The sequence below is a fragment of the Gopherus evgoodei genome, chromosome 10 (genome assembly GCF_007399415.2).
Source record: "Gopherus evgoodei ecotype Sinaloan lineage chromosome 10, rGopEvg1_v1.p, whole genome shotgun sequence".
In the NCBI taxonomy this organism is placed as follows: domain Eukaryota; kingdom Metazoa; phylum Chordata; order Testudines; family Testudinidae; genus Gopherus; species Gopherus evgoodei.
Genome location: NC_044331.1, coordinates 38,902,053 through 38,972,228, shown reverse-complemented (window position 1 = coordinate 38,972,228; position 70,176 = coordinate 38,902,053). Strand labels below are relative to the sequence as shown.

Here is a 70,176-nt window from a genome sequence, read left to right as displayed (position 1 = left end):
GTGGTGGTAATGCTTGACAGTCTTGCAGGGCATTAAGACCTCTGCTACAGTTAGTGAGTCACTCAGCCTTGCAAGTAGAGGCTAGCAGAGACAGTGCCACGCAAATAAGAAGTATATGGCTGTAGATAGCAAACAGACCACCAGAATTCCAATCTAGTTCCACTGGGGTGAAAGGAAACAGCAGCTCAATTGCATATCAAGGACTGTGAGACATGAACAGATATTTAGAGGATAGAAACAGCAGCCTAAGTAACTGAATTAGGAATAGGTTCCTGATGAATAGTTACTTCAGAAGGTGGGTTGAGGAGGCTGGAGAAGCTGGGAAACAAATTGTCCCCTTTCTTCTCTGTAGGTGATTCAGTCTCTGGGGGCCCTGTACAAAGTGAAGAATTTCTCCTTTGTCAGACTCAGGTATGGAAAACTCAAGAGGTGGTGGTTCCTTTCAGAGCTCTAGACCTTACTTGGAAGTGAAACATCCAGAAGCAGCCACTTGGCAGTGTGGGGGAACTCTGGCCAGTGCTGGGCAAAGGAGCCAAATAACTTTCACTAGACTGCTTTAGGGCACTGGTGGGAGGAGAGACCCTCTTCTGGGGTGACCCTAATAACCATTCAGCAGCTTCCAACTACCATTGACCACAGGACAGCAGGCCTGAGACTCCCTGAATTGTAGGGCATATAGAGAGCTTGCAATACATCTAGCTACCCACAAGATGTCACTAGTATTATCTCTCTACCAAATACTCCTTCCCTAAGGAGCTCAATGACTTGCTCCTGTTGCCACTGTTTGTAAGCTAAACACCTTGATGCAGGAGAGGGTGGAAGGAATGGAAGCAGCAAAGTGGAGGCAAGAATCCAACACTGCATATAATATCCTTGTTCCATACATAGAACACTGAACACTCAGGATAGCAGGAGTCATAGAATATCAGGGTTGGAAGGGACCTCAGGAGGACATCTAGTCCAACCCCCTGCTCAAAGCAGGACCAAACCCCTCAGACAGATTTTTGCCCCAGATCCCTAAATGGCCCCCTTGAGGATTGAACTGACAACTCTGGGTTTAGCAGGCCAATGCTCAAACCACTGAGCTATCCCTACCCAGATTGAGACAAACAGGTAGAAAGCCAAGGTCTCCATGATCTGATACTAACAGGACTCAGGAAAGTGCATCCTGCTCTGTTAATGAGAACTACCTCGTGTTACAATGCAACATTCTGTGATGAAAGACATCTCAAATGCCTGAAGCAGCATGTTGGGCATTGGACTCATTCTTGTTCTAGCACTGGCTTCAACCTAGTCAATAGTTTATTGCAATAGAGCCAGAAAAATCCCTCCTCCATTAATACAAAAGCCAATTAAAGGATGAGTAGGGGAATGTATTAATCATCCAGTCTTAGAAGCAACTTCTGTGAAATAGTCCCATGCAGGGCTCTATCTTTAAATCCTGCTCCTGCATTGTTTCAGGCAATATAATTAATCCCACTCCCCAGATTTCCTCCCCGCATGCTACTAAAGTCTGTTAATATACACATGGAATTCAGACAGTTCTCATCACTAAAAGAATAAAACACTTCTTGCTTAAACCATGTAAAATACTTAACTCAAAGAAAATAATTTAGCCATTTCCAAGAGAGACTAGTCTTGGTAAACTGACAAGATTTAGTGTTCCTGCAAATTACCACAGTCTGTATGTATGGGGTTTGTTTTAGTTTTCATTCACTGAATTTGGTGGAAAAAGCGCTTTTTTTTTTTTTTTTTTTTTTTTTAAGCTCCTGCTATTAGGGCAGCAGGTCCTGTGGGATCACAGACCTGCTGCATGGCTTTATTGAGACTTCATAGTCTTTGCAGGGATTGCTATCAGAAATTAGTGACTCTACTGGATGGCTGCAGTACTGTTCCAGTAACAACTGAAATGTGGCAGCAAGTGTGCTGTCAAGCTTCCAAACCCTTGCTGGCTCTTATCTTTATGCCCTGCTAAAACTCTTCTCCCTTAGGGATATGAAAGGTGACCTGGAAATCCATGGTGAGGCCTACATTGACACACACGCTCATGCTGATATCCGCCAGGTTCTGCAAGTACTGAAGGGTCTTGTTAACTACTCTGTAGACCTGACAACTCTCTCTGTGGATGGTCAGTACCCTTCCCTCCGGTGCTGTTTCACTTGGCTGGTAGAGGCCACTGAACATTTATCTAGCTCTGATCTCTTCTTCCAATTCCAGATTCAAGGCTCAGCTTGCAGGTTTTCCCCATTTCCTTCCTGATCATCAACAGGATAGTCGATGGGAAATTGCTGGATCACTCTTCTGTGGAACACCAGAACCTCACCAGGGATCTTGCTGATGTGGTAGGCATACCCAGTTTCCAGCCAGTGACCTTGGTGTAATCTGAAAGGTTTCTGGGGATGAAGACACAACCCTATAGAATCCCTCTTGAGATCTTTAGAGCAGAAAGGAGGAATCTAAAAAGCATTGCTTCAGGCTAATCATAAATATAGACCTTGGACTACTCCATCTGCTAGAGAAGGTGCACTCTTAACTTGGAATAAAATAGCGTTTTATCATAATGGGTGCTCCAAGCTTCTGGAGATGCTAGTAATCCCCCAAGGCTCTCTAGTGAAACTAGACTCTCTTGAGGAGGACAGTCTGTTCGTTCTTGTTGCTCACTTAAATGGTCACAAATCAAACAACTTTGTAAAATTCCGTCAAACAAAAGCTTCAGCTGGGGGGCTGTGGTAGGAAAGAAGTTGCAGGGTCAGCTACATGACTGTTAAGACTACACTACTGGAGCATAATATGCTCCAGACACTGAAGTCTGATGAGCTTCAAAGCTTCCTAATGTGGTGGTCTATATGTGAGGATTTAGAATTTCAGGCTCTACCTAGAATATTGACCTGGACTTAAGGCATCTGAGTTACTCCAGACATGTATGTCCTTGCTGGAGCTCCCACAACTCTAACTGGTAGGTGAAGCTAACTCTTAAGCCTGAGAAGTGTTCTGAATGGGGTTGAGCTGGAGACAAAATGTTCTGAGTATCTTGTTGGCAGAAGCTTCACAATGAGACAAAATACTTGTGGGAGGGGAACTAAATCAGTCTAACTCTTCCAGCTGATGCATGCCCTGAAGAAATACCAAGGCCTCCTGCAAGTGGTAATTCGAGACCTCCTGTGAGTAAATGCACTGCTTCTGTGTAGGCTGGAAGGCCTTTTGTCTGCCTCCTGCAAGACTGGTCCTCTGGTGCCCCAGAAGTCTGTCTTGTATCTGTATAAGATATAATCACTCCTTTAGGATTAGGACGATGCCAGCTGAAAGTGGCTGACCAAAGCATTTGTTTGTGGCACCTGTTTTGTCTCTGACCATTATTGAGACTCCCACCCTATAGTAGTTTGTGAATCCAAAAAGCATGCCTCCCTCTTCTACCTACTAAGTTCCCACCAACTTCAGTGAGCTCTGCCTCAAAGGTAACCTTCTCCATAAGAAGTAGTGGATCTTAATTCCCATGCTGCCTGGAGCCTGTGATGATTGGGTGTCTAAGACTGAATGATTCCAGAATGCAACCCTGGGTTAAAAGCCATGGATCTGGCTTTCAAGTCCAGACAGCCTGTGGGCCTCTGGGTGGCTGCTGCTGTGCCTCACTGGAATCTATTGCTGTCTCCACAGAAGTGGCTCCCTGATCTGTCATGGTGATGTGGTATTCCAGCAACCTGCCCCAGCAAGTGCAGATGTTCTGCAGACTCTTGTTCTTTCAGTTGGTCCACATGACATGTTGGCTGGGTCAGGTTTTCAGGTGGACCCATATTCTTTCACAGTGGCAGGTATGACTGCTTGGGGATCTAGCTGAAATACTATGTCTTCAGTGGGGTGTTGGTCAAGTTCTGAAGTCTTATCCAGCTGTTCTAACATAGCTGTAGAACAGGCCTCCAGTCAGAAACTCCTGGCTCCAAAGCACTAAACATGAGGAGCAGAACCACAACCACACTGCATTACCTGGGGGGAAGCAGCAATTAGATCTTCTCCTGCCACTCAAAACTAAGAGCTGGTCACACTCTGCTGCCAGTGGAGGCTTGAGCACCCTGCATAAGGTGGAACTCTAAATTGTTGGCTATGGCAGCTGACCAATGCTGCTTCAAACAGCCCACAGGGATTGGCTCCAAAGAACTATTGGTGTAATGTACCAGTTGAGACTCCTTTTCATGCAGAGGAAAGAATACTAGACTGAGTTCCTGGTGAAAGGCAGACACTGGGGAGGGTCTGTAGCTGAGACACCAGACTAGAAACTGCCCCTGGAAGGACTACATTCAAATAGCTCAGCTAAAAATAAGGCTGTGGTGATCACTAGATTGCAAGGTGGGGTGAAGAGGTGCTACAAAAAATCTCTCTAACGGGGAATTGCATAGTCACTATAGAACTCTCTCTCAACTCTAGATGATCAACTGGAACCTCCCTCTGTGTATCCAAGTTTCCCTGGATATGCTGTGGCAATTACTGTCATGTGTGGCCTTGTAGTAATTGCCATTCCCATTGTGGCTCTGCTGGTAAGGTGGCAGTAATACTTAGTAAGCATAACCTCTGCCAGAAGGCATGATAGATGAACTTTCTGTACAGTTTTTTGTACCCTGGGTGGGAGGGGTGAATGTTCCTGTAGCCAGGGATCTATCAACAGACATGGGGTATTACTTGGCATGCAAAGGGATGGAGATCCCACAAATTGGCTTAAACAGTGGTGAGCATTTCTAGAGAGATCATCTAACTGACCCATGACTAACTTGCTCTTGAGCAATGCAAGTGGAGACACTTGTGTAAAATATACATTTGGTCAACTTAACTTTATTCTCCTCCTGGATCCCTTTCAAATAGGGAATGAGGCCATCTTTGGCTGTAGAAGTTCACCTAGCAGTAAAGCAGAGTTAAAATGTACCACTGATTGCTCCATTTCTAGGTGGTAACTTTTTTACCTCTTGTACAAAAGTTATATATTCAGGCAGGCTTGTCCAGTAACCTGGTCCACTGAGCCATTATGTGGGCTAGCCTACACAAGGGTGATGTGGCCTAGAGCTCTCTATTCAGAGCAGCTGTCAGTCATTTTCCTAGTCACTGGTGATGCATCTCACTAGCCTGTTAGCACAGATCTCTTCTCACACTTGTGGTGTAATTTTTTTTCTGACTAGTACCTGAATTCTGGGCTATTTGGCTGGCATGACAAGGCTATAATTCAGGGTAGGAGAGACCATGAAGCAGGGACACAAACATTTGAACTGGATAACCAAGGATTCAGCTCTACCATTGAAGAGGCAAGTAACAATCCAGGGATTGGTGGGGGGGGGGGCATGTTTCTTTACTTAAATTCCCTGCCTAAGGTGAGCACAGACTAGTATTCTGGGGCCTGGTAGCAATAATAAAGTGGCCCAAACAAGGGAGGTAATAGGTCTAGGGATGCCAGTGTCACTACTTACTGGGCTTTCCAAAGTCCACTTGCTCTTCAGAGCTTTCCTACTATGTCCCAGAGTGCTGCTTTGCAGATCTGCTATTTAATACCTTCACTCTTAGAACTATTATCTGAATCTTCCTTTCCCCACTGAAAAGACTACTTCCAAATCCCCATGGCTTTACACCTTTCCATTATTAAGATATGTGGGGATCCTTCCTTCCAAGCTGTGATCCAGCATTAGAAGGAGAGATAGCAGCTTGCTAGCATTCTGTGCTAACTCATTCCACATAATGCAATGTTAGACTTCTCCATATATGCCTTTCTTTAGGATAATGGAGCTCTCCCTCATGAGGTAGACTTGTCCTCTGTAGCAAAAGGTCACTGAGTACAGGGTCCCAAAGATCAGAGGGGTAGCCTTGTTAGCCTAGATCTGTAAAAGCAGCAAAGTTCTGTGGCACCATCTAGACTAACAAATGTATTTGAGTATTTGCCCATGAAAGCTCATGCTCCAATACATTTGTTAGTCTATAACGTGCCACAGAACTTTGCCACTTTTACAGGGTCCCAAGGGAAAGTCTGGGGGGGGGGGGGGGGAGGAGAAGATGATATCTAGGGCATGGGCAGATCTCTAGGGGTATGACTGACTGTGTGTCTGTCTCTGTCTCTCTCTCTCTCTCTCTCTCCTTTTTGAACTGCAGGTTGATGGTGGACATTCCTACACACCTACAAAATACTCTGCCAGAGAGTGAAGATGCAACGTACAAGTTCTTCCTGGCTCATGGGCCTAAATTTTCCAACCTGCTGTAGAAACAGGAAAGTTCCAAGCACTAGCTCTGGTGGGGGGTGTCAGCATTCATGCTGCTTTCCAAATGTGAATGATTCTGAAATCCCTTTGGATGGTACAAACTTTGTCATTTCTGAGAATCCTTGTCTGCACCCTGAATAAACTCTCTCTACACTATAGAACTACCAAAGTAGCCACAACTGGGTTCATTTTTCCACATCTGTAGGGAGGTGGCAGCACCAGGTGCATCCTGGCTAACTTGTTGGTGGAAGAAGTGACACCACCTCCCTCTTTGAAGAAAATCAGTGCTGTAATAAGACAAAGGCCTGATCCCTCGGTGATGCTTAAATTGTGCATCGCTCGCTTGTTGAGGACTAGCTGCTCCTTCCAAGGGAACATGAGGAGGCAGACTCCTATCAACCTGAAATAACTCCAGATGAAGGACTTCTTGACCTAGCAAGAGTTCTGATTAGGTATTCAGTGTGACTAATGCCCCAGCTCTCCCTGACTTAAGCAGAAATCCCCCCTGTGAGATAGGGAAGTTTTTATTGTAAGCATGCATTTGACTTAATGTTTTAAGTTGTTTTAAACTGTCTCCTACTTGTATCTTGGCTTGCTACTGAGTGTAGCTACAGTGCCAAAACATCTTCTGATGGTTGCTGTGATTATGAGGCTTAAGATACTTGGATTCTGTAACTCTGAACCAAGGGCTGTTTTGTGACTGCTTAAACTAGTTGAGCTCTTCAAGCAGGGAGGACATCAGACCATCTCGCTCCCAGACTCTCTGTAGCAGTACTAAGACAGTCTCTAGGCAACTGCCTCTCAAACAGCTCCTTAAATGAGTTAAGCTAAGGTCTTCCAGCTCAGTTTCCTAGAAGCTTTGCTGTGGCACACAAACATCCCTCCTTTGTTCTTTCATTTCCTGTTTAGGCAAGCACTCTGGAAGCTGCTAGCCTACCCACGTGAGGACTCCTTCCTCCTCAGCTCCTTTCCAGGCTCTCCTTTTTAGCCAGAGGACATGCTTCCCATTAAGAGCTACCGATGACTTTTTTTTTTTTTTTTTTTTTTTCCCCTCAGTCTGAGCAAATACAGAAGTTCCAGCCCAGACTTGCTTTCACCTGCCAGGTGGACTCCTGCCCAAGTTAGCTTATTTGGTGGCAGCATCCCTGGGATGTGGAAATAGTGTCAGTTTGAGTCACTAAAGGCCATGTCTCCTTAGCTGACATGTCCTTGAATGATGGGCACTTCCAACTTTCTGAGAAATGTCCTCTGTCAAACTGGGGTCACAGAAACCAAGTAGCATGTTCTGAGGAAGCTGAGAATCTACCTCAGACAGGTGACCTAGATCAAGAGGGGTGATAGTCAGTACTTGGGATGCTTCCGCTCTTAAAGGAATCTCTTCTTGTGCCATTCAGAGAGACCACTTGATTACCTGGGTAATGGTGCATTAATTCTGCATCATGGACTGCTTGCATTTCAAACTCTCAGCAAACCTATGCTTCTGAGAAACTACTTGGTTAAACATAATAATGCAGAAGAATCTGCTTGCCTTAGAAACAGACTCCTATTGTAGTCCTCCCTCCCCAGGTTGGGGGGAGGGGAAGAGTAGCAAACAGTATGAGGCCAAATGTAGTAGGGTGACAGTCAACTCCTATTTTCAAAGTGTCTGCTGCTGACACAGCTTTCTCTACCACCAGCAGGATTTTTTTCCCCCCTCACAGCAAACTGGTTTAATTTGTGCCCCTTTTTTATATGCGTAACTTTGGATTTGTGGCAATCCTTTCAGAGAATGTGTACATTGTTTCTGAATAAATAGTCTAAGAATAAACTACTCTGCTGGCATGTGCTTATTCAGAGAGGTCTTAGAGTGGGTCAAGGGTAGCCTGAAGCTGACCCTGTAACAAAGTTCCAGATTCATGGTGGTTTCCTTAGTCCCTTACTTTGCACATGGGGGATTGATAAGGATTTTTGCTGGGTTTTGAAGGAATTACATTGGACTGCAATGGTTCCAACAGGGGGAGGAAACTCCTCTTCTTCCCCCCCACCCCCAGTCTGATCTGCTCCTGCAGCATAACAACCCTTTACCTTCTGCATGTCCTCTACATGCACCTTGACCTATTGTTTGTCTCCTCATTTGAAGATGGTGCAGCATGCTCCCTACTCTACATCTGGAGAGTTCCCCTTTGGGGTGGTTTGCTCCCCTGGGGGCTCTGACATGGAGCAGTCTATGCACTCAGACTGTAGGGTGAGGCTGTGACTATTCCCTGTGCTAAGGATGCAAGAGGTTGGAGTGCAGGAGAGGGAGAAGGTGCTTCCTTATGCCCACCACAAGCTTGTATTTCTGCACCTGGGTCAGTCTCAATCTCAGTCAAAAGAAATGGAGATGGGATGGTTTGGAGTGAAGAGATAGAATCATAGATTATTAGGGTTGGAAGGGACCTCAGGAGATCATCTAGTCCAACCCCCTGCTTAAAGCAGGATCAATCCCCAAGTGGCCCCCCTTAAGGATTGAACTCGCAACCCTGGGTTTAGCAGGCCAATGCTCAAACCACAGAGCTATCCCTTCCCCACCTTGACTAAGTTAGAGTTTTGGAAAACTAGGGCTAGTTCAGACCCACATAAGGCAGGTTTTCCAGACCTCAAATCTATCTTGTAGCTCTTTTCTGAACTCTTTCCACTTCAACTTTTTTGAAACAGACATCAAAAATGGAAGTTGTTTTGGGACCCATGGGATGTGTTAGCAGTTGGTCTAAAAAAATGACTTGTCAATGGAAGTCCAAGCTTTTTGTCACCTATTGGTGCAAGAGTAGTTCTGTCAATTCAGCAGGGCTGCAGTAGACTGACTTGCTTTTATTGTGTCTTGACTGACTCAATGCAATCCGACAGCCGCAATAACAAACGTGCTACAAACGTCTGTACTGTGGCCATAGTGCATGGCTGGGAAAATGGAGATACCCAGGATGGGCCTGTGCAGAGAAAGGATCAAGGAACTAATTATTTCCATGCCTGAGATAGGGCAGCTCCACAGCAGAGTAATGTCACCTGTAAACCATATGTGTCCAGCTCTGTTTGTAAAACAGTCTGAATGATACAGTAAGAATTAATTTAATATAAATATAGATTTAAAAAAATATATCCTGTTTATCATCACAATCATCTACGTTCTTTCTGCTTTATTTTGTATTTGTCTTCTGTGACACAAATATTCTGTTTTGGCATCAGACAGGAGGTATCTGCTATCTCAGATACAACTGCCATCAGTTCACTGACTCTTTAGCAAATCTTCAGAAAAGACAGGAGCATCCTCATGGCTCTGCCAAAATACCAAGCAAATGAATCAAGGTGCCAGCCACTCTTCAGCAGATGCAGCCAAAGAGCCCTTTCCTGACTCACTCCAGGCACCAACCACCTCTCAGAACACCTGTGCATAGCTCCAGATTGTACCCAGCAGACCACTGAACAGAGGAACCCAGGCCCACAGAGTATGTTGGTTAGTCAGCAGACAGGTCTTTATTTTTGACTTTATCCTTTGGCTCATCCAAATGCATCACCATAGCATTTGGCCAGGCAATACCCTTGAGCAGCACATTGGCATTTGTGTCCTTAAACAGCATTAACCTAGAAGCTCAATGAGCAGGGAAAGAGCAGTATGCTGGTGGGAAGGAAGAGGGGAAATCCCACTTTGTGGTGGGAGGCTTCGCTGTGTATTTTGTAGGGTGATTTCAGGGTAGATGCACCAGCAAGCCGCCTACAGAGATCTGGTTTCTTTGCCTAGATGTAACAGAGTGACACGTGCTATGGGGTTTGGGAAACTAATGTAGCCTCCTCACTTTATGTTCAGCTCTTCCTTCTCTTGGTCTGAAAAGGGAGCTCTCTTGCCTGATCAGAGCTGAGGACGACAGTTCCTCTCCCTCTCACGATCAGAAGCTGGAGTGTCTGGTCTCCCTAGTCTAGGAAGTTGGTCTCTTCAGGGGAGGATTTAGGAGGCAGCTAGTCCACCAGGGAAGAATGGCTAGGCTAGGTAGGTCAGGCCTGAAGCTGGGGATGCAGCTGGACTTTCTGCAGACAAGGATTGCCCCTCAGTTTCATTCTCCCAGAGAAGGAATTTGAACTCCTAGCTCAAGAAGCCACTAATTGCTGGCTGACCGCTGCCATGTGCTGTGCCTCATCATGACAATCATCATAGGAATTGCAACAATCAGCAGCATGCATATTACAGTGGTGGCTGTGGCATAACTGGGGAAACATCTCTCCTTTGGAGGACCAGTTGGTGAGATGGGAGCGTTTGCGTTAAAATAAGAAAACCGGATATAAATGCTGATAGGTGTAGTCCATCCCCCTGCTCCTTTGTTCCATGTAACCCATTAGAGCTTGGATTGAATCCAGCCAATATCAGGATGTCTAAACTCAAAGTATGCCAAATGACTTAGCTTCATGGACAATAAGGACACTTAGCTCTTACAGAGTGCTCTTCATCAGCAGATCTCAAAGTACTTTACTTTACTTTACAAAGGAGGTTGGTATCATGAACCTCATTTTACAGCTGTGCAAACCAATCATGGAGCAGTGATGTGACTTGCTTAAGGTCACCCAGCAGCCGAAGCAGGAATAGAACCCAGATCACAGAGTCCCAGTCAATGGGCTTTTTTCCCCTTTATGGTTTGCAGTTACCAGCAACGACATCTCGTGGATTTTATAATGCCCTGGATAACTGCAGGGCTTTCTGGAGCCTGATCTATACTACAGAACTGTACCACTACCAGGTTAATTGATACAGCTAAGCAGTGATTGAACCACTTCTCCTGAAACAGTTTAGTGTGTCAACAGTAGCCATCCCAGTTCAGTGCTGTGCCAGCGGGGCCAGAATGTGTGGGGGGGAAGGAGGGGCAGGGAACTACAGCCCTCTCACTTTGGCCTATCTACTTTTTGTCATGGTGGACCCTGCCCGTTCCCCTCCCCTTCTGCCTGAAACCCCTCCACCTGGCCTGGCCAGCAGCTGATGGAGCCTGGCTGGGGAACCCAGGCAGTTGTGGGAGCCATGCAGGCCCTCCACCTGCCCATGGCTTTTACCATGGCCGGGCTGCAGCTCCAAGGCCCCACACCCCTGGCCAGATCCAGGTCAGGGTAATACCTGGGACATGCAGGCAGGTGTGGGGAGCCTGGGTCCCTCCACCTGCCCTAGGCTGGGGTCCTGAGGGGTGGGAACACAGGCAAGGGGCTGCTTTCAGCATGGGGGGAGCCCCTCTCTGCCTTCCTGCTTGACTGGGGTGGGGTCTCTGGGGGAAGAGGACAGGTGGGGTCTTGAGGGGGGAAAAGGAGGGGTATGGTCTTAGGAGAAGAGGAGGGGTAGAGGCAGCTCCTTGGGGGGAAGGAGACCCTCCCCCCCACACTTTTGGAAAGGCTCAGCCACCCTTTACTGGAGGTATTTGTAGTTGATGATGATAATGAAACATTTCTAGGTGGTATAGTTGATACCATGTCACCTGTGGAAGGCACTGATGTCCCAGGCATACATGTTAGTTTATCTGCAAAAATAATTGGAAATAAACCCTAGTGATCATGTGAACATCTTTTTGTTGTTGTTGTTCTGATGTCTCTGGTCTTTTACTTCTGAAAAAAGTAATACCATTTTCCCACGGCATAGTCCATTCCTTATCTCAGAAAAAAATACAATGACCAAAGTTGTTGTCAGTGTTGCAGTAAGGTCTGGTGAGAAAAAAAGTGTCCTCATTTAAACATGTTTTGGCTGCATATCAACATAATTTCTGATAAGACTAAATAATGGTCTAGGTTTATTTGGTTCTCCCTCAGGGCAGGGACTGGACTTGATGTCTGCTCAAAGTCCTGTCCAGCCCTATGTTTCTGTGATAATGTGTTCCCCAGTACACTTAGCGATGTAGCTGGGATTTTCAAAAGGGAGTTAAACAATTTACAATAGACAATAGGAATTTCTATCAGATTTGGGCACCTAACTCCTTTAGACACCTCTGAAATTTCCAGCCTGTAAGTATCAAAAGTATTTTTTTAACTGCCTCCTTATACCCATAAATAACCATTCTGGTATCTTGTTTGTCTCCCAACAACACTCCAGGTGTGCACGTTTCATGTCTTTCTAGAAAGCTATAACGTACAATGATGAGATTACGAGAGGATGTTGGGTAAATCATTGTAATATGACACCAGGCAGACATTTCTGGTGTGACTGGAAGCCATCTAGATCAATAACTTTGTTGCTACATGCAGGTCTTGAATCCAGTGTGAAGTGGAATTCAAAAACGATATTTTATTTTGGGCTGTGCTGCTTGTTACTGTATTAATATGAACTGTTGTAAATGTTAATAACATTACTGTAGTTTGTTTCCTGACACAGACATGAATCTTAGGCTCATTGAAGTCAATGGCAACACTTCCACTGATTGTGGTGGGACAATAAGTTTTCCTCTCTCTCCCTTGGGGGAAATTAGTGTAATCTGTAATGTTGGGTTTTATGATGTGGACATCTGCCTCCTGGGAACTGGATTCAGACCATCAACTCAGAGACCAACCAGCATGCCATCTAACAGCCATCAGATGCTAATGACTTTCAGTCAATACTCGCATAGCTCAGGCACAAAAAAGCATTGTCTTGCTCATTCTCTGTACCACCTGAGCTCTCTAGTGATTGTTGCTTATAACCGTCAATGGGTATTTGTAAGTGATATCAGTTCTCGTTAAAGGGAGTTATATCTCTAGCCTAACTGGAAGTCTTAGCATCCCAAAGTGAAGAAAGCAGCTGTCAAACCATTACCTATTGTAGTGGGCAGAGGTGAATTTTCTTCAGAAGTTTCAATCCTTAGAAGACCTGTCAGACGGAGAACAGTTTAATAACAATTTCACATGGTCTAAACGGAATATTATCTGCTTATTGCTCCTTTTGTATCAATGAATACAAGATGTCTTAATTTACAGATTGGGGTACAGCTCCTCAGCTGGTGTAAACTGACCTACTTCTAAGCACACTGTCCATACGCGCCGACTCCGTGGGTGCTCTGGGGCTGGAGCACCCATGGAAAAAAATTGATGGGTGTTCAGCACCTACTGGCAGCCCCTCAACCCTGCTCCAGCTCACCTCCCCCTCCTCCGTGAGCATGCCACTGCATCCTGCTTCTCCTCCCTCCCTCCCAGCACTTGAGCTGGCAAACACCTGATTCGCCGTGCAAGGAGGAAGGGGGCAGGAGGGGGAATGTGATGCACTGGGGAAAGAGGTGGGGGTAGGGATTTGGGGAAGGGATCCAATACAGGCAGGGAGGGGGCGGAGTTAGGGTGGGGACTTTGGGGATGGGGTTGGGATGGGGCAGGGCCAGGGGCGGAGGAAAGGGTGGAATTGGGGTGGGGCCAGGAGTGGGGTCCTTGGGCACCCACTAGTGCTGGAGAAAGTTGGTGCCTATGACACGGGCTGGAGGGGAGCTGTTAATAAAGTATATATCCGGGTGCATCATTTCTGTCCTGTTTGGAAAGCCCCACAGAAGCTGAAAGCCAAGGCTTACCTGTTCTTGTCTCTTCTTGTGCTTATATTTGAATATGAATCCTATTGCTTTTGGAAAGCTGTCTTCCTCTTAAAACCAACTGCGGATGTTCCAGGTTATAGGGACTTAAATAGAAGGGGCAATGCAGGCAGGCAATGCAATGAATGTGCGATCGGCCAGATACCTGTGAGAGTAAATTTCCCAGCTCAGCCCTGCCCTACTCTGACAACTTCTGTGCCAGGGATTGTATCACCAGCACAAACAGTGTGCAGAGTGTGAGTATATGAGCAGATGCACCTGCAGCTATCCAGGCGGGGTCAGATTTAGCTTATTTCATAAATATATTAGTCTAACTATCGGAAAGGAAACAATGTCGTTGTTTACAGCACTTAACACGATGACGTCCTACTCCGTGGCTCCGGCTCTGAGGCACCACTGCAATACCAATAATAATTAATAGTAGCAAAGGATCTTAAAGAGGAAGCAACTTATATAAGGTGGAGATATCTTCTACTCCCAAAGGGATCAGCAGGGAACCTCAAGTGAGGTAGGATCCACCAAACACATTTTAAATATTCTGTGGATATCACCTGTCTTTGGGTTTATGGATTTTCCACAGAGTTTCAATTCACAGTGACTTATTGATAGCTTCCTATATTAATTTTGATGGTTATCTCAAGAACTTTGCCAGGGAAATGCTACAGTCCCATGGACACTGAACTGGGATTGAGGAGTCCCAGGGCTAACTTCTCAGCTGTGCCTAGTAGCCACTTGCAGCTTTCTGATCCTGGGGCCAGTTCTATACCAGCCCTGGCCATGGTGTATTTTAGAGTGGCCTCATGACTGCTGTAAAGTAAATAGCTATGCTGCAATTAAACACCCATGTCAGCTGACTCTGGCTCACGAGCCTTGGGCTACAGGGCTGTTTAACTGTGGTGTAGACATTCGGACCTGGGTTGGAATCCAGGCTCTGGGACCCTCCCCTCTGGCAGAGAGGCTTTCCTTCTAAAAACTGTCTCCAGGGAAAGGGAACAAGGGATGTTGGACAAATGAAAGCATCACGTAATCCTTTACATTTCAGCTGCTTTGACTATTTTCCCTTCTTTTCTGTATCTTTAATAAAAGGTTAAAAGGATTTTTAATGGTGTGTTTGCCATGGGATTAAGAGGTCTCTGGATACCAACCCCTAGACCTTGTTCAATGCTGTTTCAGATCGTACAGTGACTGGGTTGTGTTAACACCTTTGGCCCATGTATTCCATCTAAATTAATACAACAGACATACTGGGAAGTTCACCCCATATCAGATCCCTCTCTAAGAGCTGGATCCCAGGCCCACAGAAGTCAATGTGTGTCTTTGAACTGGTTACAGTGGCCACTGGATCTGGGCCCTGTAATGTTTTTATTTTCTCATGGGTGTTGCAGATGTGGTTTGACTTTGTGACTCAGTTCATGCTTCTTGTTATCAGCACATCAATTCCAGTCTCTTCCTGTAAAGCTCTGCAGTGAATTTTCCGGCATGACAGCATGAGAACCCAAACAAACCCTTCCTGGATGGATTGAAGGGCAGTTTGAGCTGCAAGCTCTGGGCCATCCCGCCTCATCCAGAACAGGCGACCACAGTGGATCACAGACTGGAATGAGCCCCACCAGGGCAAAACTTGTTGGGCAGATTGGAAAAGAGAGAGGAGAGAGAGAAGCCAGGTGACAGACCATGAAAGTGGACAAATTCTGGGTTCATGTCAATGGACATAGCTCTATTAAAGTCAGCGGCCCATTGACACCAGCTGAAGATCTGGCCCTCTCTGTCTGTGAGGCTTCAAGGCAGAAATTGTCTCTTGTTCTGAGACTTACAGAGCCCCATGAATACCCTGGGGCTATTTAAATAGTCATTACTAACAAGAATATGAGTAAAACTAGGAATGGCTCTTCCCCAGGTAAATTGATTGGCACCAGTGCATTTCCACTAGGGGCTGAAGTGTGCCCATTGGGTCAGATTTTGCTCTCAGCCTCACCAATACATTTCCCTTGGAGTCTAACCTGTAGTAACCCTGTCCAAAGAATAATGACCTCTCTGAACATACATCAGAGCCCTCTTCATAGCCAGTACCAAGAGCTGTGTGAGTGATAGCTGCCCAGCAGCCAAAAGGCAGAGTCCAGGAGGCCAAAGGGGCCTCCACAAAGCAAGGAGCTTCTGTTGGTGCTGCCTTCCATAACAAACACAGATGTAGCTGAATGGCTATGAGAACCAACTGCTAGTCCTATGAAGTCACTGGCAATATTCCTGTTGACTGCACTGAGAGCAGAATTACACCCAGAGGGATAAAAGCTGTTAGCACGGTCAGGGAGGGATGTCGACCCAGAGTTTTCTGTGCTGATTGGAAACAGCTTCTGCCAATACCAAAGAACTGTGCTAGGTGTGAACATGCATGAAACATGTATGTGCATTTATCTGCCTGCATTTACAGTGACTGGGAAGGGGTCAGCTGCAGATATAGGGGGCTAGTTATGGGCCTCTGCATGGGCAATTGCCCAATTTACATATGAAACTGGAATCAATAAGGATGCAAATTAGGCCTGGATTCTGTGTATTTTTGCATGCCAAACCTATTTCAAAATCAGGTCTTGACATGGGGCACCAGCTGTTGAACTGAAGGCGGGGGGAGAGGGAGGAGGGCAGTTGGGGGAAATAAGGAGCGTGGAGAAGAGGAGGGGTAGAGACTCTGGGGCCTCCAAGTCAATCCACTTCTGACCCTTAACTGTGAGGTTTATTTGGAGCATTTTAAAGTTCTAGATGAGCCCACTAAGCCCTGGGGAGATGCAAATAGACGCTTTGTGTGTAAAATAATACATGGAAAAACCTTTCTGCATCAATTGGAAACCAGCAAATGGCAGTTCACCCTCCACAGCCAGACCAATCCTGGGTCAGTGCAGTAGTGCTAGAGATTTGCCTCAAATCCAGGTAATTGGTGGCCCCCATCTCCAGGCCACAGATTGCTGCGCTGGAAGCTTTAACCTACCCATACTTCTGTCACATGCCCCGTCTCTAGTAGCTTCTGAAGCCCAGATTCTCTTGCTGGTCAACAGGGTTATTAGTGAAAAAGCAAATGATTTATTGAAAGTTATTAATTAAACTAACTGAGCCTGACATAGTCCCAGGAGGGACCTGGACTTCATTCCTAGCCCTGGTCCCTTGCTCCATGGCTCAGCAGGGGCAGGGAATGTGTGTTCTACTATATGCCACAAGACGCCTGCATTTGATGAGCTCTGGCCAGCCGGAGCTGGGAGCACACCTTATCATCACACAGGAGACCTAGCTTCAGCTGCTGGGTCTGGCTCCTGATTCCTTAAGCTTGCAGGACAACTGAATGCTAGAGGTGGCTTGCAGAAGATCCATGCTGAAGTTCTGCCACTGAGATGAAGAGAGGTCAGGGAGTTCCCTGCCTCTGGGGAAGTCATCGCCCTCGATTCTCTTAAATCACGGTTGCCAGACAGGAACGTAATCCACAAGGTTCATCAAAATATTTCTGCAGAGCAAGTGTTCCGCTGCTGGAATGCACTAGGTTCTAGCCACTCTCAGGCATACATGGAACATTTCCTGGGACTGGTGCACCCTGGTTCCCCCACTCTGAGGCCTTCACTTACCCTCATCACTCCATTTCCAATGGCACAGGTCTTAGCAGCATGATGTTTAATCAACTTGCTCAGGGGAGTTTTCAGGAGCAAATGTTTTCAGTAACAGTGGGCACGGGGTAGATGTTTGTTTGCAGTGTGGTTATGCTTCTGCCAAAGTGGGAAAACAACATAATAGATTCCCTTTATTCAGGGCCAATGCACCCCTTACCCCAGCACAGAGGGTCAGGAGGAAGTCCAGGCTAATGGAGAAAAGGAGTTCATGGGTGCCCTTGTCTGTTCTTTGGCAGCACATCACTATGGCAGGGGCAGTGGATGCTTGTCTTTACTACACAAGAGGCCGAGGGCCTGATTTGCAGCTCTACTTGGGCCAGAAACAGAGGGAAGGCAAAGTTGACTTTCAGCCACAGCTGCATATTTGGGGGCTGGCCTGGCCCTGGTGAAAGTTTGAGTCGCCTGTGCTAAGTTACACTCTATTTCCTGGGACCCCAGCAAGCAGAAAAATAGCCACAGCAGGGTACAGTCCAGCCATACCCCCCTCCCTACCTTGGGCTCACCCTTTCCTGCCACCGGGATGTCCCCCTGTAGTCAGGGCCGGGAGCAGGGCTAGTGTACAACCATTACCCCAGCACTGTAGCATCCAGGGATGCCCCCTCCATGGACAGTATAGTTGGGGGTCATTGCCTTCCCCTTTAAAAACTCTTTATGCTGCACACAGGGGAATCTCGGATTAGAATCAGACACCAAGAATCAGGGCCTGACTGTCCCCTTGTGTAGTCATTCATATCTGTGCCAAGTGGGTGCAAAATGCTCCTGTTCTGACGAGGTGCCAGGCAGGGGAGAAGCAGGCCCAGATCCTCAAAGGTATTTAGGCGTTTAGCTGGGAGGTAGGTGTCCAGCTACTTTCAGGGCTCCGAGCCCTTGTCTTTACTACTAAATGAGAGCCCTGAGTTTGATCTCCACACATCAGGAGATGGGTGGGGCACAGCTGTGCCCCCAAGAAACAAGCACCAGGATAACGCCGGAGCCCAGAGGGGTTGGACCAAGTATGCAGCATGGGGGGCTAGGGTCAGACCAACCAACAGTGATGTCAAACTGTCTCCCATCCAATGGAGAACATGGGTTATCTCACCACCCAACAGGGAGGAGTGATAGGTAGGGCACTTCTCCACACCCAGCTGCAACACTGGACCCGCTACGGTGGCTGTTTTGGTTTCGTTATCTGCCCCATACACCAAGGCACATCCTATTTGCTCAGGAGGATGTGAGAGGGATGGACACAAAGGAGAAATCCTGCTGTTAAAGGAAGCTGTATTGTCTGTCAGGCAGGGAGGTAGGTGACGTGCTGGGCCTGGGCCGCTCTGGCCTGCAGTCACTGAGCTCCGGATTCACTTACTCTGGAAAATTTCAGGCCCAGATCCTCAAAGGGATTTAGGATTCCTTTGAGGATGTGTGGGCCAAGGAGCATTATGAGAGAGGCTGCTTCCAGGAACCCAGCACTCTGCTAAACAGTCTGGGTTGGGTTGTTTTTGTTTGGTTTTTTTTGCTGATGTTCTTTGATCCCTCTGCCCAAGCAAGTCCTAATTTGAGCACACAGTGCATTCATAGGCAGTTTGATTGACTGTGCTTCCCAGGCAGCACTCAACTGCTGGTCACGGCAAGACGTCCTTGAGATTCTAGTCCTGGATTCCTCAGGGATCTGCCAAAACACATCATTCCTGGGCTGCTTTTGTTTCAGTTGTGGGGCTCCATTTCCACTTTACCAGGGCTCTACAGATCTGATGTGCATCACTCCCTTGCTATTCTTGTCCTGGGCCATTTGTGGTGTCTATGCAGTAAGGAGCATTTCTCACCCTGAGACAGCTTTCCAAACAGCACGGACAGCAAACAGCATATTTGTTCAGTTGCACTGTCTGTTAAGAGCACAAAGCAAAGCCTAAAGCAAATAAATCTTTAAGACTGTGATTTAAACTATTTCATCAGCAAATCAGTTGGACTTAATGCTTCCCACTCATAGCACAAGATTCGTAACATACAAAAATTCCTCTGGAATCCATTATCAGTATCACACGCTACATGGCTGATAGTTCCCATGAACATCAAAGTCTGTTAGCCATTAATTGGCTGAAACCACCTAGGGAGTTTCCTAAAACACAAATGATAACTCCTAGGAGGCATTAATTCCCATTCATTATTTCCCTGCCCCAGGGTCTGGGCTTTGGGTGAAACTGGGGAATTAATTACCTGGGGCAGCTGTGAGCTGGCTTTAGGTCAGGGTATAAAGGGTCCAGAACAGCTGTTTCTCTCCATGCTGGGTTTGCTGCAGGCAGGATGGGGTACAAAAGCAACCTGGGCTTTACTTTCCTGTGCTGGGTGGTCAGTGGGGTGACCAGTTACAATCCCTGGGATTTCTCTAGGAGGGACCCAGCCATCTGGAGACCCACCCCCAGAGATGAGCCCCCTCGCAGACAAGTCTATGTATCCTCTATTGCCCAGCCCTATCCCTGGGCTTGGGTTGATGCTTCTTAGCTCAGGGCTGTGTCCCTGCTGCAGCCTGTCACGGTGCAGTGTGAGGAGGCACAGCTGGTGATCACTGTGCATAGGGATCTGTTTGGGACGGGGCAACTGATCAAAGCTGCTGACCTGAGCCTTGGCCCAGCTGCCTGCCAGTACACATCCCTTAATGCTGCAGAGAACACAGTGACTTTTACAGCTGGTCTCCATGAATGTGGCAGCACCTTGCAGGTAAGGCAGCTTCATAAAAGTCTGGTGCTCCAGTGGGTCAGATGAGTATCTTGATCCCTCCCATTGTGCAGGCCCCAGCTAACTTTCAGTGATGCATGGTTCTGTTGGTAGGTGATGGGGCAGCTCTAGGCCAGTCTGATATTAACATCTAGGATGCCTAATAACTCTAGCTATGGACCCAGGCTATTGGTTTCCCCTACTTGCAGTGCTAAACAGACAGCTGCTATCAGCTGTCAGAGCTTCCCCCTTTGAGTGACATCCTCTCCCTTGAAAGAACAGTGAGCTGAGCCATGCCCCTGCAATCTCCTCCTCCACTGGGAGTCCCTATTTCAAGAAGCCCCAACAGATGCACTGCTCCTAGAGAGAGATGATGGACAACCGAACTGGAGTGGCCAAAGGGTGCTACATGTCAGCTGTCTTCCAGAATGCTTCTGTCCTGTAAGGGAAAACAGCTTTTCCTACATAATGGTTGGACAGTGCTAGACACAGTAATTGTGGTGACCACAGCTGTGCAGAACTAGGCCCTACAGTGCCTATCAGTAGTCCCCAGGCAGTCATTCCAGGGGAGTGAGTGCAAAAAGCTCTAACGGTTCTATTGCCTTTCAGCAATGGTGGTTCCATGAGTTGTGCATATGCTGAAAGACTTTCTGTTAATAGAAATGTCTTTCTAGGTCTTGCTGAACCTAGTACTGTAGTTTTGTATATCAATTGTGCGCTGTTAACCCTTCCATGTCCGGTTCTTCCCAGATGACCGCAGACTCCCTGATTTACAGCACAAGCCTGAACTATAACCCCACCCCTGCCAGCAACCCAGTGATCCTGAGAACCAATCCAGCTGTGATTCCTATTAAGTGTCACTATCCCAGGTGAGTGTCTGAGATGCTCAGTTCCCCTCCCTCCCATTCAGTCCCTGTTGTGGGATCTGGCTCAGTGAATGAGGTTTGCTCCTCTCACAGGAAGGACAATGTGAGCAGTAAAGCCATCAAGCCAACCTGGGTTCCCTTCAGCTCCACTCTGTCTGCAGAGGAGAGGCTGGGTTTCTCCCTGCGCCTGATGAATGGTAGGTGGGAGGAGACTTCAGAGCAGCCCAACCCTGCCTGCCTGTTCTGCTCACTGTGATCTTGCCTTGCAGATGACTGGAGTGCTGAGAGACCCTCCAATGGATTCCAGCTTGGGGAGGTCATGCATATCCAAGCTGATGTCAGCACTGGGAACCATGTGGCTCTGAGGCTCTTTGTGGACAGCTGTGTGGCCACCCTGACCCCAGATAGGGACTCCTATCCCTGCTATGCTGTCATTGCCTTCAATGGGTAATAGCTGGCAGCCCTTTCTAGTCTAGAATCTACCTCAAGTTTGTGGGGATCTTACTAACAAGTTCTTGTGTGTAGATGCCTGGTGGATGGTAGATCAGATGACACCACCTCAGCCTTCATATCACCCAGGCAGGACACACTGCAGTTCATGGTGGATGTGTTCAGGTTTGCAGGAGATGCCAGGAACTTGGTGAGCTCCCAGATTTCTGCTCCAAGTCAATTCCCCCAGGCTAAGCAAGTGTTAGTGTCCCCTGGGATGGTCCTAATCCCTCTTCCCACTTCCCCTCCAGATCTACATCACCTGTCATCTGAAAGTCACTGCAGTTGAGCAAGCCCCAGATCCCTTGAACAAGGCTTGTTCCTTCAACAAAGCAGGCAACATGTGAGAAGCTGGAGTAGAACCCCATGGAGGTGGTGGTCTGGGGGCTGGTGGGATCAGCAGGCTGGAGAGGACAAGTCTTACTGTAAGTGACCCTGCCCCTTCATCTGTTCCAGCTGGGCTCCAGTAGAAGGCACTAGAGACATCTGCAGGTGCTGTGAGACTAGGGACTGTGCATTGCTTGGAGGACAGTCTGGGAGAGGCAGCCATCTGGACAGATGGCCAAGGAGGCGCTTCCAGAGAGATGTGGCCTCCAGACATGGTAGGCTGTACATCCTACATAGCTAATAGGAGGTTGAACCCAAAGAAAGGTTTCTCTTAGCCCAAGCCACTTCTTTGGTTGTCTTCCTTCTAAAATGAGGATAAGAAGAGCAGGAATGTTGATGGTTTCTCTGGTAACTCCTCTCTGCAATACAGGTGACTCCTCAGTGAGGGTAGGAGAGGCTGATGTTGTGGTAGGACCCCTAATCATCCTTGATGCCTACCAAGAATCCAGGGATGTTGTAGAAGATCGAGTGGAAGCAGGGAAGGCAGCAGCACCAGGTATCCTTTAGGTTATAAGAACCAGCCATGCAACATGGGAGCATATGTTATGAATCTTTTGCGGGAGGGGATGCCTTCCACCTCAAGGGAACTCTGAATAATGAACCTTTCAAGGATGAATCTTAGTGCTATCCAGCCTGTGGGCAGCAGTTGGAAAGCAAAAGAGCAAACTAAAGCCAGGGGAGTTTTCGGCAATGCCTAAGAGGGCATCTCTAGACTATCAGCAATACCCCTCCTGGCTCAGCTGATTGGTTGCACCAAAAATTGGTCTAAACTCTACAACTAAGGAATCTAGATTCCTGTTTACTCCAGCTGGTCTTGCCTAAAACACGATTCAACAGAATAAACATGAAAGATCAGGTCCACAAAGCTGAGCAATAGCTGAACAACACAAACAAGAACTTCCCGCTTCATCTAGCACAGCACTCCCTAATCTATGGTGCAGACAGACACCAAAAGCTCCAGTTCCAGTTCTAACCACTGACCACCTCTTCCTGCAGGTGCAGAGGAGAATCCTGGGCTGAAGCTGGGACTGACCTTAGTGGCAGCTGCCATAGCTTTGGTCTCCGTGATTCTGGCCATTTGCTTCATCTACAAAAACCACAGTCATGCCACTGCTGGAACTGTTGTGTGACTTGGCACTCTGTCTAGCATAAAATAAAACTACAAAATGTCTCATCTGGTACGTGGTGACTTCCTAGGGGGTGAGGGAGGGGTCTTCTGTTCTGGGGGCAAGTGGGGAAGGAGGCAAGCTGCTCCATGCACTGCCCATCTCATAGAGCCATGGGGTTAGAAGGGACTGCAAGGGTCATCTAGTCTAATCACCTACTAAGGTGCAAGACTTAGGTTGAAAACTACTGGTTTAGCCTTCCTTTAAAGGTCTTGAGAACATGACCTATGAAGGAAGGCTGAAGGAATTGGGTTTGTTTAGTTTGGAAAAGAGAAGACTGAGAGGGGACCTGATAGCAGTTTTCAGGTATCTAAAAGGGTGTCATCAGGAGGAGGGAGAAAACTTGTTCACCTTGGCCTCCAATGGTAGAACAAGAAGCAATGGACTTAAACTGCAGCAAGGGAGATTTAGGTTGGACATTAGGAAAAAGTTCCTAACTGTCAGGGTAGTTAAACACTGGAATAGATTGCCTAGGGAAGTTGTGGAATCTCCAGCGATGGAGATATTTAAGAGTAGGTTAGATAAATGTCTGTCAGGGATGGTCTAGACAGTATTTGGTCCTGCCATGAGGGCAGGGGACTGGACTCGATGACCTCTCGAGGTCCCTTCCAGTCCTAGAGTCTATGAGTCTATGAGACACATGGTCCATGGACCTCTGGGGGTCTGTAGATGATTCCTAAAGGGATCCACACTTCCATTAAAAAACTTAAGGGTCTGCAAATGAGAAGGTGGAAAACCACTTGTCTAAACCATCCAAGACCAATGGCTACAGAGGTGCTGTCTTTCTGAATTGCTGGCAGGTGCTTGACCCCCCTGCCCCCATTCTACTTCCTTCCCCTATCCTTGAGCATGCCCCACCCTAACTGCTCCCCAGTGCCTCTTGCATGCTGCTGAACAGCTGATTGTGGTGGGGGGAGATACTGGGGGGGAAGGAGCTGATTGGTGGGCAGGAAGTGATCAGGGGCTGTTAGTTGGTGCTGAGCACCACTATTTTCCATGGGCCATCCAGTCCTGGAGCACCCAGAGTTGGTGCCTGTGGATGGCTATCCAGCCTCCTTTTGAAAACCTCTGAATAAGTTTTCATAACTTCCCTAGTCTGTTCCATTGTTCTACTTGGACAACTTCCCTAGTCTGTTCCATTGTTCTTCTTTAGGATTTTTTCTGAGATTTAATTCTGCTCTGCTGTAATCTGAACCCATTGCCTCTTGTCTTGCCCCAGAGGACAAGACAACAATTTTTTTTTATGGCAGCCTTTCAAGTATTTGAAGACTGCTGTCATATTTCCCTCCCCCATCTCTGTTCCAAACAAAACGTACCCAGTTCCATAGGCGCTGACTCCATGGGTGCTTTGCACCCGTCTCCACTTTCTCCGGAGTGTGCTGAGTCCCTGTTTCTTCACCTACCTCCCAGTGCTTGCTGCCACCAAACAGCTGTTTAATGGCATAGCAAGCTCCAGGAGGGAGGGGGAAAAAATGGGAAGAGGCAGGGCCAGGGATTTGGGGAAGGGGATGGAATGGGGAAGGGCTGGGGGCAAAGGAGGGTCAAGCTACCACTGGTCCAAGCAGAAGTCAGAGCCTATGCCCAGTCTTTCAGCCTTTGCTCATACGGCCTGTATTCTATACCTCTGATCATCTCTCTTGCCTCTGGATCCTTTTCAGTTTCTCCACATCCTTTCTAGACAACTGTGCCCAATTTTGAACACAGGACTCCAGTTTAGGTCTAACCAGAAGTGAGTAGAGTGGTATCTGCATGTTATCTGATAATACAACCCAAAATTGCATTTGTGGTTTGGGGGTGGGAGGGCACAACAGTATTGCCTGGCTGATTTCTGCTGAGGTTGAGATCCACCACAACTCCCCAATCCTTCTCAGCAGTGCTGCTGCCAAGGCAGTTATCCCCCAATCTGTATTTGTGCATTTAGCTTATCTTCCCTTAAACTTTTTCTTAATTGAATTTCATTTTGTCTGTTGCCTAGTTCTCCAATTTATCAAGATCCCCCTAAATCTTAGCTCTTATTCTCCAAAGTATTTGCAACCAGTGCTTAGCTTGTGCCAGTGCTAAGCCCTGGCATCTCTAGGCTTGGCAGTTCAGAGCCCCAATATCTCTGGGATTGCTGCATTTGGTTATGGAAGTTTTCAAAAATAAAACTTGAGCCCTGGCATCTTTCATTACAGATTCAGCGCTGCTTACAACCCCCAGCTCTGTGTCACCTGCAAATTTGATCAGTAGCTCTACTCCTGCATTCAACTCCTTAATATTAAATAACACTGGCCTCAGAACAGAGCCTTAGGGAACCCTACTCAAGACCTTCCACTTTGATGTCATTCCATATAGTTACGCTGTTGTTTAACCATTATGTATCCACTTAATGGGAGTTCTACTGAGCCTACATTTCCCCGGCTTGCTTATGACAATTGACACAGTCCCATGTGACAAAGTTTTTGTCAAGTCCAGGTATCTTATGTCCACTACATTTCCCCCATCCATCAAACCAGTTCCCTTGCCAAAGAAGGAAATCAAGTTGGTTTGACATAATTTGTTCTTGGTATATCCATGCTGGCTGCTAGTCTTGCCGCTTCATTCTCTAGCTACGTGCAAATGGAATGTTTTATACATTTCTCTAGCAGCTTCCCAGGTATCAAGGGCAGGCTGAGTGATCTATATAGTTCCCCAGCTCCTCCTTTTTAAAGAGGAACCATGTTAGCCCTTCAATCAGCCAGGACCTCTCCTGTCAGCCCTGAGTGGACAAATATCACCTGTGGCTCTGGGATTTCTTTCACAACCTGGGGCAAAGAACATCAGACCCTGCTTGAATTCACTCAAATTAGTCAGCTCTCCGATGTGTTATTTACTTAGCCAGAGCTTCATTTCTCCACCTTTTTGTCTACGATAACTTTGCTGGTCATCTGATCATGTTGTTTTTTTGTGTGAAGACTGAAGAAAGGCAGCAGTGAGCAGCTCTGCCTTCCTATCTTCTATTACCAGCTCACCACCTCCAGTGAGCAGCAAGCCCAGGTCCCTGATCTTCCTTTTTTGTCTACTATATTTGTAGAACCCTTTCTTGTCACTAATATTTCTTGCCAGTTTTAACTCAGGCCTTCCCTGGGCTTGCTTGACTTTGTCCCTGGGGAGTATTTCAATGAGTTTTTTTGCAGGGGCTGTATGTGGCATCCTCCTCCATCTATATGAAGAGCTGAACTGCTGGGGCCTGCCATGTAATGGACAAATGTTAAAGGAGATGTTCTCCTTCTCTGAGCTGCTCACTGCCAGCTGCAAGAACCTAGAGTCTTTTCCCCAAACTAGTGGGGAAAACCCTCCCAGCCACTACTCCCCTTTCAAACAGGGCCCAAGGCTGAGTATTGACAACACGTTGTATCTATTCACACCTCTGAGTTGTGGCAACAGGTTAATAATGGCCCAGGCTCATCCCTGGTCTGAATTCAGGAGGCGGGTGTTTGTGATGGATGTGGCTCTGTGCTCACTGATATGCCTTGGCTTGTCTACGTATTGGTCGAGTGTAAACTGCTTAAACTACCTTCGGCGCTAGAGCCTGATTAGGTTAAAATGCCATTGGTGAAAGAGGTCTGTCCTCAGGTCAGCAAGTTGCTTAACTAGGCCCTGCTCACACATCCAGAGAAGAACTCTGCTCTCTGTGCTGACTAAAACTTGCTCTCTACAGGGGCCAATCTTCACTTCTTTAGAAAACTGTTCTCTTACAGCAACAACCCGCTTCCATCAACATGTTCTTTGGTCACCTGAGCAGGTGCTGGCAGACCTAGTGCATGGGGGATGAGGGGGAAATGTTGCTAGCTGTGACATACAGCTCTGAAACTAGGAACATTCTAGCCACTCTGCTCTTTGCCTGGTCTTTTCAAAAAGAAAGAAAAATGAGGTGTGCTGCTTTACCCTCAGCTGTGTGTGTTCTCTCTAGGGCCCAGAGTTTTCCATAACCTGGAGAGAATAAGAAAGATCAGCAGTGAGTGAGTTGGCCCAGCAGCTCCTACATGGGGAGGAGACTGCAGACACGGGCCTTCTTAACAGATGAAGACATAAGAGATGGGGGAGCTGAAGTAACTAAATTGAAACTGAACAGAAGAAGCTAATATTTACAAGGGGAGATGAACAACTCTGGGTACCAGGGCCGGCGCTTCCATTAGGTGACCCTAGGTGGTCGCCTAGGGTGCCAGGATTCAGGGGGTGGCATTTTGTGCTCTCCGCACAGGAGCTTCCGGTTCCGCTCCCGTCGCGCCGCCAAAGAAGGACCTTCTGCTGACATGCCGCAGAAAACAGCAGCAGGCAATTGAGCAGCTCAATGACTGCCGCTATCACCTGTGGCATTTCGGCGGAGGGTCCCTCTTCGGCAGCATGATCGGAACAGAACCGGAAGCTCCCGTGCACCCCGTGGGGAGGGCACAAAATGCTGCCCCCCGAATTCTGCCTAGGGTGCCAGAAACCCTGGTGCTGCTCCTGCTTGGTACAGCTCATCAGGAGCACTGGAGGATTTGCTAGCACCTGGAGTCCTTAAATTCAAACTAACACCTCTACCCTTTGACTGCTTCGGCCTGGACCTGAGGGTAGCTGCCAAGGTGTTCACTATTTAAGCCTGGTTTCAGAGGGGGAGCTGTGTTAGTCTATAGCAGCAAAAACAACGAGGAGTCCTTGTGGCACCTTAGAGACTAACAAATTTATTTGGGCATAAGCTTTGGTGGGCTAGAATCCACTTGCATCTGATGAGGTGGGTTATAGCCCACAAAAGCTTATGCTCAAATACAATTGTTAGTCTCTAAGGCAGAGGTGGGCAAACTATAGCCTGTGGGCCACATCTGGCCTGCAGGACTGTCTTGCCTGGCCCCTGAGCTCCTGGCCCGGGAAGCTAGCCCCCGGCCCCGCAGCCTCAGCTTGCTCGCTCCACCACCAGTGCAATGCTCTGGGTGGTGGGGCTGTGAGCTCCTGGGGCAGAGCAGCTGCAGAACCTGGCCTCACCTGGTGCTCTGTGCTGCTTGGTGGTGGCGTCGGGGTCGTGGCCTGGCTCCAGCTGGGTGGCACAGCTGTAGCGCCACCAGTGCTCCAGGCAGCGCGGTAAGGGGGCAGGGGAGTTCGGGGTATGTGGATAGGGGTCGGGGGAAAACAGGGGGTTGAATGGGGGCAGGGGTCTGGGGGGGGCAATCAGGAAGGGTGGTGGGGTTGGATGGGGTGGCAGGGAAGTCAGGGGCAAGGGTTCCAGGGGACAGGGAGAAGGGGTGGTTGGATGTGGATGGGGATGGGGCAGGGGTCCCAGGGGGGCCATCAGGAATGAGAGGAGGTGTTGGATGGGGCGGCGAAGGTCTGGGGGTAGTCAGGGGACAGGGAGCGGGGGTGTGTGAATGTGGCAGGGGTCCCAGAGGGGCCGTCAAGGAATGGGAGGGGTTGGATGGGGCAAATAGGAGGTGCGGGCCAGGCCACAGCCCCCTCCATACAATTTAGGAAACCTGATGCAATCCTCAGGCCAAAAAGTTTGCCCGCCCCTGCTCTAATGTGCCATAAGTTTCCTCATTGTTTCTATTTAAGACTGCCCCTTACCTAGCTTCTCAAGGGTTAGAAGGGCTCTCCAGATTCTCCTTGAGTCTAACACTGGAGGTGGCAGCTGAGAGCAGCCACTGATGGCTCGAGCGAGGTGCTTACATAGCCCCATCACTATACTATCTGAACACTGCTAATATTAGTGAAGATACCCTGACAGTGTTGCGGGAGTGAGGAGCTATTATCTCTGTTTCACACATGTGGAAACTGAGGCAGAATGACTTGGGCAAGGTCACAGAAGAAAAGAGTGGCAGAATCAGGCCTGTACCCTGCTCTGGTGAATCTGAAGCCAGTGCCTGATCTGTACAAGCCTCTGACCCTCCTTCATCCCTGGGATCCCCTGGCCACATTCCCAACAGCCCCTTTGTCCCTCTGTTCTCCCAGTCCTCCTGCACACTATGCAGCAGTGAGGTCCCCATGCTAACCGCTGCCCCTGGCACAACTCCAACCCTCTAACACAGACCGACGTTCCCCACATGACTGTCCTGACCTAGAAAGTTCCGAGCCCCTGACATCTCTTCACTCTTCTTCGCAAAGACCCCTGAATTCATCTACCCAAAGCTGCAGTGGCTGACGGGGAATATGATCATCTCCATTCCACACTGGGAAACTGAGGCACGTAGCTAAAGGGCCAAAATGAATGGCCACCTAGCAAAATTCTTGTGTGATTGATTTTGAAGAAAGTGCAACATTTGGTTTCAAAGAGAAATTTAGCTGCAACCTTCACTGAGACCGCCAAAGAGATATTCCTTCATTTGGAACCACGGAGCTCACAATGTAGCGCAGCAGAAGGATTTGCTCACTGACCCTTCAAAACCATCCCATGGTCCCTCACCCAGGAGGTAACTTGCTCTGTAACTAGGGCTGTTAGACAGCAGCAGATGCAGGCTTCCTGGCTTCTGTGCCTGTATCTGGGCTGCAAGTGTTCTCTAGAGGTTAGAGCTGAGGCTTCAGACAAGAGAACCAACCATAGACATTTGGGGTGAGCATTTCAAATGCCAGTATGGATCAATGGATGATCTTGAGGTCTGTCATATTAATGGCCTGGATTTTATTCTGAGCCCTCCCAGAAGGAGCCTTGTGCAGCCTCAAAGTTACCTGATCTGTAAAATGGGGGAGAATGAGAGATGTGTCCCCCCCAATGTAGGATAGGAAGCTCCAGTCAATTATCAGAGCTGAGTGATACACATCAATATTAACAGCCAGCAGTAGAAGAGGACTCTTGAATTTATGTCCTTCTGGGTTCCAGCCAAGTGCAGCTTCCCCACACTACAGGGCCTTCTGTCTATCTTCAACTATGGACTGGCCTGGCACGCAGAGCTCCCAGCAAGCCCTGGACTGCTGTCCAGGGCCAGCAATAAAGTTGAATGGATGAGACAAGTTTAGGAACTTGCACTTTGGGGCTGGACAATAGCCCTTTGCAGGGGTATCCCAATGATCTCGGCTTCAGGTGGACCCTCCCTCCCCTCAAGCAGTACCTATCTCTGTGCACATAAGGGCTCAGGCTGAGAAGTTCGCTGTACCGTTAATTTTGATTTTCAGGAAGTGTTGGCGCACTGGGAGGTTCAGAAGACTAGAATAAAACTAATGTGTCAATTTTTATAAATGGTAAATAGGGTGACCTGGCTAATTATAGGATTGTCAGCAATTCTGGGCAAGCTAATGGAGCAGCTGATACGGGACTCAATAAGAATTAGAGGAGAGTAATGTAATTAATGCCAGTCAACATGGCCTTACGAAAATTGATCCTGTCAAACTAACGTGATATCTTTTTTGATGAGATTGCAAGTTTGGTTGAGAAAGGTAACAGTATTGACATACTAGACTTGGACTTCTGTAAAATATTTGACTTGGTACCACAACATTTTGATTAAAAAACTAGAACGATCTAAAATGAGCATGTCACACATTCAATGAATTAAGAACTGGGTAACTGATAGGTCTCAAAATATAACTGTAAATGGGGAATCATCATTGAGCGGCCGTGTTTCCAGTGCGGTCCCGCAGGGATTGGTTCATGGCCCTATGTGATTTAATATTTTCATCAATGAGCTGGAGGAAAACATGAAATCATCACTGATAACTTTTGCAGATAATACAGAAATTGGGGAAGTGGTAAATAATGAAGAGGACAGACCACTGATACAGAGCAATATGGATGGCTTGGTAAACTGGGTGCAAGCAAATAATATGCATTTTAATATGTCTAAATGTAAATATGTACATCTAGAAACAAAGAGTGTTGGTCATACTTACAGAATGGGGGACTCTATTCTGGGCAGCTGTGACTCTGGAAAAGATTTGGGGGTGAGCTCCCAGTGTGACACTGCAGCCACATGTGATCCTGAGATGTATAAACAGGGAAATCTCGAACTGGAGCAGAGATTTCATTTTATCTCTATATTTGGCATTAGTATGACTGCTGCTGGAATCCTGTATCCAGTTCAAGGAGGATATTGATACTTTGGAGAGGGTTCAGAAAAGAGCCACGAGAAGAGTAAAAGATTAGAAAACATGTCTTATAGGAATAGTCTCAAAGAGCTCCATTTATTTGTCTTAACAAAGAGAAGATGAAGGGGTGACTTGATTACAGTGTATGAATATCTACCTGGGGAACAGATATTTAATAATTGGCTCTTCAATCCAGCAGACAAAGATCTAACACCATCCAATGGCTGGAGGTCAAAGCAAGACAAATTCAGACTGGAAAAAAGCTGTAAATCTTTCACAGTGAGAGTAATTAACAATTGGATCAACGTACTACAGGGGTGTGTGTGTGTGAGATTCTCTATCATTGGCAATTTTAAAACCCAGATTGGATGTTTTTCTGAGAGATCAGCTCTAGGAATTATTTGGGGGAAGTTCTCTGTCCTGTGCTGGTCAGGACATCAGATAAGATTTTGTGTGTAGTCTCTTCTGGCCTTGGAATCTATGACTCTCAGGATAAGAATGTTCACATTTAGAAACAGGTCCTTTGGCAGAGCTGTTTCTGTAGAAGATGCCTTTGGTCAAATGAACTCAACATTGCATCACAATTTCCACCCCAGCCATTGACCCAGAAGCTGATCTGCCTGTGTATGTGGATTTCAGAGAGGATGCAAATTTCAGCTTTAAACAAAACCCATGCTGCAAGTTTAACACTGGTGCAGCTATCACTGCCCCATGATGAAAAGCCCCCTAAAATCCATCATTCCCAAAGCAGACTGTACAGATGGCACTTCCATCATATCACAATCTTTTAAACTTTAATTGAATAAAACATGGTAGGAATCTCTCAAAATACAACTGATGAACTGAACAACAGGTGGGACTGATTCTCATTGTTCCTCCCACTTCCCTGCTCCAGGGTATGGGCAGTGGGTGTGATTGGGCTCCAGCTGCCTGAAGTCTCGGAAAGGGCATTAATTACTTGGGGCAACTGTGAGCTGGCTTTAGGTGCAGAGTATAAAGGGCCCCAGAGCTAGAGTTTCATTCTATGCTGGGTTTGTGGCAAGCAGGCAGGATGGGGTATGGAGGTGGCCTGGGCTTTGCTGTTCTGTGCTGGGCTGTCAGTGGGGTGATCTGTTACAATCCCTGGGATTTCTCTAGGAGTGACTCAGCTATCTGGAGACCCAACCTCAGGGTTGAGAGCCCTCAGAGACAACCCCGTGTATCTTCTCTTGCCCAGCCCTACCCCTGGGCTCAGGTTGATTCTTCCCAGCTCAGGGCTGTGTCTCTGCTGCAGCCTGTCACAGTGCAGTGTGAGGAAGCTCAGCTGGTGATCACTGTGCATAGGGATCTATTTGGGACAGGGAGACTGATCAAAGCTGCCGATCTGAGCCTTGGCCCAGCTGCCTGCCAGTACACATCCCTTAATGCTGCAGAGAACACAGTGACCTTTGAAGCTGGGCTCCATGAATGTGGTAGCACCTTGCAGGTAAGGCAGCTTCATACAAGCTAGAGCACCTGTGAGTAAGGTGAGCCTCATACACTTCGTCCTATCTGTGCTTTGTTAGGTGGGATAAATGGGGAGTAAAGGGAGTGTTGCCTTAAAGGCACTGAAGGGTGGGATTAACTCTGGTCCTCCCTTGTGGATGATGGATAATCCCTAATGTCACTTGTCTCTCAACAATCCTGAGCTGTGCTTTTAACACAGTTCACAAAAATAGGGTGTGGAGGAATGCTTGGTAGCACAATGTGACTTCCCCTCTGGGGATACACTGTAAATTTTGCTTAGGCTGGAGTAGGCCTGGTTCTGTGAGACACCAGAAAACCTAAGCAAAGGCACTGATAGGTTGCAATCCCTGGTGTCCCATAAGGAACAGGGCTAAGTGAATGATTCCTCAGCGCCTGGCCAGATAGATCTGAGTAGGAGACCAGGAACCTGGCACATGTGACTATTCGCTTGTCTAACACTTGCCTCACAATAGTGACCCTGTAGAGGGATTGATCTAGCGTGTCTAAACTCAAACAAGTTCTTACTTGGCATTGGTGTCTTGGGGGTCAAACAGCACTGAAGATGCAGCAACTTGGCTTTTTAACCTGTGTTAGCAGCTCAGCTAAAGCTTGTAGAGGAGCCTGGGGTTGAATTTGAGCTGCAAACTGAATTAAAATCAGATGTGCCAGGTCATCTCTTCTGTTTGAACCCAAATTAGCTCACCCAAGTTAAGAACCCTGCTTTTATTTGTAGTTTTAGCTGTACCTTTAGAGAAGTACATGGTGGCATGGACAGGCGCAACTGGATCCCACTTAACTTTCTGCCACATCTTTGCCCAGTGCTGTAGGAGGCTATAGGCCAGTGTATTACTGGCTAGGAAACCTATGTCTCTGGGTCATATCTTGAGGTACCACCACATTGATGGGCTTTCCATGCTTGTAATGATAAGAGATGGTTGCAACCAGCTATTGGACCTTCTCCCTCTGTGAAGGGACCTCTTCCCCCCCACTCTCCCAACCAATATTTCCCCAATATGTGACTTGCTATGGGAGAGTCCCTATAACAATAGGCCAGGACAGCTGGATTAATCCTCCTTGCCCAGAGAAAGATGATTGACAGCATGAGTGCCCAATGGGAGCTAGATTCTCCTACAGTGAAGATGAACACATTTTGGAAGTTGCAAGAAAAGATAATTACCTGTAGGAAAGAGTGCTAGAAGCAGATGCTGCAATGACCAGAGATGGGTACCATAGACCCTAGTTCTACACATCATGACATAGAATGCCGGCCAGATCAATACTGATCTCTAAAAACAATGTTTCTATTACCATACAACTATGGCTGTACATGTGTTGAAAGACTTTCCATTAATAAGAAATCTCTCTCTAGGTCTTGCTGAACCTAGTGGCTTTGAATGTTTGTATGCTGCTAACTCTTCCGTGTCTGATTCTTCCCAGATGACTCCAGACTCCCTGGTTTACAGCACAAGCCTGAACTATAAGCCCACCCCTGCCAGCAACCCAGTAATCCTGAGAACCAATCCAGCTGTGATTCCTATTGAGTGTCACTATCCAAGGTGAGTGTCCCCTCCCTCCCATTCAGTCCCTGTTGTGGGATCTGGCTCAGTGACTGAGGTCTGCTCCTCTCACAGGAAGGACAATGTGAGCAGTAAAGCCATCAAGCCAACCTGGGTTCCCTTCAGCTCCACTCTGTCTGCAGAGGAGAGGCTGGCTTTCTCCCTGCGCCTGATGAATGGTAGGTGGGAGGAGACTTCAGAGGGAGCCCAACCCTGCCTGTCTGTCCTGCTCACTGTGAGCTTGCCTTGCAGATGACTGGAGTGCTGAGAGACTCTCCAATGGGTTCCAGCTGGGGGAGGTCATGCATATCCAAGCTGATGTCAGCACCGGGAACCATGTGTCTCTGAGGCTTTTTGTGGACAGCTGTGTGGCCACCCTGACCCCAGACAGGGACTCCTCTCCCCACTATTCTGTCATTGACTTCAATGGGTAAGAACTGGGAGCCATTTTTTCTTTAAAACAAGACTGATCAGGGACTCTCACTGACCCTTGGTTCTTCTGTGTAGATGCCTGGTGGATGGGAAGTCAGATGACACCACTTCAGCCTTCATATCCCCCAGACCCAGGCAGGACACACTGCAGTTCATGGTGGATGTGTTTAGGTTTGCAGGAGAAGCCAGGAATTTGGTGAGCTCCAGATTTCTGCTCCAAGTCAATTTCCCCAGGCTAAGCAGGTGTTAGTGTCCCCTGGGATGGTCGTAACCCCTCTTCCCACTTCCCCTCCAGATCTACATGACCTGTCATCTGAAAGTCACTGCAGCTGAGCAAGCCCCAGATCCCTTGAACAAGGCTTGTTCCTTCAACAAAGCAGGCAACATGTGAGTAGACTAGAACCCCATTGGGGGAGTGATGGGCAGCCTAGAGAGGAACACTTCCCTGTAGATTGTCCCTGTTCTGTTGCAGCTGGTCTCCAGTGGAAGGCACCAGAGACATCTGCAGGTGCTGTGAGACTGGGAACTGTGGGCTGGCTGGACAGTCTAGAAGAGTCAGACCTCTGGACAGATGGCCAAGGAGGCGCTTCCAGAGAGATGTGACCTCCAGGCATGGTATGATCTATATAATTGGAGTTAAGAGGTGGCTATGTGTGGTGCTTAGGTTTTTCCCAATAAAAAAGGGGGTCTGCTAGCTGAGCTGAAGGTCCATGGGTTGTCTTTATCCGCTTTGTGAGAATGAAAGAAGCTACACAGATGTAATATTTCTCTTCCCTCAATACAGGTGACTCCTCAGTGAGGGAAACTGAAGCTGATGTTGTGGTAGGACCTCTATTCATCACTTATGCCTATCAGGGATCCAGAAATCTTGTGGAAGAACAAACAGAAGTAGGGAAGGCAGCATCACCAGGTACTTAACTTGTACAGCAATAGTCTATGCACCTTCAGGGCATTGGGCCTGTTGTAAAAAGTGAAAACTCCCTCCAACCACTTCTTCAAGGGAAACTGAGTAAACAGCTTTGCCAGGACAAACCTATGGGCCTGTCCGACCAGTGGGTTGGATAGGAAAGGACCTAGTTAGAATCCAGGGGAGTTCTCCACCCTCCACTCCTGACTCCACCCCCAGCTGGGTTGAAGCATTAAAGTGGTCAAGACCAATTTATAATCTGGGTGACCTGTAGGAGATGGATACTTCCTGCTAAACTCCAGGAAGTTGACACCACATAACCAATACAGTGACCTTAACAGAGGGCTAGAATTAGGAGGGAACATGGAAAATTACAATAGGGTCATAGATTCCCACCTTGTTAATCCTGATCCATGTCTTGGATGTCACTCCTTGGATTTGTGTATTATGTGGCATAAATAGAATTGGTAGCATAAGTACCTAAATTTAACCATGACTTAATTGTCAGACTTCATGGGATAAATCTCATGACTGGAACATAGCTAGAGATGGGTATCGCTCCTTCAGGAAGGACAGGATTGAAAAAGGAGACCTTGCCTAGTCTTGATGTACATGTGTCCTAAGATCCAGAAGGAGATGAGGCAGATCAGTTTAAAGTCACTGCCTAAAGATCATATCACAGGGGGAGTCTATTGTAGACTCCTACATCAGGAAGGAGTGGCTGAGGCATTTCTAGGACATAGAAATATCAAAACAGAAGACCTGGTAGTAATGGGGGACTTTTCTAAGATGTATTGGACTACCCAGACAGCAAAACCTAACTCTTCCAAAAAGTTCTTAGAGTTGTCCCCACTACATTCTGTCTTGGAAAGTAGAGGAAGTAAATGGGGTAGAGCCATCAGACTAAATGCCTCTCTGTTGGTCAGGATCAGTAACAAATTAGAAGGTGGAAGGCAATTGGGGTGGAAGTGATCATGCAATGATCTTTTGCAATCCTAAAACAAGAGCTGTAAAATCAAGACAATGGACTTTAACTGACAGACAGATAGGGAAAGGTCCCAAGGGAAGAAAATGTAAGGGGGAAATTAATTCAGGTGAGCTAGTGATTTCTCAAGGAGAAATCTTACAAGCACAACTAACCCAATTTAAAGGAAAGAGTAAGGCCAAGATGCTCTATCAAGAGCTCTTTACCTGAATTAAAAATGCTAAGGAGTACAAAATAACACAAGCAGGCAAGGACAAAATCAGACTAACAAAACAAGTTACACCTACCAAGGGACATAAGGCAATAAGCAATTCTGCAAATACACTAGGAGTGAGACCTAAGGGAAGGACCTATCCTTTTCTTAGTGGGGAGATCTAATAATGGATGACATCAAGAAGGCTGAGGTGTCTAGTGCTTATTTTGCTTCAGTCACCATGAAAAAGGTTAACAGTGACCAGATACTCAACACAACTATTAACAAGGTGGAAGGAACACAAGTCGAAGTAGTTGAACAGAATAAAGAATACTTAGATGTATTCCAGTTGGCAGGGCCTTGTATCTATCCTAAGAACTAGCTGAAGCAATCTGAACTGTTAGTGATCATCTGAGAACAGAGGATGAGTGAGGTCCCAGAGGACTAGAGAGGTACAAACATATTACCTAGCTTTAAAAAGGGGAACAGACCGCCTGGGGAAATCAGACCAGTCAACCTCACTTTATTCAATACCTTTCCAGGTAACAATCAGTTTGTAAGCACCTAGAAGACAATAGGGTTATAGGGAGTAGGCAGCACAAATCTATCAAGAACAAATCCTGTCAAAAGAAACTACTGGCCTAGTGGTGTCAGAAGTGGGGGAAGCAGACATGTTGGGAGTGGATACACTTCTTAACCCTTTGACAGGTCCAATGAGTGTCACAAGCAAATTAAGAAAATGCATGTAGATGAAACTACTATAACTGGATTCACAACTGGTTGATAGATGGTACTCAGATTTATTATCAGTGGTCTGCTGTGAGACCAAGGGTGTATTTAGGGGGTCAGTCCCTGGGTCCAGTATTAGTCAATATTTTCATTCTCAATTTAGATTTGGGGGGGGGGGTGACACCCTGAAACTCCCCTCAGCTTCCATTCTAGAGGACAGGATAAGATTTCAAAATTGACTGGAACTCAAGATGAAAGTCAAGTGCTAAGCACTACACTTAAGAAGGGGAAAAAATCAAATGCCTGACTACAAAAGAAGGGAAATAACTGGCTTGCTTATGTATGATTGACTCCACTAAAGCTGGAAAAACATCTAGTTCCCATTCTAACCACAAATCTTTCCTACAGGCATGGAAGAGACTCCTGGGCTGGTGCTTGGGCTGAGCTTGGTGGCTGCTGCTATTGGTTTGGCCTCTGTGATTCTAATCATCTGCTTCATCTACAAAAACCACAGCTGTGCAATGGCTGGTGCTGTCATGTGACTTGTACCTCATGTCATAAAATAAACCCATAAATGGACTTGAGTCTGGTCAGTGCTGATTTAATGGGTGAGTGGTGCTGTCTATTCTGTGGGGGTAACTCAAAGAGGTGGTCTTCACAAGCACTGCAGTCTCAATTCATGAGAATAGTCAGTGGGGTGGGGGGGTTGAGTGCAGAGTTTGCCTCTCCTGGCAACAGAGTAGAGTTGTTGGCAGTGTGAAATGGAGGTGCTGTCCTGAGCTGCTTGGAATCTAACACCTGCCACCTGTAGCCCTTCTCCAGCCAGGACTCCCTCTGCAAACAGGCCAGTGCTGAAGGCTGAGTCACCAGTGACAACAGCCAGAGTGCTGAGAACTGCTCCAACAGCATGCCTATCCAAGATAGAAAGATGTAAATTTCTCCTTGAGGGGAGATAGCCATGCTATTTTTAGCATGGCTATGGGATGGGAGGGGCTCACTGTATACCAGGGTATCGCTGTCAGGGCAACTAGCACCTCGCAGTACCCCACTAAACATTTTTTATTTTGAAGTTGCAAGCTTAAACTAGTGCAGATAAGCCTCCTCCAGCTGGAATTGCTACACTAGACTTTACAAGGTGTCATGGAGGCTATTGCTAATGAGAACAGCTACTAATGCACCAAACTCATCCCTGGTGTAACTTCAGTGGCCAGGCATTCATCATAATCCTGGCCCGGGGGGTGGTTCAGTAGGGCTTGGCTTGTTTGCTAGGCCACTGTATAAACATCACTTTAAACAACCTCCTGCACTTTATCTGGATTGGTCAGAAAAGTAGGCTGCTCAACACCCTTTACAGGGGGAGGAGGGAAGGGATTCTGCAGCTGTGCTGACTTCTGTAGCTGGCATCATCCAGCCTGCCTTGCTCATGTTACAGTGAAAACCCCCAATGAAGGGGACAGCTCTGTCCCCAGGTGGGTGCATAGAGCAGGAGCACTGATGGCACCAGTAGTGTTGGGGTGGAGGATGCCAGCAGCTATGAGGTGTCTTCCTATTGGGGACATAAGAGTTGCACAGGCTTATTTCCTAAACATGTTGATAGGGCTGTTGCCTTAAACAGATAGTTAAGGGTTAATGTCTCTTTAACATGTAAAGGGTTAACAAGCTCAGTGAACCTGGCTGACACCTGACCAGAGGACCAATCAGGGGACAAGATACTTTCAAATCTTGGTGGAGGGAAGTCTTTATGCTTTTTGGGTTGTTCTTTGTTCTCTCTTGGGATTAAGAGGAGCCAGACATGCAACCAGGTTTCTCCAATCTTTCTGAAACAGTCTCTCATGTTCTAACTAGTAAGTACTAGATAGAAGGCAAATTAGTCTTTATTTGTTTTCTTGATTTGCAAATGTGTATTTTGCTGGAAGGATATTTTAACTCTGTTTGCTGTAACTTATATTTAGGCTAGGGGGGAGGGAGTCCCTCTGGTCTATGTAAAGCTGAGACCCTGTAAACACTTTTCCATCTTGATTTACAGAGAATTATTTTTTCTTTAATTAAAAGCTTTTCTTTTTAAGAACCTGTTTTTTTTTTTGTTTTTTTTTTTTTTTAATTCTTGTGTAAGACCCAAGGGAGTGGGTCTGAACTCACCAGGGAAAGTCTGGGAGGGGGAAGGGGGAGGGAAAGGTTAATTCCTCTCTGTTTTAGGATCCAAGGAGTTTGGATCAGTGTCTCTTTCAGGGTTCCCCAGGGAAGGATTTAGGGGGACAAAGTATACCAAACACTATTTTGGTTGGTGGCAGCATTATCAGATTTAAGCTAGGAATTAAGTTTAGAGGGGTACATGCAGGTCCCCACTTTCTGGATGCTAAAGTTCAAAGTGGGAATCAGACCTTGACAGCAGCACAGCTGTCAGGAACACTATGGCCTTGTCTGCATTGAACAGTTTTGTTGACAAATCAGGTTTTGCTGACTTGTTCCTTCTGCCAGTGTAACTCCCCTGCAATGGCAACATAATAAAACTGCCTCGATGAGTGGCATAGTGTTTCTGTCAGTGTAGTTAGGGTGATGGAGTGACAGTGTAGATACTGTTCCTTCAGCTATTGACTGGCATTCTTGTCAATTTCATGGCTCCACTGAAGTCATGTAATTAACAAGAGAGCCAGTTTCCCCAGCCTGACTGCTGCCAGGTCTCCACTCAGGGCTGGCTTTAGGCTGACTTTTTTTTTCCCCCCCAAATGGGGCCCCGTGCCTAAGGGGGCCTTGCTGCCCTGGCTGGAGCGCAGCAATCCCCATGGCCCTGCTACCCCAGCAGAAGCCCAGCAAGCCCCACCACCCCTTCCCCTGGCCAGAAAGTGGGCAGACAGCTCTAAGCACATGGCCCTGCTTCACCCCCCATCCCCACAACCTGAGGACTGGCCAGAGTGCAACAAGCCCTGCTCCCCTGTGTGGAGTGCAGTAAGCCCCATGGGCCCTGGCAGAGCATGGCAATCTCAAGTGCTGCTGAAGACTCAGAGCGCTGGCCGGTGAGTATAAGCCCCATGAATTCAGCCCTACACTTGCTAAAGCTGGTCCTGTCTCCACTCCATCCTGGCTTGGGCTGCTACCTGGGCTCCCCACTGGGAACCCTATTCCCCCAGAGTTGCTGCCAGGAGTGTGGCAGCCAGCTAGACTGAAGTGTGGATCTCTTTGAAGCAAGAAGCCTAGGCAGCTGCACTCCTGGTTAGGAGCACAGAGGAGAGAAGCACTGGCTCTGTCCCCCAGGTGGGCCCCTCTCCAGCTAGTACCATGTCATTACCAGGATCACTACCACTGTGGCTGCTGTCCACATTATCCTCCTCCGGTTGGTGGTAAACTAATGCAGTGGCTGTAAGGTGACCTAACATAGGTCCACTTAGGATTGTGGTGTAGACAGCTTAAGTTAGTGAAGGTGTGTGTGTAATAGCATATACAAGACCATGTAATCTGCCAGGCAAAGGCATAACTAGGTCCAAGGGCTGGGAGGGGAACTAACCAAATTAACACTGGGCAGAGGATGCGCACTCAGTGGGATGAGTGAAGAATCCTTGGTAAAGCTTAGCAAGGGCTGCTGTGGATCTGCTATCATGTGAGGTCCTTACATCATCAAGACCAACACCACTGCCTTTGGCCTGGAGCTGATGCGGCTTTCCCTACTCAAGGCTGATAGTCTACACAGGCTACTACCTAAGGGCTAGTCTACACTGGCTGTGGTTTGTGTCATGGCATAGCACTGGGAGAGAGCTCTCCTAGGGCTCCAAATCACCTCCACAAGGGGTGAGGCTACCAGTGCTGGTGCACTGTCTACATTGGTGCTTTATAGCACTGAAACTTGCTGCACTCAGGGGTGTTTTTTCACATAGAATCATAGACTATCAGGGTTGGAAGGGACATTAGGACGTCATCTAGTCCAACTCCCAACTAAATCATCCCAGCCAGGGCTTTGTCAAGCCTGACCTTAAAAACATTCCTGAGCAAGAAAGCTGCAGTGCTGTACAGTGCCAGTGTAGACATGCCCTTAGAAGGGCTGATGTGCCCCAGTGAACCTAAAACTGGAGGTGCATCACTAATGGTTTTTATGCTGTTCCCTATTGCCATGCTACCTGGGCACTTCACTAACAGGAGGGAGGAGATCCTGATATACACAGTGCTGGGGGATGCTTGGCCAGGGCTGCCCAGGCTGGAGGGGCAAGTAGGGCAATTTGCCCTTGGCCCCATAGGGGCCCTGAGAGCCCTGGCCTGGTGGCGGGTTGGGTCTTCAGCCGCAGGGGATCCTTCAGTTGCTCTGGGTGTTTGGCAGCACTGAAGGGCCTGCTGCTGCTGAAGACCCAGACAGCCACCAGGTGAGTACAAGTGCTGCATCTGCCCTGCTTTGCCCCCTGAATCCTCTGGGTGGCCTGGTGCTTGACCCCATTCCCCCACTTCACCCCTGCCCTGCCTCTTTCTGCCCATTCTACCCCTTTTCCCCAAGCATGCTGCATTCTCACACCTTCCTCCTGCATGCTGCAAAACAGCTGCTCACAGGAGGTGTAGGGAAGGGGAGGTGCTGATCCATGGGGTGTGCTGGTGGGCAGGAGGCATTGGGCTGCACTGGGTGCTTAGCCCCCACCATTTTTTCCTATGGGTGTTCCAGCCCCAGAGCACCCACAGAGTTGGTTTCTCTGCTCACACAAGATGTGAGGAAGAAATTTTATCCCTGTTTTACACCTGTGGAAACTGAGCCATAGAGAGGCTGTGACATGGTTTCAAAATAGCAGCTGTGTTAGTCTGTATCTGCAAAAAAGAACAGGAGTACCTGTGGAACCTTAGAGACTAACATTTATTTCAGTATAAGCTTTCGTGGGCTACAGCTCACTTCTTCAGATGCATAGAATGGAACACACAGACAGGAGATATTTATACATACAGAGAACATGAAAAGGTGGAAGTACCCATACCAACTGGAAGAGTCCAATCAATTGAGATGAGCTATCATCAGCAGGAGAAAAAAAAAACCTTTGAAGTGATAATTGAGATGACCCATAGAAGGTGTGAGGAGAACTTAACATAGGGAAATGGATTCAATTACTGTAATGACCCAACCATTCCCACTCTGTTTAAACCTAAGTTAATTGCATCTAATTTGCATATTAATTCAAGTTCAGTGGGGCCTCATGGTTGTGGTCGCCTAAGAATACAGTGGCAGAACCAGGAATTTAACCATCAACTGGTGAGTCCAAAGCCAGTGCTTCAACTGCAAGAACACCCAACTGCCCAGCTGAAGGTCAGCAGCGGGGTTCTGCACACACTGCCCTCAAAAGAGCAGAGCTGGCTCTATCCCCTGCCTGTATTACTAACAACCCCTCTCTTCTCCCAGCCTCCCCACACCTGGTGCTGTCAAGATACTGACTGCTCAGCTACCTCCAGGACAACTTTAACCTTCCCACCGTTCCTTACTCTTTCAACACAGCCCTATGTTCTACTCTAGACAGCTCCCAGCCCCTGACATCCTTCCTTTCTGCCTCCTAAATATGACTGCATTTATCTACCCAAAACTGCCGTTAGGGAGGAGGGTGTAATCATCCCCATCTCACACAGGGGAACTGAAGTACAATGGCAAAGGGCCAAAATTAGTGGCCACCTACCTAAATTCCCATGTAAGTAATATTTTTTGGGGGGGGAGGGTGAGCAAAATTTGGTTTTAAAGATAAATTTAACTGTGGCCTTCATGAAACTGGCCACAGAGAAATTCCATCATGTGGCACCATAAAATGCCCAACCGTGATCGGCATCCAATTTAATGCAGGCCCTTTAGAACCAGCCCATGGCCCTCTGCCCAATCAGCTAATCCACTGTGTAAGTGGACTGTTCAATGGTTTTTTAGACAGCAATAGATTCAGGCTGCCTGAGTTCTGTGCCTGTATCAGGAATGGAAGTGTTCTCTAGTGGGTAGAGCTGTGGCTACTAACAGGACAACCAACCACATGCTTTGGATGTTCGCTTCAACAGCCAGCCTGGCTCAGTGGATGATAGTCAGGTCTGCCATATTAATGACCTAGATATTAACGTGATCTTTCCCAAGAGGACCATTGTGCAGCCTCTTGGTGACCTTACCTGTAAAACAGGGGGGAATGCGACCTGTCTCCCCTAGTGCATGCAGAGGAAGCTACAGTCAAATACAAATACACGTAAATATGAACAGCCATCACTGGAAGCAACAACTCTTGAATTTACAGTCTCCTGGGCCGAGTTATTCCAAAGTATTTAGGCTCCTAACTTCCATTGAGCCTAACTACCTTTGAGGAACTGGGTCATGGTTCCCAGCCCAGTCCACTGCGCCTGGTTGAAAGAGGAGTCCTGGGTTTAGCTGTGTATACAGGCACAGCATGCAGGGCTCACAGGAAACCCCTGGGCCATTCCCCAGGACCAGAAATAAAACAATGATTTTGGATAGCCTAAGTTTTGGAACTTGTTCTTCGTGGACATTAGCCCTCAGCAGGGGTAGCCCAACAATCTCCATTTCACATGGATCCCGCCCCAATCATTTCCTAGGTGTGCAAAAATATCATGATAAGGCTGTTCAAACAGGATACTCAACATTTAAAACCAGGCCACTTGGGAGAGCTGTGGCTGGAAAACCCTTTGGTCAAAAGAACTCAAGTTTGCATCCCAAAACGCACCTCAGCTGCTGAACTAGAATGCCAGTTTAGGAGTTGATCTGACTATCCAGACCAAGTTCAGATCCCCTTGGGATCCAGGAAGCCCGCTCACTACTAAAGGACCTCCCTGCAGCCTAAGGGCAGGATCCACAAGTCCCAGATTCCAAGTGAGTACGGGCGACAACTAAAGATAAAACAGGGACAGGAGTGAGGTCACAGGGCTAAACAAAGGGAAGCTGACATGGACACCGAGCAGATAACCCTGCTGAGTTCAGATCCTATTGGGATCCAGGAAGTGGGTGGGCAGAAGGACCTCCCCCAGCCTAAGCGGAGGATCCACAGGACCTGGAAGCCAATTGATTCCAGAGGACAACTAATGAGATAACAGAGACAGGAGTGAGGTCAAAGGGTCAAACAAAGGGAACCAGATGAGGACACCAAGCAGATAACCACACCGAGTTCAGATAAGAGGCAAAATTCAGAGACCAGGAATTTAAACAGAAATTGTGTCACAAACGTAACCATATTGCAGCGATCACTGCTCCATAGTAAAAATCCCCTTTGGCATTGAGCATCAGCACTGCAGACGCTGCACAGCTGATATTTCACATCCACATCAAAATATTTCAGCCTTTAATTGAACGAAACATTACAGGAATCTCCCAGAATACAACTGATGAACTGACCAACAGGTGGGGATGATTCCCATTTTCCTCCCATTTCCTTGCTCCAGTGATGGGTCGTGGATGTGATTGGGCCCCAGCTGCCTGCAGGATAGGGGAGGGTGATAATTACCTGGGGCAGCTGTCACCTGGCTTTAGATGCAGGGTATAAAGGGCTCAGAGCAGCAGATTCTCTCTATGCTGGTTTGCTGCAGGCAGGCAGGATGGGGTATAGAGGCACCCTGGGCTTTGCTCTTCTGTGCTGGGTGGTCAGTGGGGTGACTGGTTACAATCCCTGGGATTTCTCTAGGAGGGACTCAGCTATCTGGAGACCTGCCCCTAGGGCTGAGCCCCCTCGCAGACAAGCCCATGTGCCTTCTCTTTCCCAGCTCTACCCCTGGGCTCAGGTTGATGCTTCCCAGCTCAGGGCTGTGTCCCTGCTGCAGCCTGTCATGGTGCAGTGTGAGGAGGCTCAGCTGGTGATCACTGTGCACAGGGATCTGTTTGGGACTGGGAGACTGATCAAAGCTGCTGACCTAAGCCTTGGCCCAGCTGCTTGCCAGTACATGTCTCTTAATGCTGCAGAGAACACAGTGACTTTTACAGCTGGGCTCCATGAATGTGGCAGCACCTTACAGGTAAGGCAACTTCATATAAACCAGGAACTTCCTATTTGTGTGGATTTTAAAGGGTAACAGTACTGTGCAGGCCTTGGTTCAGTTACTGACCAACTGGCTATCCCTCTGGAGGGAGGGGGTGTCTATTTTTTCTTAGTCTTCAGTCTCCTTATAGTTGAGAATTTCATGTCTGTGCTAAAAGCAGGCTTAAGAACATGTATGGGAAGGGAGCCATGGTGGCTGTCAGATTTCACCACTGGACATGTGTGCCCAGTCCAAGCCAGGGAATTTTACTGCCAGTAAAGCAGTTTGGCACCCTGAATTCTCTGAGCTCTGCAAAGACTGCAGAGGGGAAGGGGCCAGCTGAATGTGTTTCTGTTCTCTGGTAGCTCAATCTGAGTAGTGGTGTGAGTATGTTGTACCTGGGGGTTACTCTATGGCACTTGCCTCAGAACAGGCACAGAGGAAACTAGTCAGCAGAGTCATGCAAAACAGGGCACTGTGGTAGCTCCAGTATTCTGATGGCTGCTACAGCAGAATGATCGCAGGAACCTCTTATTGAAAGATATGCCCACTTTCTGTAGGCTGGAGAACTGTCTTCAGCTGAGACCTGTTAATATTGATCTTAACTATTTGCCCTTAATCTGTCCAATGTCCCTTCCTTCCAGATGACCCCAGACTCCCTGGTTTACAGTACAAGCCTGAACTATAACCCCACCCCTGCCAGCAACCCAGTGATCCTGAGAACCAATCCAGCTGTGATTCCTATTGAGTGTCACTATCCCAGGTGAGTGTCTGAAGTGCTCAGGTCCCCTCCCTCCCATTCAGTCCCTGTTGTGGGATCTGGCTCAGTGACTGAGATTTGCTCCTCTCACAGGAAGGACAATGTGAGCAGTAAAGCCATCAAGCCAACCTGGGTTCCCTTCAGCTCCACTCTGTCTGCAGAGGAGGGGCTGAGTTTCTCCCTGCGCCTGATGAATGGTAGGTGGGAGAAGACTTCAGGGGAGCCCGACCCTGCCTGTCTGCTCTGCTCACTGTGAGCTTGCCTTGCAGATGACTGGAGTGCTGAGAGACCCTCCAATGGATTCCAGCTAGGGGAGGTCATGCATATCCAAGCTGATGTCAACACTGGGAACCATGTGGCTCTGAGGCTCTTTGTGGACAGCTGTGTGGCCACCCTGACCCCAGATAGGGACTCCTCTCCCCACTATGCTGTCATTGACTTCAATGGGTAAGAACTGGGAGCCCTATTTTCTTTAAAACAAGACTGATCAGGAACTCTCACTGACCCTTGGTTCTTGTGTGTAGATGCCTGGTGGATGGTAGGTCAGATGACACCACCTCAGCCTTCATATTCCCCAGGCCCAGGCAGGACACACTCCAGTTCATGGTGGATGTGTTCAGGTTTGCAGGAGATGCCAGAAACTTGGTGAGCTCCCAGATTTCTGCTCCAAGTCAATTCCCCCAGGCTAAGCAGGTGTTAGTGTCCTCTGGGATGGTCCTAATACCTCTTCCCACTTCCCCTCCAGATCTACATCACCTGTCATCTGAAAGTCACTGCAGTTGAGCAAGCCCCTGATCCCTTGAACAAGGCTTGTTCCTTCAACAAAGCAGGCAACATGTGAGTACACTAGCACCCCATTGGGGGAGTGATGGGCAGCCTAGAGAGGAACACTTCCCTGTAGATGATTGTCCCTGTTCTGTTGCAGCTGGTCTCCAGTGGAAGGCACCAGAGACATCTGCAGGTGCTGTGAGACTGGGAACTGTGGACTGGCTGGACGGTCTGGGAGAGTCAGACCTCTGGACAGATGGCCAGGGAGGCGCTTCCAGAGAGATGTGGCCTCCAGGCATGGTAGGCTCTGTGCCCACTTCACCTGGGAAGATGTCTGGCTTACTCCAACGGACTGTTCCTAGAGAATCTTCCACCCAAAATGGGATGGATGAGACTAACCTGACATGTATTGGTGCTCTAGTAGTGCTTCTCTTCCCCAATACAGGTGACTCCTTGGTGAGGGAAGCTGAGGCTGATGTTGTGGTAGGACCCCTAGTCATCCTTGATGCTTATCAAGGATCAAGGGATCTCTCAACTGATCAAATGGCAGCGGAGAAGGCAGCCTCGGAGGGTAAGTAGTTCTAGCGAAGAACAAGTCACACAGTGCCTCTATTGTTACTTATTAATCTCCATTAGGTTGGCTTGGGAAAAGCTGATCTAAAGGATGGAAGAAATGAGTCTAGCAAAGTCAGCTGTAAGAATCCTTTAGTCCAAGGAGGGGATGTTAGGAATGAGTCAACAAGGCTCCTCATTGAAACAGTCCAAGCAGAGCCAGTCAAACATAAGTCTGTCAGCCATTGCAGCCTGGGCTTATCTGCTGGGACACCAGTTGTGGCCTGAGACCTATAGCCAATTAACTAGTGAATTTATGGACAGGTGCTAATCTTCTGTTCCAGCTACTTCTAGTAGACAAGTTATCAGAGGGCCAGCCTTGTTTTAGGCTGGATCTGTAAAAGCAGCAAAGGGTCCTGTGGCACCTTATAGGTTACAGATGTATATTGGAGCATGAACTCTTGTGGGTGAATACTCACATGCATCCAACAAAGTGGGTACTGACCCATGAAAATTCATGCTCCAATATGTCTGTAATCTATAAGGTGCCACAGGACTCTTTGCTGCTTCTAGTAGATGGACTCCAATTGGTATGGCTAAAAACCACTTCAAAAATCAGAACCTTTCAATATAGCTCAAATAAAATCCCCAACTTTAACTAGGGCCTTCACTAATGTACCCAACAAGTCCATGGTGGATTTTTATGGAGAGGTAGCTAGAAAAGCAACTAGTTGCAGTTTTAACCACCTGTCCTTTTTGTAGGATTCTCTTCTACAGCTGGGCTGATCTCCATGGCAGCTGCCATTGCACTGGCCTTCATCACTCTGGGGATACTTGTATACAGAAGATGCAGCCATTCTAGTGCCTGAGCAGTCACATGCCTTGTACCTTCTGTCTAAATAAATCCAATAACTTGAGTCTGGTCCATGATTTATTCTTTATGGGCAAGTGAGGTGTGTGCCCTCCCCACCTACTTTGGGAAAGAAAATGGGGTGGCTGATGGATCAGCCACCCCATGGACACACAAATGGGCTGAATAGGGAGAGATCATGGGAGGGTGGGGAGAATAGAGCTTGCTGCCTTCAGGTTCCCAGAGTCAAATGGCTGGTATCTCTCACAGGCAAAGGGCAGGGGAATTTCTCTCCTGAACAGTCCAGCTGGCAGCTGTAACCATTACAGGGCTCTAGCAGAAGAGAGAACAATATCCCCCAGCCACTGTGCCCTGAGTGAAACAGACTTCAGGAGGAAGTTCCTCCTGACTCTGACTGGCTTTAGGCAAAGCTCTAGGAGAGGGGTTCTCAAACTTCATTGGCCACAACCCCTTTTGACAATTACTGCCCCAGCCCAGGGGGTCAAACCCCAAGAGCTTCAGCCCTAGGGAGTAGGGCCTGTAGCCTGAGCACTACCACACAGGGCTGAAGCCCTTGGACTTTGGCTCCAGGGCTCAGTTTGTGCCTTTGGCCCCAGGCAGCCTACCACAGCCCTGGCAAACCCATTAAAAGGGTGGTGGTGACCCACTTTGGGGTCCCAACCCACAGTTTGAGAACTGCTGCTCTCAGGTAACTGCCCCAATCCTTCTTTCTCAGGTGAGTGGGCTAGCCAGGTTCTTCTCACCATGGACTGAGATCGCCTCTGGGGTGAATTCCTTTGGCTTACGCTGGATTTAGTTGTGCATGCCAGTCCTGGTCTCATGCAAAAGGAATCTAAAAAAATTTTCCAGTTCATGCTCTAGGCCATGACTTGCAGACCTGTGAGGGCTGCTCTGACCTGATCATGCACCCAGGGCAGCTTCGACTCAAACCCAAGTCTAAAGGGCTCTGCTCCATTGTGCTCTCTCCAGTGGTAGAAAGTAGCCCACCCTCCTAGGTGACAGGATGTCATTTGTTCAAACAACATCTGCCCTTTAGGTGGGTGGGGAGCAGACCTTACTCAGGATTGCACAAGCAAACATTGGCAGCAGTGCTGAGGAGAGCAGCAGAGTTTATTTTCCCCCAACAAGCTCTCTGCAGCAGTGGTTATTCAGCCTCTCCTATGGGATGCTGCAGTGGGGCACTGAAGCTGGCAGGCAAGATAGTGGGGCAGGAGCAGCACCTCTAACAGATGCAACTCTCTGAGCAGTGGCCCTTGTAGGTTTGCTATGCACCTGTGAGCTGAAGGGACTTGGGGCTGTCCAAGGTCAGAGCACCTCATGTACAGTGTCAAATGACTCTCCGCACCCTGGGAGGCAGGGGAGGGCTGACCCCCATCATACAAGGGTGGAAGGAGACACAGGATCATGAAGTGAGATTGCCCAGGAAGGCACTGGCACTATGTGAAACTTAACCTTCATCTCTTGCATGCCAAGGTGGTGTTTTAACCATCAGACCATTGTTCTCATTGCTTTCTAGCCTGTATTTCCATGGTTCCTCTGTTCTTCTCCCCTTGCCCAGCTGAGATCCAGCCCCTGTGTTGTAGGTAAATGTTCCCTGCCTCTGGCATAATTCCAGTCCTTCTAGTAAACTCTGGGTCCCTCACTGGGGAAGCTCCAAGGCCTTGACATCCCTCAAATCCTCCTCCTTTCTCTGCACTCAGCTTGTCTCTCTTTCTCCCGAATGATGTTGGCTGTATCTAGGCAAAGAGCAGGAATCATTACTGTCCTTGTATCATGGAGGAGACTCCGAGGTTCAGCTGCTAAGCCAGAATTAGTGGCCAGTTCCCAAACAAAGAATTTTGTGCTTCATGAGGGGTGTGGATTCGGTGCCTGGAGGTACTGCTGCTGGTTGAGCTGTCAGCTGCCTGACCTGCCAATTTTCTGGCTTTCTAGGGTGCCTTGAAGAAAGGATGCAAAATTTGGTTTTTAAATAGAAATTTAGCTGCAACCTTCACTAAACTGGGAAAAGAGCAATTCCATCATGTGGAGCCAAAATTACACCCACGGGAGTCACCTGGTTTGGACACAGTCCTCTGACCCTTGACCTAACCTTTCTGTAAGTGGGCTTTACAGCTGCTTGGCAGAGAATCAGGATTCCTGGGCTCTCTACCCAGCTGTGGGAGGAGACTGTGGTCTCATGCTTAGCACAGGGAGGGTAACCAACCACATTAACTCCATGCATTCATTTCAGAGAGCAGCATGGCTGTGACTGGGGTCAGCTGGAGACACCAGGGTTTTATTCCTAGCTTTCCTAGGGGGAACATGATGTAAACTCTCAAGTAACTTTTAGCTCTAAGGTGCTGGACTATGAGAGCTGCCTTGCCCTAGTATAGGGCTATGAAGCCTTAATCAGTTATTAGCACTGTGGGTACAAATACCTATTAAGAGCTGTCAGCGGACTGAAACAGTTGCATGCCATCCCATGGGCTCTTCACAGGTATGGTGTTGACAACAGGCGTCTCTCTCTCTTTCTCTGGGCACACTGTCATTCCATGCAGGACTCACAGCAGTCCCATTGGTCGTGCCACTAAACAGCAATAAACCTGAATAACTTCAAATGGACTAGCTTTTGGAGCTTGCCCTTGATGCAGGCCACTAGATTGCTGCAGGGGTACCTGGGACCCAAGAACCTCATGATGCCAATTGGCAGAAGAAACGGGGGTGGGTACAGGGATCCCCTGGGTTCACCAAGAGAATGTCATGTAAGTTCTCTAATGAAACCCTGGGTCATACTGGTCATCATAACCATTGTGAGATGTAGGTATGGGAAATATGAAAGGAGCACTGAAAATCAAGTTCTGTAGGCCATGTAGATAAAGCAGGCTTCTCAAAGGTAGCGGGTCTTGAGACAAAGTCCTGCAGACAGGAGGGTGGGCGATGCTTATCTCCATGGTGGACCATAGTGTGTTTTATGCCATACAACATCTAAGTCAAATGCAAATGAGGAGCTGGCAGAGACTTCAGAAAGAAACTAACAGGAAGAAGTCAGCATTGGAGGGGGAATCCCAGCTGTAGGTAAACATCAAAGGGACATTCTGGTATGTTTGTGGAGCAAAAAGACCTCTCGACATCAGGTGCCAAGGAAGTAAACTGATAGCGAGTTGGTGTCATGAAAAAGGAGTCTCGGCCAGGCTTGGCTGAAAATGCTGAAGGGAACTTGGGTGATAGACACTTTTCTAGACTGGAGGATAACTTGTTAGTTAAGTGTAGGCTCTGGAATGCGGGTTATGATTTTGTTTCATAGCTAGCTGTTTGTTTCCAGCTCTCACACAGGCTTCTATTTGACTCTCTGTTCTGTCTTAAATAAATCTCCTTTTGCTTTAGAATTGAGCTGAAGTGTTGTGTGTGATACAAGAGTGGTGAGTTAAGGCCAAACTGGTAAATGGTGATGTGCTGTTCCTCTGGAAACAGAGGATCTGGGATTTCTGTGGGTATCCACTGATCAGGGCTGAATCCCAGTTTGAAGGGACTTGAAGTCAGGGGTGCATTGATTGTTAACCTGCAAGGCAAAACACAGGAGTGGACTAGCCCAGAGAAGAATGCTTGAGGGGCTGGTGGGCTGGTTGCTTTGGGGAGCTAACACCCAGCTGGCACAGAACATAAGAATGGCCATCCTGGGTCAAAGCAAAGGCCCATCCAGCCCAGAATCCTGTCTACCAACCGTGTTCAATGCCAGGTGCCCCAGAGGGAGTGAACCTAACAGGTAATGATCAAGTGATCTCTCTCCTGCCATCCATCTCCACCCCCTGACAAGCAGAGGCTAGGGACACCATTCCTTACCCATCCTGGCTAATAGTCATTAATGGACTTAACCTCCGTGAATTTATCCAGTTCTCTTTTAAACCCTGTTATAGTCCTAGCCTTCACAACCTCCTCAGGCAAGGAGTTCCACAGGTTGACTGTGCGCTGTGTGAAGAACTTCCTTTTATTTGTTTTAAACCTGCAGCCCATTAATTTCATTTGGTGACCCCTAGTTCTTACATTATGGGAACACGTAAATAACTTTTCCTTATTCATTTTCTCCACACCACTCATTATTTTATATACCTCTATCATATCCCCCCCTTTGTCTCCTCTTTTCCAGATTGAAAAGTCCTAGCCTCTTTAATCTCTCCTCACATGGGACCCATTCCAAATCCCTAATCATTTTAGTTGCCCTTCTCTGAACCTTTCCTAATGCCAGTATATCTTTTTTCAGATGAGGAGACCACATCTGTACGCAGTATTCAAGATGTGGGCGTACTATGGATTTATATAAGGGCAATAAGATATTCTCCATCTTATTCTCTATCCCTTTTTAAATGATTTCTAACATCCAATTTGCTTTTGTGACTGCCGCTGCACACTGCGTGCAAAGCAAGGCTCCTTCATACAGGAGGCAGGTGGCAACTAGGGTGACACACAACCCTGGCTGCCCTCAGAAGTGTCACAGCCCTACTCCAGGAATCTCATTTTCACATGGATCCTCCCCCAGGACAGGCCCTCTCTTGGCTTTGAAAAACAAACCATTATGGGGGAGGGGAGAAATGGGGCCAGATGTAGGGAACACTTTGGGGAAAACAACTCAACCCTGCAAACTCCACCCCAACCCTGGAACGAGAACACCAGTTTTGGAACTCATCTGGCTAGTTATGTGGATATTAGAGAGGACACACATTTCCCCTTGAACAGATTTCAGTTTCGCACTTATCCACAGTGAAACAGTCGTTGGGTCAGACTGAGAGAGCAAGTGACCGGGAACGCTGCTGTAGCCCAGTGGGAGGTGGGAGCACTGGCATCTTATCCCTCTTTCATTATTTATCCACAACAGAACAGCTTGAATGGGAGAGCAGAAGGAAGCCCAACATCAGAACTCCCCCTAGCTCAGTGGTTCAAGCATTCTTCTGAGAGATGGGAAACCCCTGTTCATATCCTTTCTCTCCCCTGCAGTAGAGAGGGGGAATCAAACCTGGGTCTCCTACATTCTAGGTGAATGCTCTAACCACTGGACTAAAAGCTTTGAGGTGGATGCCACATCCTGCTCCATTGTGAATGGGGCCTATGCTGGTAAGCAGCACAATTAGTGGATTGGGCCCCGCGTGTGACTTAGGAAACTAAATGCCTAACTTCTCTGGCTCATGGATCATTCTTGGTTTAGGTGGGAGATAAGTGCCCAGACTCCTAGAGGGAGGCAGCTGAGTACGAGCCCAAAGGCTGAAACACAGGCACCTAAGAAACTTTATACTGTAAAAACTTAGGTGCTGCTGAGTGAATTTAGGAACCTACAGAGTTCACTGTGTGGTTTGTGGATCACAGTGAAGCCAAACCCAGGATTTACAGGCCTAAATCTGGGATTGGGTAGCCTGGGTTCCTTTGTGGTGGAGCCCACCCTTAGCCTTCCATTGAATGAAACAGCAGGAATTACCCAAACTGCAGCTGATGAACTGACCAACAGGTGGGGCTGATTCCCATTGGCCCTCCCATCTCCTTGCTCAGAGTGTGGGCAGTGGGCATGATTGGGCCCCAACTGACTGCAGATTAGGGGAGGGTGTTAATTACCTGGGACAGTTGTCACCTGGCTCTAGGTCAGACTATAAAGGCCCCAGAGTAGCAATTTCCCTTTGTGCTTTTGGTTGCTGCAGGCAGGCAGGATGGGGTGCAGAAGGAGCCTGGGCTTTGCTCTCCTGTGCTGGGTGGTCAGTGAGGTGACCAGTTACAATCCCTGGGATTTCTCTAGGAGGGACTCAGCTATCTGGAGACCCATCCTCAAGGCTGAGCCCCCTTGCAGACAAGCCTATGTACCCTCTCTTGCCCAACCGTATCCCTATGCTTGGGCTGATGCTTCCCAGCTCAGGGCTGTGTCCCTGCTGCAGCCTGTCATGGTGCAGTGTGAAGAGGCTCAGCTGGTGATCACTGTGCGCAGGGATCTATTTGGGATGGGGCAACTGATCAAAGCTGCTGACCTGAGCCTTGGCCCAGCTGCCTGCCAGTACACATCCCTTAATGCTGCAGAGAACACAGTGACCTTTGAAGCTGGTCTCCATGAATGTGGCAGCACCTTGCAGGTAAGGATTCTTGCAAGCCAGGAGCCCTTACTGATTCCTAGCATCACTACCCTGTCTTGTCTGATGGGGTTAAAAATGGGGTATGGTAGGGAACAATGGGTGGGATTTTGTCCTTTTCATTGACCAGCTCCCTGTTTTCCTGAGTTGTTCTTACTAGCTTCCAATCTCCTGCACTAGTCAAAGAGTTCTGCCCAGCTTGGCTCCTGGAGCAGGCTTACAAGTGAAGCCTGAAGTGGGTGGTCTGGTGGCTCAGACAGACTTTACTTCTGGACCCCCATGTTCATACTCTGTCTGGAGACTCTGCAGACAGGACCACTCACTTGAATACACTGGTTGGTTGGTGTTAGCCTGAGCTCCACATAAGCTGCAGGAGAGAAAGGGACAGACAACTGGCTTACTTAATCCCTGGTCAAAATTCACCTGAAAGAAACTACTAGATGAAACTTGGAGGTTTTACTGTCTGATTCCTCCACAACCTGCACAGTGGAAACTAGTGAGTAGAGTTCTGCAAAATAGCACTACGTTGGCTCTCATATTCCTATGGCTGCACTAGCAGACTGAGCTCTGCAATCCCCTGATTCTAGTGTCCAGCCCTTCCAAAGGCAGTTCCCAGTTGACTGGGCCCTTGTTGGAAGACTTGAGCTCTCGTTTCCATCTGGCTCAGACTGTTCTTAGACTCATCTGAATGACTTTTCAAATGCCATGCACACTAGTAAAAAGAACAGAAGTACTTGTGGCACCTTATGCTCAAATAAATGTTACTCTAAGCTTTTGTGGGCTACAGCCCACTTCATTGGATGCATAGAATGGAACATACAGTAAGAAGATATTTATACATAGAACATGAAACAGTTGGTATGGCTACTTCCACCTTAAGAGGCTAATTAAGAGAAGCTATTATCAGCAGAGGAGAAACTTTTGAAGTGATAATCAAGATGGCCCACTTTGGACAGTTGACACGAAGGTGTGAGGATACCCTAACATGGGGAAACAGGTTTAATTAGTGTAATGACTAAGCCATTCCCAGTCTCTGTTCAAACCTAAGTTAGTTGTACCTAGTCTGCATATTAATTCAAGTTCAGCAGCTTCTCGTTCAAGTCTGTGGTTTTTTAAGCTTTTCTGTTGCAAAATTGCTACCTTAACGTTCCTCACTGAGTGGTTAGAGAAGTTGAGGTATTCTCCTACTGTTTTTTTTGAATGGTATGATTCCTGATGTCAGATTTGTGTCTGTTTATTCTTTGGCCAAACCGGACAATCCCTATGCAAATGTACATGGCAGAGGGGCATTGCTGGCACATGATGGCATATCACATTGGTAGATGTGCAGGTGAATGAGTCCCTGATGGCATGGCTGATGTGACTAGGTCCTATGATGTTGTCACCTGAGTAGATATATGGACAGAGTTGGCATCGGGCTTTTGTCATAAACAGATAGCTAAGGGTTAATGTCTCTTACACCTGGAAAAGAGTAGCCTTGAAACACCTGACCAGAGGACCAATTAGGAAACAAGACTTCTTCAAATCTGGGTGGAGGGAGTGTGAGTCCTTTGTTCTTGGTCTTCTGCCTGTCTTTCTCTCGGCTATGAGAGGATTTCTATCTCCTGCCTTTCTAATCTTCTGTTTCCCAGTTGTAAGTACAAAAGATCAGATAGTGATTTATATGGTCTTTTTTTGTATTTACATGTGTGTAGTTGCTGGAGTGCTTTGAATTGTATTCTTTTTTAATAAGGCTGTTTATTCATATTTCTTTTAAGCAATTGACCCTGTATTTGTCACCTTAATACAGAGAGACCATTTTTATGTATTTCTTTTTTTCTTTTTACATAAAGCTTTCTCTTTAAGACCTGTTGGAGTTTTTCTTTAGTGGGGAACTCCAGGGAATTGAGTCTGTACTCACCAGGGAATTGGTGGAAGGAAGAAGTCAGGGGGAAATCTGTGTGTTAGATTTACTAGCCTGACTTTGCATACCCTCTGGGTGAAGAGGGAAGTACTTCTGTTTACAGGACTGGAAATAGAGAGGGTGGAATCCCTCTGTTTAAATTCACAGAGCTTGCTTCTGTGTATCTCTCCAGGAACACCTGGAGGGAGGAAGGGAAAAGGTTTATTTTATTTTCCTTTGTTGTGAGACTCAAGGGATTTGGGTCTTGGAGTCCCCAGGGAAGGTTTTTTGGGGGGACCAGAGTGCCCCAAAACACTCTAAGTTTTTGGGTGGTGGCAGCTTTACCAGGTCCAAGCTGGTAACTAAGCTTGGAGGTTTTCAATGCTAGCCCCCATATTTTGGACGCTAAGGTCCAAATCTGGGACTAGGTTATGACAGCTTTGTTACAAGGATAGGTTCCTAGACTAGTGTTTTTTGTTGTGTGGCTGCTGGTGAGCATTTGCTTCAGGTTGTGGGGCTGTCTGTAAGCGAGGACAGGTATGTCTCCCAGGATCTGAGAGAGTGAGGGATGAAACATACACTAGTGTAAACCTTTCCATGTTTGGCTCTTCTCAGATGACCCCAGACTCCCTGGTTTATAGCACAAGGCTGAACTATAACCCCAGCCCTGCCAGCAACCCAATAATCCTGAGAACCAATCCAGCTGTGATTCCTATTGAGTGTCACTATCCCAGGTAAGTGTCTGAGGTGTTCAGGTCCCCTCCTTCCCATTCAGTCCCTGTTGTGGGATCTGGATCAGTGACTGAGATTTGCTCCTCTCACAGGAAGGACAATGTGAGCAGTAAAGCCATCAAGCCAACCTGGGTTCCCTTCAGCTCCACTCTGTCTGCAGAGGAGGGGCTGAGTTTCTCTCTGCGCCTGATGAATGGTAGGTGGGAGAAGACTTCAGGGGAGCCTGACCCTGCCTGCCTGTCCTGCTCACTGTGAGCTTGCCTTCCAGATGACTGGAGTGCTGAGAGACCCTCCAATGGATTCCAGCTAGGGGAGGTCATGCATATCTAAGCTGATGTCAACACCAGGAACCATGTGGCTCTGAGGCTCTTTGTGGACAGCTGCGTGGCCACCTTGACCCCAGAGAGGAACTCCTCTCCCCACTATACTGTCATTGACTTCAATGGGTAAGAACTGGGAGCCCTTTCTAGTGTAAAACAAGACTGATCAGGAACTCTCACTGACCCTTGGTTCTTGTGTGTAGATGCCTGGTGGATGGTAGGTCAGATGACACCACCTCAGCCTTCATATTCCCCAGGCCCAGGCAGGACACACTGCAGTTCATGGTGGATGTGTTCAGGTTTGAAGGAGATGCTAGGAACTTGGTAAGCTCCCAGATTTCTGCTCCAAGTCAATTCCCCCAGGCTAAGCAGGTGTTAGTGTCCCCTGGGATGGTCCTAACCCCTCTTCCCACTTCCCCTCCAGATCTACATCACCTGTCATCTGAAAGTCAATGCTGTTGAGCAAGCCCCAAATCCCTTGAATAAGGCTTGTTCCTTCAACAAAGCAGGCAACGTGAGTAGACTAGAACCCCATTGGGGGAGTGATGGGCAGCCTAGAGAGGAACACTTCCCTGTAGATGATTGTCCCTGTTCTGTTGCAGCTGGTCTCCAGTGGAAGGCACCAGAGACATCTGCAGGTGCTGTGAGACTGGGAACTGTGGGCTGGCTGGACAGTCTGGGAGAGTCAGACCTCTGGACAGATGGCCAGGGAGGCACTTCCAGAGAGATGTGGCCTCCAGGCATAGTAGGCTCTGTGCCCACTTCACCTGGGAAGATGTCTGGCTTACTCCAACAGACTGTTCCTAGAGAATCTTCCACCCAAAATGGGATGGATGAGACTAACCTGACATTTATTGGTGCTCTAGTAGTGCTTCTCTTCCCCAATACAGGTGACCCCTTGGTGAGGGAAGCTGAGACTGATGTTGTGGTAGGACCCCTAGTCATCCTTGATGCTTATCAAGGATCAAGGGATCTCTCAACTGATCAAATGGCAGTGGAGAAGGCAGCCTCAGAGGGTAAGTAGTTCTAGTGAACAAGTCACACAGTGCCTCCATTGTCACTTATTAATCTATATTGTGTTGGCTTGGAAAAGCTGATCTAAAGGATGAAAGAAATGAGTCATGCAAAGTCAGCTATAAGAATCCTTTAGTCCAAGAAGTGGGTGTTAGGAATGAGTCAACAAGGCTCCTTGTTGAACCAGTCCAACCAGAGCCAGTCAAACATAGGTCTGTCAGCCATTGCAGCCTGGGCTTATCTCCTGGGACACCAGTTTTGGCCTGAGCCCTGCAACTTATTATCTAATGAGATTTATAAACAGTTGTTGATCTCCTACTCCAGCCACTTCTAGTAAACATTATCCAATTGGTATGGCTAAAAACCACTTCAAAAATCAGAACCCTTCAATATAGCTCAAATAAAATCCCCAACTTTAACTATGGCCTTCACTAATGTACCCAACAAGTCCATGGTGGATTTTTATGGAGAGGTAGCTAGAAAAGCAACTAGTTGCAGTTTTAACCACCTGTTCTTCTCTTTGTAGGATTCTCTTCAACAGCTGGGCTGATCTCCATGGCAGCTGCCATTGCACTGGCCTTCATCATTCTGGGGATACTTATATACAGAAGATGCAGCCATTCTAGTGCCTGAGCAGTCACATGTCTTGTACCTTCTCTCTAATGTAAATAAATTCAGTGAATTGAGTCTAGTCCATGACTTATTCTTAATGAGCAAGGGAGATGCCTTCCTTTCTGTGGGGGAGGGAATGGTGTGGTTGATGCACCAATCACATCATGGACACACCAATGGGCACCACAACCTCCTTCTGATGACAATTACTGTCCCAGCCCAGGGCATTAAACCAAGGGCTTCAGCCTTGGGCTTTGGCACTGGGTAATGGGGGCTCAGTTTGTGGCTTCAGCCCCAGCCTGTCTACCACAGCCCTAGCAACCCCATTAAAATGGGGTCATGACCTACTTTAGGGCTCTAACCTTCAGTTTGAGAACCACTTCTCTAGACTAACTTCCCCCACTCCTTGTGTCTAAGGTGAGCAGGCTCACCAAGTTCTTCTCACCATGGACTGAAATCACTTCTACGGGGTGGTATGGGGGACTCCTAAGGGCCCTACCTGCAGTGACACTAAGGTGGCTGTACCACACCCCTTAGGATGGGTGTGGCCCTTGGGCAGTTGTGAGAGTCTGGAGGCTGATATCAAGACCAGCAGCATCACAGGATCATTGGCTAGTCTGGTCAGAAGCTGGCACTGTGGGGATAGGGTATACTACTCTATAGAGGCATGGTTCTGATTCTGGAAACAGTGTGATGAAGTCTGGGTAAGCAAGGTCAGTCAAGTCTGGGCAGTGTGACTCTGTGTGCAGGAAGCTGGTGCTCATCAAGGAGTTTAGGCTTTGGGGGCTGGGCAGTGCCCGGTGGGCAGAGAGAGAGCCCCTAACCCTGCTCCCCATCAGGAGCTCAAGTCCTGGATTAAAAGGTCTGATGGGCCAGATGTGGCCTGTGGGCCTTTGTTTACCCATCCCTTTCTTAAAAAATCTTCCAGTTTCTGCTCATGCTCTGGGCTGCAGACCAGTGAGGCCTGCTCCAAACTGATCATGCATCTGGGGCAGACTCTGCTCAAACTGAAGTCTAAAGGGCTCTGCTATCTTGATCGATCTCTCTCTCTCTTTACCTACCACTGTAGAGAACACATCCCACCCTGCTATGCGACAGGATGTCATTTGTTCAAACAACCTCTCCCCTCTAACTGTCTGGGGAGCAGATCTTGCCCAGGGTGGCACAAACAAGACATGCTATTAGCAAGCCCAGGGAGGGCATAGGGAGCAGCATGGTGGATGTTCCCAGAACAAGCTCTGCAGCCGTGCTTATTCAGCCTCTCTGCCATGTGATGCTGCAGTGGGGCATTGAAGCTGATGAGGAAGGAGCAGCCCCTTTTCCTCAACCAAATGTAACACTCAAAGCAATGGCCCTTCTAGGCTTGCTATGCAGCTAGATTTGGAAGGGACTCTGAGCTATAAAGGTTGTGATGGGGGCTGACTAATGTCAGCACCTTGCCCACAGTATAAAAATGCCCCTAACAGCACCCCTGGGTGGTAAGAGAGTGCTGACTACCTTTCACACAAACGGGGAAAAGAGTAACTCCTGGGATGATTGAGATTACCCAGGGTGGCTTTGGCAGAGTGTGGAATTTAACCTTGGTTTCTTGCATGCCAAGGTGGTGTCTCAACCATCAGACCACTTCTCTCAATGCTTTCCAGCCCATATTCCTATGGTCCCTCTGTTCTTGTCCCCTCTGACTAACTGAGATCCAGCCTCCATGCCATAAGCACATTTTCCCTGCCTCTGGCACAATTCCAGCCCTTCCACCAAAATCTGGGTCCTCTAGTTGGGAAGCTCTAAGGCCCTGACATCCCTCAAATCCACCTTCTTTCTCTGCACTCAGCTTGTTTCTCTCCCTCCCAAATGTTATTGGGTGTATCTAGACAAACAGCAGGAATAATTACTGTCATTTCGTGGAGGAGACTCTGAGGTTCAGTGCAGCTAAGCCAAAATTAGTGACCAGTTCCCAAACCCAGGAAGGGTAACCAACCACATTACCTCCATGCATTCATTTCAGAGAGCAGCATGGCTGTGACTGGGGTCAGCTGGAGAACACCTGGGTTTTATTCCTAGCTTTCTCAGGAGGAACATGATGCAACCTCTCAGGTAGCTTAGCTCTAAGATGCTGGACCATGAGAGCTGCCTTGCCCTAGCATAGGGCTATGAAGCCTTAATCAGTTATTAGCGCTGTGGGTACAAATACATATTAAGAGCTATCAGTGGAATGGAACAGTTGCATGCCATCCCATGGGCTCCCCACAGGTATGGTATTGAGAACAGATACCTGTTTCTCTCTGGGCACGTTGTCATTCCATGCAGGACTCGCAGCAGTTCCACTGGTTCCTCCATCAAACCAGAAATAAACAAAACCTGAATAACTTCAAATGGACTAGCTTTTGGAGTTTGCCCTTGATGCAGGCCACTAGATTCCCGCAGGGGTACCTGTGATCCAAGAACCTCATGATGCCAACTGGCAGAGGGCACTGGGAGACACAGGGACCCCCTGGGTTCACCAAAAGAATGTCATGTAAGTTCTCTAATGAAACCCTGGCTCACACAGGTTATCATAACCATTGTGAGATGTAGGTATGGGAAATATGAAAGGAGCATTGAAAATCAAATTCTGTAGGCCATGTAGATAAAGCAGGCTTCTTAAAGGTAGTGGGTCTTGAGACAAAGTCCTGCAGATGGGAGGGTGGGCGATGCTTATCTCCACGGTGGACCATTGTGTGCTGTATGCCATAAGTCAAATGCAAATGAGGAGCTGGCAGAGACTTCAGAAAGAAACTAACAGGAGGAAGTCAGCATTGAAGTGGGAATCCCAGCCGTAGGTAAACATCAAAGGGACATTCTGATATGTTTGAGGAGCAAAATGACCCCGACATCAGGTGCCAAGGAAGTAAACTGACAGAGAATTGGCATCATGAAAAAGGAGTCTCAGCCAGGCTTGGCTGAAAATGCTGGAGGGAACTTGGGTGAGAGACATTTTTCTAGACTGGAGGATAACTTGTTAGTTAAGTGTAGGCTCTGGAATGTGGGTTATGATTTTGTTTCATAGCTATCCATTTGTTTCCAGCTCTCACATAGGCTTCTATTTGACTCTCTGCTCTGTCTTAAATACATCTCCTTTTGCTTTAGAATTGAGTTGAAGAGTTGTGTGTGATACAAGAGCGGTGAGCTAAGGCCAAACTGGTAAACGAGGATGTGCTGTTCCTCTGGAAACAAGGGATCAGGGATTTCTGTGGGTATCCAGTGATCGGGACTGGACCCCACAGGGGGCCACTTTGAAGGGACTTGAAATCTGTGGTGCATTGATTGTCAGCCTGCAAGGCGAAAGACAGGGCTGGGCTAGCCCAGAGAAGAATGCTCGAGGGGTGGATGGGCTGGTTGCATTGCGGAGTTAACACCCAGCTGGCACAGGCAAGGCTCCCTCATACCTGCAGCAGCCTAAGGGGAGAATCCACAAGGTCCAGAATCTCAAGTAATTACAGGGGACAACTAAAGATATAACAGGGATGGGTGTCAGGTCACAAGACTAAATGAAGGGAACCTGATGGGGACACCCAGCAGAGAACCCCGGACAGCGCCCACTGCTCCTCGAAGATGTCAAGAAGCCAGCGGATGCCGCTCAGAGGAACTCTGCCCAGATACACGAGTGGATAGAGGATCGGAAATAGGTCCCACAGTCGCAGGAAACCCCGTCAGCCAACCTCCTTCTCTCTGGTCTTGTAGATGGCCGTTTTGGCCAGTGCTAGGAGGAGGCTGACAAGGAGGTCCCGCAACTTTGTGGAGCCACAGATAGGGAGTGCGTAGATAAAGAGGTGAGGGGAAAGTGCGGCAAAAAATGCAATAGAATATCTAAGAGGAGCCGGCATAGGGGCTGCAACCTGGAGCACTCCAGATATGTGTGCCGGGGTCTCCCTCACGCCCCAAAAGGGGCAGGTGTCCGGGACAGGGCAAACCAAGCCAAGAATATGCCCATGCTCATGACTCCATGAAGGAGCCGCAAACTGACATCCCTAGTGGCCTTTGGGACCAGGGTGGAGTAGAGGCTGGCCGACTGGGGTTCCTCACCCTTCCAAGGTGGTAGGAGGTCCTGCCACTTCATGTCAGAGCTGGACACAAGGGTGAGGATGTGAAGAGTGTGGAGCACGAGTGTGTGCAGATGTTTCCTCAGTGCGATCCGGAAGTGATCTGGCTGCAAATTGGGCAGCCAGCTCTCGGTGAAGGAGTGGGATGGCCAGGTAGGTTCATGGGGCAGGGGCCCAGTGAAAAGGTCCAGAGAACCTGGGTTGTAAGGTGAGTGGGGAGGTCCAGGTAAGCCCGAGCAGTGCGCGGTAGAGCAGCCCTCACCTCCTGAAGTATGAGGGCTGGAGAGCCCCATGCACTGGGCAAGCATCAGGGGATCCAGCCAGTCTCCCCAGTCGTAGTCCAGGAGGTCTCTGAGTCTGGTGACTTCTGCCAGGACCAGCTTCTGTCGCACCGAGGGGGACTCTGCCACCTGCACATGGAGCTGGGGGTTGTGTAGCAGGGGCACTGTGAGGAGATCTGCCCGCTTGGTGGCCGCCGCGGACCTGGTTGCCGAGACCTGTTTCTGGGGCCGGAGGAGGTCCTAGTAGAAGACCAGCAGCCCAGAGAGGTCTTATGGAAGACCTCTTAGCTGGAGATAAAGGAGCTGCCGGTCATATTGGAGCCCTCAGAAGCGTCGCAGGAAAGCGTGCACCAGTATGCTCCACCTCAGACTACCTGCACCATAAAGGAACCTCTGCAGGGCCTATAGGCGGAAGACGTGGTCCTGAGGACTTCAGGCCCTGTCCTCCCTCCTCCAGGGGCAGGTGGAGAACCTGTGCAAAGACCCAGTGCAGTCCTGGCCAAAAGAACTCCAGAACCAACTTCTGGAGGTTGGCCAGGAAACTCGGGGCCAGGACCAGGGTGTTGAGTCAGTGCCAGAGCATGGACAGTACTAGTTGGTTCAATACTAGTGCCCTCCCTCGGAGTAGTCCCGTCCACCTCCACAGCCGCTCCTCTACTCTGCCCTCTAAACCTTGCCAGTTCTCCAGCGGAGATGGATGTGTGGCAGAAAGATAAACGCTGAGATAGAGCAGCGGACCTGTGCCTTACCAGATGGCCTGAAGCACAGGTGGGACAGATCTCACCTGCCACCTGTCCCCAACCACTAGACTAGAGCTTTTGACTTAGTTAACCTGGTCAGAGGAGGCTGCCGAGTAGATGGCCTGGCAAGCCTCCACCTGCACCAGGTCGCCCGGGTCCTGGACTGCGAGGAGCACGTCGTTGGCATATGCAAACAGGACCAGCTGCAACTCCGGCTCTCACAGCACCAACTCCGTCAACTTCCAGCAGAGCAGACAAAAGAAGAGCTGAGCATACAGCTGACCCAACAGTGGACACCCTGGCACACCCCTCGCCCAAAGCTGTCCGGCTTAGTCAGGGTCCAGTTGAACCTTGATCAGACACTCCGCAGAAGCATACAGCACCTGAAGAAACCCCATAAACTGGGGCCTGAAACCGAAGGCTCAGAGTGCCCAGGAGATACCTGTGGTCCATCTGGTCGAACACCTTCTCTTGGTCTAGAGATAGGAGGGCAAAAGACAGACCATCCCTAAACCCCAGCTGCAAGAGGTCCCAGATCAAGTACAGGGTATCGAGGATGGTCCAGCCCAGGTCGGTATATGTCTGGTCAGAGTGGACCACATCCACCAGCACAGACCCCAGCCGCAGCGAGATGGCCTTTGCTACGACTTTGTAGTGCGTTCTGAGGAGTGACACCCCATCTTTCTCCCAGGTTAAGCAGGTGTTAGTGTCCCCTGGGATGGTCCTAATCTCTCTTTCATTTCCCCTCCAGATCTACATCACCTGTCATCTGAAAGTCACTGCAGCTGAGCAAGCCCCAGATTCCTTGAACAAGGGTTGTTCCTTCAACAAAGCAGGCAACATGTGAGTAGACTGGAATCCCATCAGGGGAGTGACTGGAAAGACAGCTTAGAATAGAGAACTCTTCCCTGTAGATGATTGTTCCTGTTCTGTTGCAGCTGGTTTCCAGTGGAAGGCACCAGAGACATCTGCGGGTGCTGTGAGACTGGGAACTGTGGGTTGCTTGGAAGGCAGTCCAGGAGAGCGAAGTCTTTGAATAGATGGCCAGGAGAGCACTTCCATAGACATGTAGTTTGAGGATTTGGTAAGTTCTATTTCATCCACTCCACCTGGAAAGGTGTCTGGCTTGTTCTAACAGTCTGTCTTTGGGATGAGAACACCCAAAGACCAGTCAAACTGAAAACTTAATGGGTTCTTGCTTATGCCTCTCCCCCAAACAGGGATTCTTTCCAGGAGGGAAGCAGAAGCTCATGTTGTAGTAGGACCCCTATTCATCATGGATGCCTATAAAGGATCTGCTATGATGTCCCTGGATCCACTGGAAGCAGGGAAGGCAGCCTCTCACAGGAGATGGCATCAGAGGGTATCTATTTCCTAGTTTATAGGAGGTCCCTAATGTCTTCAAGTTGCTTATAAGTATGTATTTCAGCTGGCTGTCTTGGTCTGTCAGTAAGTGCAGCACTAGCTCAGCTGCTGGGTTGAAGCACTCAGTGGTGGTTTGAGAAGCAGAGGTTGATTGGGGATTTACAACAGTTTGGTATGGATAGCAGCAGCATTAGCTCAATGGAGCATGCAGAATGCTTCCAAAATGCTGCACTCTGTGAATTGGCCAAGTCATCTTGGTGGACTTGACAGGGCAATGGAGGTGGATAAATTCCTAGTCCTGTATCTCTCTCATGGGCAGGAGAGAAGGCTTGGCTGAGGCTGACCATGGTGGATGCATAGGTTTTTACCTACTTTTAGGGGGTCTCCTCCATATCCAACTGCCACAGTTTCATTGTGGGAGCTGTACCTTCTGTATAATGTAAAATAAAACCCCTTGGAAGCTGAGAATGGTCTGTACTGACTCTGTAATAGGGGAAGTCCTTCAGCTCATAGGCACATGAAGGGAAGGATAGGGAGGAACAGGAGGCTCTAAGGTGATGCTAGCTACCTCTGCGTGGGGAGGGGAACTATCACCTCATCTAAACAGAATTGTCCATTGACAAAACAAATATTAAATAAAAGTCCCCCCCCCCAATGCAGCCCTAGCAGTAGTTAACTGGCTTGCACCACTTTGTGCAAACCAGTTGTTTAAATTTTGAAGAAATTTTGGAACCAGTTGTTAACCCACTTCCCTGCCAGGGATCACTGCAGCTTTGATGGGCTCTGGCCGGGAAGTGATGTAATTCCTCCTCTGGCCACTGGGGGTGCTATGCTGCAGGAGCCATGTGGGCCACCACCTAGCCCTGGGCATCAGCCTTGTTGCTGCTGCTGCTCCTCCTCCCCCCCCTCCCCTGGGTCTTCTACTGTTGCTTGGTAGGTGTCCTGCTGCTCCAAGCTCCTCTCCCTCTGAGTACCTGGCACCCTGCCTGCAGCCTGCCCACCCCGCATCTCCTGCCCCCTGTCCACTGGTGCCCTGCTGTTCCCAGGGAAGTAACCCTGCATATCTGCTTCAATGAGGGGAGCAGCTGGGACCTACACATGTGCACACCCTAGGGTGACCAGACAGCAAGTGTGGAAAAATTGGGATGAGGGGGAGGGGTAATAGAAGCCTATATAAGAGAGACTCAAATCGGGACTGTCCCTATAAAATCAGGACATCTGGTCACCCTAGCACACCCCCAGGGAGTGGTGGGGACCCACACATGTGAAATAGCATTCATTTCTAGTTCAGGCCCTTTTTTTTTTTTTTAAACTTTAGATGGAGTTAACAACTGTATTTTCCCAGATGTCAGGCTTCTTGGTTCTTAAATCGCTGTCTGGGAGGAAAATACACATGTATTTTTTTATTTAAGAATGACTCAATGCATTGCCACTTATGGTGACTATAAATGGGGCGTTCTCCCTCTCCCAGCCATTATTCCTTGCAGGAAATGGCTTCCAAGGCTCTGACTTTGGCAGGGTAGCTCTACAAAGCCCTATAAGAGATATCTAGGGCCACAAGTGTCTCAACAGCTTAGCTCAGAGGTGGTTGCTTTAGTTAACTGCAGTGGCCAAAGTCATGCCCAGTGCCCCCTCTGGGCTATTGGTTGACCTGGCCCTGTGGAAGCTCACAGGGGAAATGTCTCTGTGACAGACAGAGAGCTGGTGTTCAGAGGCCCAAGCCAGGGCCTGAACCCCTCCTTTCAGGGGGTTTTAGAGACAAACCTCAAAGGGCAAAACCAGCCATATACCCTGCCTCCTCTGTCCCTGTGGCAGAGATCCAGCCTCCCCTACACATACAGTTCCCTTCCCATCATTACCTGATATACCTAATGTACTTGTAGGTCCTCCACCTGTTTCTTCCTCACCTGAGAGCTCCCAGCTGCTGACTCCCCTTCCTGCAGGATGATTCATTTCCAAGAACACAACTGAATTTATCTCTGACACCTGTGTGAGGCAGAGAAGCCTCCCTGGCTCTATTTCACATGGGGCAACAGAGGGTCCTGGAGATAAGGTGAAACTGAGGAGCCAGCACCACAAATCCTTAAGTGACTTTTGTCCTGCATCCCACAGGAAATCTAGCCAAGATGGCATAGATCCCTTTCCCTGGGCCCTAGTTCATACTCCTCAGCACAGAACCATATTCTGTCCTGTAATTCCTCCAGCATTGCCAAGCAGTGATGTCATCAGGTACAGTTGTTTACTAGGCAAATTTATCTTTGTGTCCTAGTGCTTTTTAGGAATCAGTCTAGAGGATTTTAGCCTTGCTGTACATTCCGGCACTGACATTTGGCCTAATCTTTCTGAGAGGCAGTGAGTTTCAACTGAAACTTTTTTCTCCACAAGGGGCCCCTGGATCTATTTCTGCCCCTACCATAAGTGAGCCTGTGGAACTGCTCTCATACCCTCATCTGAATTCCCTCCCTGATAGTTCTTAGTGCATCTGCTCTAAGAACTATTTGTTTTAAAGAAAAAATTACTTGCAGCCTTCACTAAACACTCCTCTCTCTCTTTTTCTCCCCGCCTGCCAACCTGGTCATCAGTACCATTTGAATACTGGACTCTCAGAATTCCCCTACAGCCAACACCCCCGGAGCTAACACATGCTGCACAGCTGCTTGTAATACAGCAGTGGGACTCTGCCTTTTATCCCTGGAGTTGGGACAAAAGAGGGGGGGCTAATGCCTAGAGTACATGTATTTGACATTGATTCAGAAAGGCTGGGTGGATGACATTTGGGTCTGTTTTATATTAGAGGGCTGGGTTCTAGTCTCAGGACTGGGCTTATATAGCCTAGGAGCTACGGTTGACCTGAATTTTATGGGTTGTTAGTTATGGTTCGCTACTGATTGCATCTGACCAGAAGATGTATAGGTTCTTGTCCAATTCAGACTCCAGGGTCTAATAATTCTTATATATATATATATATATATATATTAGAATTCTAATATAACAGGATAGGACTCTCAGGATGCTTGGAAAAAGCACTTACACTGAGGACCATACTAAATTGATAAAAACTGAGATTAACAAAAGAAAAATAAATGCTGTGAAACTTATGACTGTAAAAATTCCAAAACTGCTGCACCTAACATTCCTATTATAAGAACTTTAATCTAACATACTCTTACCCTTTCCTGAGGACCTGGTATAAGAGGCGAAGGACCAGCCTCACTCCTGGCATGCCCAATAACACAATGGTTCTGACTTCCATAATGGTTAGGAGTGTTGAGTAGTTAGACTGTACCGCACAAGCTGAGCTGATAGTGGGATGGAAGACAGAATGAAAGATAGATTAAAAAAAATCCTATAGGAGAACAAAGAAAAGAAAAAGCTCTCTGATATCCTTACATGGTATTTTATAGGATCCTGCTGCTATGTAATTCAGGTCCAATCTACTATACCCAAATCTTATTTCTGTACCATCAGAAATGTATGGACACCCTTATCCTATAGGTTAGTGGATTCTGACACTTACTCTCTGCATATTAATAAGGATTGTCTCACTCCAAAAACTGCCAGCCTAGACTCTCTGGGTGACTTCCAGGTTTGTGGTGTACCCAGCAGTCACCAACCACTTGCAGACACTGGATAAACCTGTCCAGTGTTGGATCTAGTTCCTCTTTTCAGTTCCCCAAAGTTCAGGGATCATTTCTATCAGTGCCAAAGGATGCCAGCCTTTATGCCAATTTACTCGTAACTGATCATACATTTAGCTAATCTTACAGGCTGGTAGGTTTCTTGCATTTCAGCAAAACTTATTCTATGCATAATTATTAGGAAACATCTCATGGGCCTCAACACAGCCTCATTTCATATGAATTAATACTGATAAAATGTAAGAATCATATATGAAATGGATTAATTCAGCAAGAGAAACATATTATTGGATATGGCTGGCTGGATTAGTAGGATATAATATCTAGCAAAGTAATCCAATGGGCTACGTTATTTTACCATTACAGTGGGAGGGAATGATAGTTGCTTTCTTCTACAGGAGGGATATGATCAATAATGAAGGTTGTGAAGTACACTTTGCATTCATAGCTGTTGGGGGAAGATGAGAACTGAATGCATGGGGCCCTGGCTCTCAGCCAAGCACATCTATTTCTAGAGGAAGGGGTATTTTGTATGGCTGTCTTTCTTCCTCTCTCTGCATATGGAGTTCCATGTAAGGGCTCATAGCATTCCTATGGACTGCTTCACTGATCCAGAAATGAAGTTGAACAACTTTCTGTGGCTGAGTTTCTGGAGCTTGCTTTTGGTGCAGGACATTAGATCTCCACAGGCATATCCCAGTGATCTCGGTTTTATTTTGATCCATGCTATACTTCATCCCTATCTCTCTGTAAAAATAGCATTATACTATTTAAGAAACCATTGTGGGTGAAGTGGAGTACCTAGGGCCTCAAACAAGTTCAAGTTTGCATCACAGTCTGCACCCCAACCCTGGAGCTAGAATACCTGTGTAGGTGGATTTCAGAGAGGATTCAGAGATAGAGACCCATGCAACTTCAACTCTGGTGCAGCTATCACTGCCCCATAACGGAAAGTCCCTCTGGAACCCCTCACTCTTATAAAGACTGTACAGCCAATACTTTACAGCCATATCAGAGTTTCAGCCTTTAATTAAATTAAACATGACTGGAATCTCCCAAAATACAACTGATGAATTGACCACTAGCTGGGGGTGATTCCCATTGGTCCTCCCATTTCCCTGCTCCAGGGATGGGGCAGTGGGTGTGATTGGGCCCTGGCTGCCTGTAGTGCAGGGAAGGGTGCTCATTACCTGAGGCAGCAGGGAGCTGGCTTTAGGTTGGAGTATAAAGGACCTGGAGCAGCAGTTT

At 47.9% G+C, this 70,176-nt stretch overlaps 3 protein-coding genes and 2 pseudogenes across 3 annotated transcripts in view; all 5 read left to right on the top strand.

Annotated features, from left to right (window-relative positions):
• The window catches only part of LOC115658814, an 11,370-nt gene extending 5,245 nt beyond the window's left edge, over positions 1-6,125 (top strand). Inside the window, exons 6-13 of the mRNA XM_030578266.1 lie at positions 353-411; positions 1,992-2,128; positions 2,218-2,342; positions 3,103-3,161; positions 3,655-3,809; positions 4,420-4,529; positions 5,163-5,289; positions 6,121-6,125. Coding sequence (XP_030434126.1) covers positions 353-411; positions 1,992-2,128; positions 2,218-2,342; positions 3,103-3,161; positions 3,655-3,809; positions 4,420-4,529; positions 5,163-5,289; positions 6,121-6,125 — 777 coding nt within the window. The remainder of the gene's footprint in view (positions 1-352; positions 412-1,991; positions 2,129-2,217; positions 2,343-3,102; positions 3,162-3,654; positions 3,810-4,419; positions 4,530-5,162; positions 5,290-6,120) is intronic.
• A 13,549-nt stretch (positions 6,126-19,674) lies between these two features.
• LOC115658995 lies at positions 19,675-22,957 on the top strand (annotated as a pseudogene).
• A 9,097-nt stretch (positions 22,958-32,054) lies between these two features.
• Positions 32,055-37,832, top strand: LOC115658993 (zona pellucida sperm-binding protein 3-like). The gene is made up of 9 exons (XM_030578643.1): positions 32,055-32,468; positions 33,926-34,044; positions 34,120-34,223; positions 34,297-34,474; positions 34,552-34,672; positions 34,772-34,863; positions 34,949-35,091; positions 35,261-35,386; positions 37,699-37,832. The coding sequence occupies exons 1-9, from the start codon at positions 32,055-32,057 to the stop codon at positions 37,830-37,832; spliced, it is 1,431 nt and encodes a 476-aa protein (XP_030434503.1).
• Positions 37,833-44,820: 6,988 nt separating this feature from the next.
• LOC115658994 (zona pellucida sperm-binding protein 3-like) lies at positions 44,821-47,344 on the top strand. The gene is made up of 8 exons (XM_030578644.1): positions 44,821-45,234; positions 45,882-46,000; positions 46,091-46,194; positions 46,267-46,444; positions 46,522-46,642; positions 46,743-46,834; positions 46,923-47,065; positions 47,211-47,344. Exons 1-8 carry the CDS (start codon positions 44,821-44,823, stop codon positions 47,342-47,344), a joined length of 1,305 nt encoding a protein of 434 aa, XP_030434504.1.
• A 6,513-nt stretch (positions 47,345-53,857) lies between these two features.
• LOC115658812 lies at positions 53,858-58,849 on the top strand (annotated as a pseudogene).
• The last annotated feature ends 11,327 nt before the right edge of the window (positions 58,850-70,176 follow it).

Excerpts from the sequence above, each read along its gene's own strand:
- LOC115658993 (XM_030578643.1), top strand. The coding sequence starts at position 32,055 with ATGGGGTATGGAGGTGGCCTGGGCTTTGCTGTTCTGTGCTGGGCTGTC. Across the intron at positions 34,045-34,119 it reads ATTGAGTGTCACTATCCAAG|GAAGGACAATGTGAGCAGTA; the intron begins GTGAGTGTCCCC and ends CTCCTCTCACAG. Across the intron at positions 34,864-34,948 it reads TTCAACAAAGCAGGCAACAT|CTGGTCTCCAGTGGAAGGCA; the intron begins GTGAGTAGACTA and ends GTTCTGTTGCAG.
- LOC115658994 (XM_030578644.1), top strand. The coding sequence starts at position 44,821 with ATGGGGTATAGAGGCACCCTGGGCTTTGCTCTTCTGTGCTGGGTGGTC. Across the intron at positions 46,195-46,266 it reads CTCCCTGCGCCTGATGAATG|ATGACTGGAGTGCTGAGAGA; the intron begins GTAGGTGGGAGA and ends CTTGCCTTGCAG. Across the intron at positions 46,643-46,742 it reads CAGGAGATGCCAGAAACTTG|ATCTACATCACCTGTCATCT; the intron begins GTGAGCTCCCAG and ends CTTCCCCTCCAG.